Genomic DNA, 72,089 nt, shown 5'->3' on the forward strand with positions numbered 1-72,089 from the left:
GAAAATGGAACCAGCAGGAGCAGGCGCGTCTCCTCTCCCATCGATGGAGGAAAGGGTCCTCCATCACACCAGTGTTCTCCACAGAATTGGGTCGGCTATGGACCAAATGATGGAGAGGATGGATCGATGGGAGAGGAGTGGCCTTCCCACCTCATCTCCAGCACCCCCTCCTCCAACACCTCCTGTTCCTGTTTCAGCATCCGGCTCCGGGGCTCTTCGGCTGGCGCTCCCACGGGAGTATGATGGAACGGCGGCCGGGTGTCAGGGGTTTCTTCTCCAGCTGGAGCTTTACCTGGCGACCGTTCGTCCTACTCCCTCCGGAGAGGAGAGCGTGAGCGCCCTCGTCTCCTGTTTGACTGGACGAGCTCTTGAATGGGCCAACGCAGTGTGGAATGGCCCAGACTCGGCGAGGGATCATTACCCTGAGTTCACCCGCCGATTCCGAGCTGTGTTTGACCACCCACCAGAGGGTCGTGCGGCGGGTGAACGGCTGTTCCACCTGCGTCAGGAGACGAGGAGCGTACAGGACTTTGCCCTGGAGTTCAGGACCTTGGCTGCAGGAGCAGGGTGGAACGACAGGGCCTTAATAGACCATTTCCGATGTAGCCTTAGGGAGGACGTCCGCAGGGAGCTAGCGTGTCGGGACACCACACTCACGCTGGACGAACTTATTGACATGGCCATCCGTCTCGACAACCTGCTGGCTGCCCGCGGACGTTCGGAACAGGTCCTGTCGTTTCCACCTCCCAGCCCTCCTGCTCCTATCCCTATGGAGTTAGGGGGGGCAGCGTCAAGGGGGACCGGAGGAGGAGTGTCCTCCTGCACCAGTTGTGGTCGGCGAGGGCACACGGCCGACCGGTGCTGGAGGAACTCTTCTGGGAGTCGGGAGGGCAGGCGGAACACTACTCGATCACCCCAGGTGAGTCAGCACCAGACTTACCCAGAGCTTCCTGTTAGTCATATGTATGTGTTAACCTATTTCCCCGGGTTTTCTCCCTCTCTACAGCATAAGGCGCTAGTCGATTCAGGCGCAGCTGGGAATTTCATTGATCGGGGGCTCGCATTAAGGCTAGGGATTCCCCTTGTGTCGTTAGACCTACCTTTCCCCGTGCACTCCTTAGATAGCCGACCATTAGGGTCAGGAATGGTCAGGGAGGCCACGGTACCACTGGACATGGTAACGCAGGGTAGTCATAAGGAGCAGATTAGTCTGTTCCTTATCGACTCACCTGCGTTTCCAGTGGTATTGGGAATTCCCTGGCTAGCTCAGCACAACCCGGTGATTTCCTGGAAACAGGGGGCTCTTAAGGGGTGGTCAGAGGAGTGTTCAGGCAGGTGTCTAGGAGTTGCCGTTGGTGCGACTACGGTGGAGAGTCCAGACCAGGTTTCCACCGTGCGCATTCCCTCTGAATATGCCGATTTGGCTATCGCCTTCAGTAAAAAGAAGGCGACCCAATTACCACCCCATCGACGAGGGGACTGCGCGATAAACCTCCTGGAGAACGCTGCACTTCCTAGGAGTCACGTGTATCCTTTGTCCCAGGAGGAGACAGCGGCTATGGAGACATATGTTACTGAATCACTGGGACAGGGATACATTCGGCCCTCCGCATCACCTGTCTCCTCGAGCTTCTTTTTTGTGAAGAAGAAGGATGGCGGTTTACGCCCGTGCATTGATTATCGAGGTCTAAATCCCATCACAGTGGGGTTTAGTTACCCACTACCTCTCATCGCTACGGCGGTGGAATCATTTCACGGGGCACGCTTCTTCACAAAATTGGACCTGAGGAGTGCGTATAATCTGGTGCGTATCCGGGGAGGAGATGAGTGGAAAACCGCATTTAGTACTACATCTGGCCATTATGAGTACCGCGTCATGCCATATGGGTTGAAAAATGCTCCAGCTGTCTTTCAATCCTTCGTAGATGAGATTCTCCGAGACCTGCTCGGGCAGGGAGTGGTAGTGTACATTGATGACATCTTGATCTACTCTGCCACCCGCGCGGCGCATGTGTCTCTGGTGCGTAAGGTACTTGGGCGACTGCTGGAGCATGACCTGTATTGCAAGGCGGAGAAATGTGAGTTCTTCAAACAGGCCGTTTCCTTCCTGGGTTATCGTATTTCCACCTACGGGGTGGTGATGGAGGATGACCGCGTTACAGCCGTGCGTAATTGGCCGACTCCGACCACGGTGAAAGAGGTGCAGCGGTTTTTAGGGTTTGCCAATTACTACCGGAGGTTTATCCGGGGTTTTGGTCAGGTGGCTGCTCCCATTACCTCACTGCTGAAGGGAGGACCGGTGCGCTTGCGTTGGTCAGCAGAGGCGGACAGAGCTTTCAGTCGTCTGAAGGAGCTGTTTACCAATGCGCCCGTGTTGGCGCATCCGGACCCCTCTTTAGCGTTCATAGTGGAGGTGGACGCGTCCGAGGCGGGGGTCGGGGCCGTGCTGTCCCAGCGCTCGGGCGAACCACCCAAGCTCCGCCCTTGTGCCTTCTTTTCGAGGAAGCTCGGTCCGGCGGAGCGAAACTATGATGTGGGGGACCGGGAGTTGTTAGCTGTAGTCAAGGCTCTGAAGGTGTGGAGACATTGGCTTGAGGGGGCGAAACACCCTTTTCTCATCTGGACTGACCATCGTAATCTCGAGTACATCCGGGAAGCGAGGAGACTAAATCCGCGTCAGGCTAGATGGGCCATGTTTTTCACCCGGTTTCAGTTCACCATCTCGTACCGACCAGGCTCCCAAAACACCAAGGCCGACGCGCTGTCCCGTCTCTATGATACCGAGGAGCGGTCCGTTGAGCCAACTCCCATCATTCCACCTTCATGTCTCGTGGCACCGGTGGTATGGGAGGTGGACGCGGAGATAGAGAGAGCCTCACGGTTAGAGCAGACCCCTCCTAACTGTCCGGCGGGGGTTCAGTACGTGCCGGGAGGGGTCCGGGATAAGCTAATCCGTTGGGCTCATACTCTCCCCTCCTCGGGTCATCCTGGCATCGAGAGGACAGTGCGGAGTCTTAGAGGGAGATACTGGTGGCCCACGTTGGCTAAGGACGTGAGATTTTATGTCTCCTCCTGCTCGGTGTGCGCTCAGAGCAAGGCTCCTCGGCACTTGCCTAGAGGGAAGTTACAGCCCCTCCCCGTTCCACAACGGCCGTGGACACACTTATCGGTGGACTTTCTTACCGATCTCCCCCCGTCCCAGGGAAGAACTACGATTTTGGTCGTTGTGGATCGGTTTTCCAAGTCCTGCCGTCTCATCCCGTTGCCCGGTCTCCCTACGGCCCTACAGACTGCGGAGGCCTTGTTTACCCATGTCTTCCGGCACTATGGGGTGCCTGAGGACATCGTTTCTGATCGGGGCCCCCAATTCACGTCCAGAGTTTGGAGGGCGTTTATGGAAAGACTGGGGGTCTCGGTCAGCTTGACCTCGGGTTTTCACCCCGAGAGTAATGGGCAGGTGGAGCGCGTAAACCAGGATGTGGGCAGGTTTCTGCGGTCATATTGCCGGGACCGGCCTGGTGAGTGGGCGAGGTATGTTCCTTGGGCTGAGCTCGCTCAGAACTCCCTCCGCCACTCCTCAACGAACATGTCCCCGTTTGAGTGTGTGTTAGGTTACCAGCCGGTCCTGGCCCCATGGCACCAGAGTCAGACCGAGGCTCCTGCGGTAGAGGAATGGGTACAGCGCTCCAAGGACACCTGGAAAGCCGTCCAGGAATCGCTAAAGTTAGCAGGACAACGGCAGAAGAGGAGCGCTGACCAGCACCGCAGTGAGGCCCCCGTGTTCACACCGGGGGACAGGGTCTGGCTCTCGACCCGAAACCTGCCTCTCCGCCTGCCCTGTCGGAAGCTGGGGCCGCAGTGTGTGGGGCCGTTTAAAGTCCTGAGGAGAATAAACGAGGTGTGTTATAGGTTACAACTCCCTAGGTATTACCGTATTAACCCCTCGTTTCATGTGTCTCTCCTCAGGCCGGTGGTGGCTGGTCCCCTGCAAGAAGGTGAGGTGCCTGAGGTCCCTCCACCCCCTCTGGAGATCGAGGGGTCCCCGGCGTACACAGTACGTGCCATTCTGGACTCGAGACGCCGGGTGAGGGGCCTACAGTACCTCGTGGACTGGGAGGGGTACGGTCCGGAGGAGAGATGCTGGGTTCCGGTGGGGGACATTTTAGATCCTACTCTACTGAGAGACTTCCACCGCCTCCACCCGGATCGCCCGGCACCTCGCCCTCTGGGTCGTCCTCGAGGCCGGTGGCGGCGCGCTGCGGGAGCCGCGCGTCAGGAGGGGGGTACTGTCATGACTTCCGCCGAAGTTGACTCCCCTGCCTGTTCGGGCGGTGCTCGGCGGTCGTCGTCACCGTCCTACTAGCCGCCACCGATCCATTTTTCGTTTGTCTGTTTGTTTTGTCTTATTAGTTGCACCTGTTTTTTGTTTCGTAATGAGCTTCCCTATAATTAGGAGGTTGACCCGCCCTTGTTTTGTGCGGGATTGTTTTTTGTTACGTGTGTGTATTTTGGGTGTTTGGCAAGTGTTCTCTCTGCGCCCTGGATGTTCGGGCTTATTCAGTTTTTGTTAAGAAAAAATATAAGGAATATTTTTCCCAAGCGGCTCTCTCTCTCTGCGTCTGGTTCTTTCGCCAACCTAGTCCCGCGTGACAGACACATAAAACAACACAGAGTTACACATGGAATAAACAAAACATACAGTCAATAATACAGAATAAAAATAAGTCTATATACAATGTGAGCAAATGAGGTGAGATAAGAGAGGTAAAGGCAAAAAAACTCCATGGTGGCGAAGTAAATACAATATAGCAAGTAAAACACTGGAATGGTAGATTTGCAGTGGAAGAATGTGCAAAGTAGAAATATAAATAATGGGGTGCAAAGGAGCAAAATAAATAAATAAATAAATACAGTAGGGGAAGAGGTAGTTGTTTGGGCTAAATTATAGATAGGCTATGTACAGGTACAGTAATCTGTGAGCTTCTCTGACAGCTGGTGCTTAAAGCTAGTGAGGGAGATAAGTGTTTCCAGCTTCAGAGATTTTTGCAGTTCATTCCAGTCATTGGCAGCAGAGAACTGGAAGGAAAGACGACCAAAGGAGGAATTGGCTTTGGGGGTGACCAGTGAGATATACCTGCTGGAGCGCGTGCTACGAGTGGGTGCTGCTATGGTGACCAGTGAGCTGAGATAAGGCGGGGCTTTACCTAGCAGAGACTTGTAGATAACCTGTAGCCAGTGGGTTTGGCGACGAGTATGAAGCGAGGGCCAACCAACGCGAGCGTACAGGTCGCAATGGTGGGTAGTATATGGGGCTTTGGTGACAAAACGGATGGCACTGTGATAGACTGCATCCAGTTTGTTGAGTAGAGTGTTGGAGGCTATTTTATAGATGACATCACCGAAGTCGAGGATAGGTAGGATGGTCAGTTTTACGAGGGTATGTTTGGCAGCATGAGTGAAGGATGCTTTGTTGCGATATAGGAAGCCATATAGGAATCCAATTTAATTTTGGATTGGAGATGCTTAATGTGAGATGGGAGAGTTTGGTAGAGTTTACAGTCTAACCAGACGCCAATTTATAGTTGTCCACGTATTCTAAGTCAAAGCCGTCCAGAGTAGTGATGCTGGACAGGCGAGCAGGTGCGGGCAGTGATCGAATGAATAGCATGCATTTAGTTTTACTTGCGTTTAAGAGCAGTTGGAGGCCACTAGGTAGATAGGTGGATATAGGTGGATATAGAGAAGTCATATCTATTTTAAAGGCAATGTTGCAAGAACATTTGCCAATATAAACAGAATATTAAAAAAAGTGTTTATTTTTCCCCCAGGGCTGCTAAAGAAAAAAATGGAGTCTAGAAATCCAGGGCTTAAAAACAAAGGAGTCATTGTACGCTGATGGTTCATATTTACTTTAAAATCCACAATTTGGATCCCTCGACAGCCTCATAAATGATCTAGATAATTTTCCTAACCTCTCTGGATTACAACCAAATTGTGATAAATGTAATATATTACGTATTAGATCACAAAAAAATACAACTTTCATATTACCTGGTAGTTTACACATAAAATGGTCTGACGGTGAAATGGACATACTCGGTATTTATATCCCGAAAGAAAGAAATACAATACATTTTAATAGAAAGTTAACAAAAACCTGGAATCCAGCCTCACCAACGTGTCAGAGGAAACACTGTACAACTGGCGACCAAAGTCAGCGTGCATATTTCTATCAGTTCTGTTGGGTTTCTTCTAGTTACCACAGCCACAAAGTCAATTGTCCAAATCGTAAATATTAATGAAAACAAACTTGCTTTTTGGTCTTAATTTAAGGTTAGGTATAAAGTCAGTGTAGTTAGGTTAGGCTTAGGTTGAAAATCAGATTTTAAGAAGAGAAATTGTGAAAATAGGCAGGATGTATGACTGTCAGCACAAACATTTATTTTATTTTACCTTTATTTAACTAGGCAAGTCAGTTAAGAACAAATTCTTATTTACAATGACTGTTTATTGATGTACTGTTTACTGAAAAGGTTGGCAAGAAAAATGCCCCTCTTGATTTCACTGCAAATAGGCTGTTGTTTTGGTACAATTGGGCTGAATAGGCTTGTGCACATTTACGTTAGTGTTTCATTAGTTAACTAAGAAACTGACTGACTAGGCTAATTCTTATTCATGTTTTTGGTGTTGTTGCATTTCAGATGAAGAGGGAGTTAGATCACTAGAAAGCAGCATGCCTGTTTATATCACAATGATTGATTACATTGACAAAAGGGAGCTGGTCATAGATCACTAGTCCTACTCTGAAGAAGCTTTGTGAATACGGGCCCGGGAAGAAAACTGTTGCCCAATACCTTGCACAGCAGTCTTCACCACAGGAACCATGAGGTATTACAGTCAATGCTTATGAACTGAATATTGTATGTGAATTTCCATGAACAAAAGTGTTGAATAGTTCAGCAACATGTGCAGTGAACATGGCCCAGGCCACTGCCTGCTGTGACATGGGCTTGGATGGTGACACACATCTTCTTCAATCTTACCTGACTAAATACTGGGGTCTTCAGTGGTTCCGGAAGCACTGTAGTTCTGTCCTTGAGCTGTTCTTGTCTTTTAATGTTCTGTATTATGTCATGTTTCATGTGTTCCCCAGGAAGAGTAGCTGCTGCTTTTGCAACAGCTAATGGGGATCCTAATAAAATACGAAGGGCCTTACCTGAGAGTACAGCAACAGTCTCTCTGTCGCAGCCATTCTGTCAACATGTATTGTATGTAACCACTCAAATTCATATAAAGCTGCTACGGACGCAAGTACCAACTTATATTCACTTTGTGCCATTCTTTAGTCATGTGGGATATATATTTTAGTTGAGACACCTGTATGATATACCTTAATAAAAAATAATTCACTCTGAACATGAGACTTGCATTTTCTTTAGACCTTTTGAATCATACGCTCTAAGTGTATTTGTCTTGATGTTTAAGTTATCTCGGAAGTTAGTAAAAAATGTAACACCAACATCACAAATGCTATGAAAAAGCTATTGTTTAGTAATCTTACAATAAAAAATGGAGTTGTTAATATCAAACTTTACTGCATTTGGTCATCCCCAAAATGTGTTCATTGAAAGTCTGCGGACAGCTGACAACAGGATGGCAGGTGTTTTGATGTGCTGCTCTAGAGTTCCATAGCCCAACAGACTCACCTAGAGGTGAGTTTGCATCACAGTGCTTGAGGCATCACTACAGACCTGGGTTCGATCCCAGGCTGTGTTGCAGCCAGCCGTGACAAGGAGACAAATGAGGCGGTGCACAATTGGTCCAGCGTCATCCGGGATAGGGGAGGGTTTGGTCAGCCAGGATGTCCTTGTCCCATCGTGCTCTAGCGACTCCTTGTGGGGGGCAGGGTGCATGCACGCTGACTCTGGTCGCCAGTGTTTCCTTCGACACGTTGGTGAGGCTGGCTTCCGGGTAAGCAATCAGTGTGTCAAGAAGCAATGCAGCATGGCAGGATCGTGTTTCAGAGGACGCATGGCTCTTGACCTTTGCCTCTCCTGAGTCCGTACGGGAGTTGCAGCGATGGGACAAGACTGTAACTACCGATTGGATGTCACAAAAAAAATGGTTATGATATACAGTATAGTATGTATAAGCTGGAAGTAGAAGCCTAAGAGTTGTTGTCCATTAGTTTACTCCAATGGAGGGATGGTAGGGTTAGGGGAAAATAATAAAGGAAAATCCATGTGAATGTATAGCTAAGCTATTATTTATATTATGGCACTATGTATCATTTCACTAACAATTTCTACTGTGACTTATTCTATCAATGACAAGATGTTCCTTATTTGACTGTAGTTAGCTGCAGATGCAGCCTGTGATTGAGGCTGCGTCAGGCTAAGCCAAACTGCGTCCAATAGGGTGATTAGGCTAGCTAGCTAAATGATAACACTATTAATTCTAGAAGTATTGACTCTATTGCTTAAATCAGAAAGTAGGCTTCGCCTCTGAGTTACATCTGCAAGCATTAACTCGCTAGCTACTGTCGTGGAAATATTATAGTCAATAATATTTCACAAATACCGGAGCCTGTGAGTTTAAAAATATAGTTTTACTACGACATAATAAAAGCTGAGCTGGTTCATGAAAACAACTAACTTTCCAGTCTTGGCAAACACTTCTTATACATTTTCCTCCTTATGTCACACAGTAACTCCTCTTAATGACTCTACCCCTCTGCCAATTAGCCACCGTTATCTTTTTGCCTTACACTAATTTTAGTTTGGTTTCATATTAGGGCATGGAAACTTTAGAGCCACACCAATAGTTAAAAAATACAGACTTATTCTCGCCTAAGACAGGTGCACTCGTCTTGCGGACTATCTTGAAATGTATAATGGCCACACATGTTCTGGAAAAATCCCAATACTACGTGAGCTAACTAGCCAACATACATTGTTTTTGACATGCCACGACCCTGCTTACTTGACAGACATTCGACAGATATTTAGCTACTGTAGCTAGTTACATAATAATGGTTTATGATAATTGCAATTAGTTCATTATCTAGCTAGCTTACTAAACTCAGCAAAAAATAAACGTCCTCTCACCGTGAACTGCGTTTATTTTCAGCAAAATTAACATGTGTAAATATTTGTATGAACATAACAAGAATCAACAACTGAGACATAAACTGAACAAGTTCCACAGACATGTGACTAACATAAATGGAATAATGTGTCCCCGAACAAAGGGGGGTTCAAAATCAAAGTAACAGTCAGTATCTGGTGTGGCCACCAGCTGCATTAAGTACTGCAGTGCATCTCCTCCTCATTGACTGCACCAGATTTGCCAGTTCTTGCTATGAGATGTTACCCCACTCTTCCACCATTTCTGGGGGGAATGGCCCTAGCCCTCACCCTCCAATCCAACAGGTCCCAGACGTGCTCAATGGGATTTAGATCCGGGCTCTTCGCTGGCCATGGCAGAACACTGACATTCCTGTCCTGCAGGAAATCATGCACAGAACGAGCAGTATGGCTGGTGGCATTGTCATGCTGGAGGGTCATGTCAGGATGAGCCTGCAGGAAGGGTACCACATGAGGGAGGAGGATGTCTTCCCTGTAACACACAGCGTTGAGATTGCTTGCAATGACAACAAGCTCAGTCCGATGATGCTGTGACACACCGCCCCAGACCATGACGGACCCTCCACCTCCAAATCGATCCCGCTCCAGAGTACAAGCCTCGGTGTAACGCTCATTTCGTAGACGATAAACACGAATCCAACCATCACCCTTGGTGAGACAAAACTGCGACTCGTCAGTGAAGAGCACTTTTTTCCGGTCCTGTCTGGTCCAGCGACGGTGGGTTTGTGCCCATAGGCGACGTTGTTGCCGGTGATGTCTGGTGAGGACCTGCCTTACAACAGGCCTACAAGCCCTCAGTCCAGCCTCTCTCAGCCAACTGCGGACAGTCTGAGCACTGATGGAGGGATTGTACGTTCCTGGTGTAACTCGGGCAGCTGTTGTTGCCATCCTGTACCTGTCCCGCAGGTGTGATGTTCAGATGTACCGATCCTGTGCAGGTGTTGTTACACGTGGTCTGCCACTGCGAGGACGATCAGCTGTCCGTCCTGTCTGCCTGTAGCGCTGTCTTAGGCATCTCACAGTACGGACATTGTAATTTATTTCCCTGGCCACATCTGCAGTCCTCATGCCTCCTTGCAGCATGACTAAGGCACGTTCACGCAGATGAGCAGGGACCCTGGTCATCTTTCTTTTGGTGTTTTTCAGAGTCAGTAGAAAGGCCTCTTTAGTGTCCTAAGTTTTCATAACTGTAACCTTAATTGCCTACCGTCTGTAAGCTGAAAAGGGGGCGTTTCTTTTTTTGCTGAGTTTAGCAAACAAAGTGTAAAACACAGCTAGCTAGCTAGCTAACCTACTAGACTATTAACAAAGACATAGTTTTCTGACCAACTAGACAATCTGACTCATTTTTGCCTACTCCCTTCTATTGTTCTTCTTCTAGGTTCAAACTGATATGACTGTCGTACAATTGAGAAATAGGGGTAGGGTTGTAGTGAATTGAAGGCCGATGAATTTAATAAGAAATCTTAGCCAAATACATTTAAACTCAGTTTTTCAACTGTAAAAAAAATCCCTGTCTTAGGTCAGTTAGGATTACCACTTTATTTTAAGAATGTGAAATGTCAGAATAATAGTAGAGAGAATGATTTATTTCAGCTTTTATTTCTTTCATCTGATTCAAAGTGGGCCAGAAGTTTACATACACTCAATTAGTATTTGGCAGCATTGCCTTTAAATTGTTGAACTTGGGTCAAATGCTTCGGTAGCCTTCCACAAGCTTCCCACAATAAGTTGGGTGAATTTTGGTCCATTCCTCAAGATAGAGCTGGTGTAACTGAGTCAGGTTTGTAGGCCTCCTTGCTTTCAGTTCTGCCCACAAATATTCTATAGGACTGAGGTCAGGGCTTTGTGATGGCAAATCCAATACCTTGACTTTGTTGTCCTTAAGCCATTTTGCCACAACTTTGGAAGTATGCTTGGGGTCATTGTCCATTTGGAAGACCCATTTGCGACCAAGCTTTAACTTCCTGACTGATGTCTTGAGATGTTGCTTCAATATATCCACATAATTTCTCTTCCTCATGATGCCATCTATTTTGTGAAGTGCACCAGTCCCTCCTGCAGCAAAGCACCCCCACAACATGATGCTGCCACCCCCATTCTTCACGGTTGGGATGGTGTTCTGCGGCTTGCAAGCGTCCCCCTTTCTCCTCCAAACATAATGATGGTCATTATTGCCAAACAGTTCTATTTTTGTTTCATCAGAACAGAGGACATTTCTCCAAAAAGTACAATCTTTGTCCCCATGTGCAGTTGCAAACCGTAGTCTGGCTTTTTTGTGTCGGTTTTGAAGCAGTGGCTTCTTCCTTGCTGAGGGGCCTTTCAGGTGATGTTGATATTGGACTCGTTTTACTGTGGATATAGAAACTTTTGTACCTGTTTCCTCCAGCATCTTCACGAGGTCATTTGCTGTTGTTCTGGGATTGATTTGCACTTTTCGCACCAAAGTACGTTAATCTCTTGGAGACAGAAAGCGTCTCCTTCCTGAGCGGTTTGACGGCTGCGTGGTCCCATGGTGTTTATACTTGCGTACTATTGTTTGTACAGATGAACGTGGTACCTTCAGGCATTTGGAAATTGCTCCCAAGGATGAACCAGACTTGTGGAGGTCTACAATTTTTTTTCTGAGATCTTGACTGATTTCTTTTGATATTCCCATGATGTCAATTAAAGAAGCACTGAGTTTGAAGGTTTGCTTTGAAATACATCCACAGGTACACCTCCAATTGACTCAAATGATGTCAATTAGCCTATCAGAAGCTTCTAAAGCCATGACATCATTTTCTGGAATTTTCCAAGCTGTTTAAAGGCACATTTAACTTAGTGTATGTAAACTTCTGACCCACTGGAATTGTGATACAGTGAATTATAAGTGAAATAATCTGTCTGTAAACAATTGTTGGGAAAATCCTTGTGTCATGCACAAAGTAGATGTCCTAACCGACTTGCCAAAACTATAGTTTGTTAACAAGAAATTTGTGGAGTGGTTGAAAACCGAGTTTTAATGACTCCAACCTAAGTGTATGTAAACTTCAGACTTCAACTGTATATATATATATATATAGCCTAGAAAAATAGCATAGCACCATAAATGAACCATGCTAATAAATGGCTAATCGCTAACAGTCATGCTAAAATGCTCATGCATTCCAATGCAAAATGCTAACACTAACGGGAGCGCAAGCTAGCTATCAAGCTCAACACACGGTAATTGTACACAATAAACCACCAAACTTAGCTCCACATTATATGACACAGATCTCAAGGCACTTACGTTGAGATGCACGAACAATTGAACATCAGACATACAGGGATTCAGTCCAGAGGAGGGAAAGATCGGCAGGAGGGAAAACTGTGGAAGTGCTCATCATGATGGGGAAAGCAGGTTTCTGACCACACAGCGTGCTGGGGTCATAAACTAACTGAAACTGAAGTCCCGGGAATCAAGGCCACTGACAGGCTGAAGGAGATGTGGTGATAAGTATTTGGCGTGACCTTGACCAAAATATACACTAACAAAAGTGTGGGTCCTCTGAATGTGGGGGTCCTGCCCGACTAGAACTAACTAGAAGGGATGGCTAGAATCGTCTGACTGAAGCTGTCTGTTTTAACACTGGTGCTTCATTGTCAAAAGAAACCCACTTGCACACTTCCATCTGGTGCAGCCAGGCAGTCCAAAAGTTTTCGCCTGAATCTACGTCAAGCCTGGATAACATTCTATTTCATATTTTTATGGTGCGCGTGGAGCCCAGAAGTATATAATTGATTACATCTCCAATTTACAATGTCGGATTGAAAAAATAAGTGACATATCAGATTCTTAAATATATGCACTATTCATTATTGTTTGGGTGGTTTTAAAGTGAAACATGGGCTTTAAACCAAAGCCAAGCGTTGAGATTCTTTAATCTGCAGGAAGAGAACATCCGATTCTACTTGACCCAGGAGACTCCACAGATGGTACTGAGAAAACATGAACACAGCCAATCCCCATCAGTCTCTCTGAAAGTTTGATCACATAGAAAGAATCACTATAATTTATTGATGCAACAATAATAATAATAATTTGAAAGGGAAATGGCTTTTGAAGTTTTCTGGAATGGTTGGGAACCCACTGTGAGATAAAAACAATACAAATAAATGATGTCTATTTTTAATGGGTTACATTGTGCTTTGTGATGTTTGATGTTTGATGTTAGACCTTTATTATAACACAATTATGACACATACCGGTAATGATGTGCGGGAGATTAGTATTATAAAAGACTTGTGTTTTCCTACTGTGTATTTAATGTGACAGACAGGCAAGCAGCTAGTGCATATGAAGAGTAATAATCCTCTATTCTGCATCACTTATCCACATACAGGGAGCTATCAACAGGAGGTAATGTATACCCAGGGAGTAATCTCTCTCTCTGTTTGATATGAAGCAGAATGAACTCATGAAAAGACATGACCTCTCAGTATTGTTCTTAGTAAGACCCATGATGTGGTCTTATGGTCAGTCAAGCACACACACAAACAAAGACACACACAACAACCTGATCCTGACAGACACATGCGCTGTTACCATAACCAGGGGTCTGCAACCTGTGGTTCTACTGTAGAACCCCGTGGGGCTCTTTAACTGCCCCTTTGTGGCTCCATGACGATCAATAATTCAAGCTGCGCGAGGAATGAGCTTAGAACAAAGATTCTCTGTTTATTGACACAAATCATTAACTATCTCATCTCAGGTACAACACACGTCCAGCAAAAGCACAAAAAGAGTGAAAAGCCATTGTCCTCTGCAAGGGTTTTTTACATTTAAACAGCATTATCCTTTGCTAGGTGAGTGGGAGGGGGAGATACATTTAACAGCATTACCCTCGACTAAAGGGATACTTTAGTTAACAGAAGAGGGCGATTCAGTTGAAGAGAGAAGAGCCGTAGGACTGAACCCAGGTCTCCAGGATACATTACTTGATATATTCTATTGTTTTGTATTCTTCTGAAAGAAATGAGCTGTATATGAGATAGGTTCCTCCCACACGGTCCAACTAAACATAGACAGAGAAGCAAAGCCGGTGCCAACAGCAAGGGGGTGATACAAGAACATTAAAAAAAAGTGAAAAAGCAAACATTTTTGCAACCAACATCCCTCTCTTTTATAGGTACAGCATCATATAGCAAAAAGACATTCAGAAGGTAGCAGACCAGAATGGTAAAAAACACTCATGCAAATCAAGGCTGTTTTACACAGTCACAAACAGGAAAGTCTTTGGCCGGGATTCAATCCAAGAGGCACGCTGTGGCGCAGTTGACAACGCGGCTTTTAAAGCCAATGTTCCCGCGTTTGCAGAAATTGCATTCACTGAAAACGCTGCAGATATTGACTCAATTGGAAATTCCCTTTAAATGTCAAGCGCGCTACTACACAGCTTTGATTGAATACCGACCTACTTCTCGTACAGTACAACAGTGTGCCCCAACAGTCAGTGCCTTCAGGGAGCGTATTCAAAAATCGCCTCAGGGTAGGAGTGCTGATCTCGGATCCGATTTGCCCTTTAAATCATAATGAATAAGAGGGGGGACCTGATCCTAAATCAGTATTCCTACTCTGAGACACTTTGTGAACACAGGCCCAGGTCTTCTCATGGATGTTGATGATGTTGTTGTTTACTTGTTTACAGACTTCTTTATTTGCTACTGAAGGGATAGAATGTGTGTGTGTGTGTGTGTGACAGACGGTGGTTGTAGGCTCTGTGGTCTTCTGCACACCATATGCTGGTTCACCCCACCATTCTCCAAATAATGTCCCAGTTCTCCCTGTTTTACGAGGTTCTCCCAATTTTTCCCCTTATCTGTCCGAAGGGCGAGGTTCTCCCTCTCTCTGTCCGGGGGCCAATGGGGGGTCCTGGTTGGCAAACAGTTTATAACCAATCCCATAGTCCTTTGTTAGAACGCCACTGATCCCCATAGAGTAAAGTCCAGGAGAGAGAAGGGAGAAGGGAGGAGGGAGTGACAGTACTTCCAGAGACAGACACAGAGCCGCAGAGACAATCTTCCATGATGGTTACTATCCATTATTTAAAAAAGAAAGGCGTGATATTTTTTTGGCATCTGTTATTTTCAGTCCAATATATAGTTTTGAACTCTAGATGTATCATGTTCCCTTCCTTTTTAGTAAACAGTTCTCTTTTTAATTTCAATCGATGTGCACATTAATTCACGTTGTAGTTCCAGTCATGGTTGATGTAATCTCTCTAAAGACAGTCTTATGATATTACATACTGCATATGCTGCTCTTTCCATAAAGTCTTTCTCTTATAGATATACAGTATATTCAAATATAGGATGATCTCTCTCTCTATTCTCTATATAGTATATTGTAAATAGTCCTGTCTCCATGGTTACAATTCCTGTGAGCTGATGACATGGAATAGTGTGACATTGTATAGAACCTGGTGTCCGTTGTTCCATGCGTAGAGCGCACGGTCCCGAGGGTTGTAGTCAAGCATGGAGATATGGGAGTACTTGTTTTGGAAGGCGATGTCTATGTACTCGTACGTGGAGGAGTTAGTGCTGTAGGCGTAGTACACCTTGGTCCCGCCAGAGTAACCGTTGGTAACATAGAGAGTACCACAGATCATGAAGGCTTCGCCGGCGCTCCTCTTGGGGTGGTTGGTAGTCCAGCTCTTGATGATCTGAAGCGTGCTGGGGTTGAGCTTGCTGATGACGATGTTTCCAGCGTTCTGATTGGTGGCATAGACAGCCCAGAGCCCACCCTCATCCACCATGAGGTCGATGTCGGAGTGGCCGCCCCAGGCATAGTGATACATGTTGTTGTAGCCGGCGTTGTCCAGCTGGCGTGACTTGCTAATGGCGGAGGTCTTGAAGTCGAACTTGATGATGATGTGGCTCTGGAATTTGTTGAAGTAAATGGAGCCGTTGTAGACCACCTGACCTGTCCCGGACCACGGATGGGGGAGGCGGTGAGACGTGAAGTTGTCCGTCGTCATGAAGTCCGCCATGGACTTGTACTCCCGCACGAAGCGGTTGTTGTGGTAACCGTCCATGTACCACACCTAACAGATGGAGATACAGACGAGTAGAGAGGAGAGAGTAAATATTAACTCAGAGTCAGTAGCAACTTTATAATACAAACAAGATAAAACACACCCTGCAGTCCTGTTAAAACCCTCCTATCAAACTCCTCAATGCACCATTATGTAGATGGGCGCTATATACATGTGGATCACGCATAATTTCCCACTGTAAATCATATCACGCTGTCAACAGAAAGCCTAATTAAATGGGATGCTTGACTCGGAGCAGAGCTCCTGCCTTCTACTTCAGAATACAAACAGTCAGGAATGACAGGCAGCTGCAGGTGGAGGCAGGCCGGGGTTGGGGATGAGCCCAGCCCCACAGGGATAATGCGGATCATTCCGGATAAAAGGCTAATCTTTTTTCACCTGTGGCTTGGCATTAAGGAAGCTTCCGGGGTACCTGCCTAGACCATTTCCTCATTGTTTTTTTTTGGTTCTGTTTTTTAACTAGGCAAGTCAGTTAAGAACAAATTCTTATTTTCAATGTTGGCCTAGGAACAGTGGGTTATCTGCCTTGTTCTGGGGAAGAACGACAGATGTTTTACAGAGAGTACACAGTGGCAGAATAACTGACCACCGTGACTGACCCCAAGTTAAGAAAATCCTTGACTATGTACAGACTCAGTGAGCATAGCCTTCCTATTGAGAGAGGCCGCCATAGGCTCTCGCCATGTGCACACTGCCCACAAAATGAGCTACACTTCCTAACCTTCTGACAAATATATGACCACATTAGAGATACATATTTCCCACAGATCACACAGACCCACAAAGAATTGAAAAAAAAATAAACATTGATAAACTCCCATATCTGTAACCTCTAAACCCCAGATCTGCATACAGATCCATGTGTACGTTTTAAAGCCATATAAACATTTTGGCTGACAAATAAACATCTTGGCTGACACCCTCCCTTCATTAACGACCTTGCTGTCGGGGCTCGGGTGTAAACCATGCATTTATTCTCTGCATTTGCATTTTAATGTGTTTTAGTAATGAAAGCTTCGTCTGTCTATTCCTCCAACAGATGCCCAGCCCAGGAGAGCTAACTCAGACATGGCCGTTTAGTAGAAGGACAGGACGGACGGACGGACGGACGGACGGACGGACGGACGGACGGACGGACGGACGGACGGACGGACGGACGGACGGACGGACGGACGGACGGACAGACAGACAGACAGACAGACAGACAGACAGACAGACAGACAGACAGACAGACAGACAGACAGCAGAGTAAACACATTAACATTAATCAAAGCTTCTATTAAGGTCAGATTCTGAAGAGGCAACTATTATGGGTGTGTCAGGACTCTTAACAGCCTGGCCTCTTCAACTGAGTACCATTGGTCATGTCATCTGAGTAATATAGGGTGCATCCCAAAGGGCATTTTGATCTGAGCCCTATGGGCCATGGTCAAAAGTAATGCTCTATATATGAATAGGGTGCCATTTGGGATACAGACAATGAGTATAATGTAAAGCACTTAGTGTGATCTTCCAGTAGCTACCGCCGTAAAACACAGTGCCATGGTCAGGAAATCATTACCTTAATGTAACTGGGTTTAGACGCTACTGAGCTCAGGAAATCATTACCTTAATGTAGCTGGGCTATAGATGCTACCGAGGTCAGGAAATCATTACCTTAACGTAGCTGGGCTTTAGACGCTACTGAGCTCAGGAAATCATTACCTTAACGTAGCTGGGCTTTAGATGCTACTGAGCTCAGGAAATCATTACCTTAACGTAGCTGGGCTTTAGACGCTACTGAGCTCAGGAAATCATTACCTTAACGTAGCTGGGCTTTAGACGCTACTGAGCTCAGGAAATCATTACCTTAATGTAGCTGGGCTTTAGATGCTACCGAGGTCAGGAATTCATTACCTTAAAGTAGCTGGGCTTTAGACGCTACCGAGGTCAGGAAATCATTACCTTAACGTAGCTGGGCTTTAGACGCTACCAAGGTCAGGAAATCATTACCTTAACGTAGCTGGGCTTTAGACGCTACCAAGGTCAGGAAATCATTACCTTAACGTAGCTGGGCTTTAGACGCTACCGAGGTCAGGAATTTTACCATAACGTAGCTGGGCTTTAGACGCTACCAAGGTCAGGAAATCATTACCTTAACGTAGCTGGGCTTTAGACGCTACCGAGGCCAGGAAATCATTACCTTAACGTAGCTGGGCTTTAGACGCTACTGAGCTCAGGAAATCATTACCTTAACGTAGCTGGGCTTTAGACGCTACTGAGCTCAGGAAATCATTACCTTAACGTAGCTGGGCTTTAGACGCTACCGAGGTCAGGAAATCATTACCTTAAAGTAGCTGGGCTTTAGACGCTACTGAGCTCAGGAAATCATTACCTTAATGTAGCTGGGCTTTAGACGCAACTGAGCTCAGGAAATCATTACCTTAACGTAGCTGGGCTTTAGACGCTACCGAGGTCAGGAAATCATTACCTTAAAGTAGCTGGGCTTTAGACGCTACTGAGCTCAGGAAATCATTACCTTAACGTAGCTGGGCTTTAGACGCTACCGAGGTCAGGAAATCATTACCTTAAAGTAGCTGGGCTTTAGACGCTACTGAGCTCAGGAAATCATTACCTTAATGTAGCTGGGCTTTAGACGCTACTGAGCTCAGGAAATCATTACCTTAATGTAGCTGGGCTTTAGAAGCTACCGAGGTCAGGAAATCATTACCTTAATGTAGCTGGGCTTTAGATGCTACCGAGGTCAGGAATTCATTACCTTAAAGTAGCTGGGCTTTAGACGCTACCGAGGTCAGGAAATCATTACCTTAACGTAGCTGGGCTTTAGACGCTACCAAGGTCAGGAAATCATTACCTTAACGTAGCTGGGCTTTAGACGCTACCAAGGTCAGGAAATCATTACCTTAACGTAGCTGGGCTTTAGACGCTACCGAGGTCAGGAATTTTACCATAACGTAGCTGGGCTTTAGACGCTACCAAGGTCAGGAAATCATTACCTTAACGTAGCTGGGCTTTAGACGCTACCGAGGCCAGGAAATCATTACCTTAATGTAGCTGGGCTTTAGACGCTACCGAGGTCAGGAAATCATTATCATAACGTAGCTGGGCTTTAGACGCTACTGAGTTCAGGAAATCATTACCATAACGTAGCTGGGCTTTAGACGCTACTGATGTCAGGAAATCATTACCATAACGTAGCTGGGCTTTAGACGCTACCGAGGTCAGGAAATCATTACCATAACGTAGCTGGGCTTTAGACGCTACCGAGGTAAGGAAATCATTACCATAACGTAGCTGGGCTTTAGACGCTACCGAGGTAAGGAAATCATTACCATAACGTAGCTGGGCTTTAGATGCTTCCGAGGTCAGGTGATCATTACCATAACGTAGCTGGGCGTTAGACGCTACCAAGGTCAGGAAATCATTACCATAACGTAGCTGGGCTTTAGATGTTACCGAGGTCAGGAAATCATTACCTTAAAGTAGCTGGGCTTTAGACGCTACAGAGGTCAGGAAATCATTACCTTAACGTAGCTGGGCTTTAGACGCTACCAAGGTCAGGAAATCATTACCTTAACGTAGCTGGGCTTTAGACGCTACCAAGGTCAGGAAATCATTACCTTAACGTAGCTGGGCTTTAGACGCTACCGAGGTCAGGAATTTTACCATAACGTAGCTGGGCTTTAGACGCTACCAAGGTCAGGAAATCATTACCTTAACGTAGCTGGGCTTTAGACGCTACCGAGGCCAGGAAATCATTACCTTAACGTAGCTGGGCTTTAGACGCTACTGAGCTCAGGAAATCATTACCTTAACGTAGCTGGGCTTTAGACGCTACTGAGCTCAGGAAATCATTACCTTAACGTAGCTGGGCTTTAGACGCTACCGAGGTCAGGAAATCATTACCTTAAAGTAGCTGGGCTTTAGACGCTACTGAGCTCAGGAAATCATTACCTTAATGTAGCTGGGCTTTAGACGCAACTGAGCTCAGGAAATCATTACCTTAACGTAGCTGGGCTTTAGACGCTACCGAGGTCAGGAAATCATTACCTTAAAGTAGCTGGGCTTTAGACGCTACTGAGCTCAGGAAATCATTACCTTAACGTAGCTGGGCTTTAGACGCTACCGAGGTCAGGAAATCATTACCTTAAAGTAGCTGGGCTTTAGACGCTACTGAGCTCAGGAAATCATTACCTTAATGTAGCTGGGCTTTAGACGCTACTGAGCTCAGGAAATCATTACCTTAATGTAGCTGGGCTTTAGACGCTACCGAGGTCAGGAAATCATTGCCTTAACGAAGCTGGGCTTTAGACGCTACTGAGCTCAGGAAATCATTACCTTAATGTAGCTGGGCTTTAGACGCTACCGAGGTCAGGAAATCATTACCATAACGTAGCTGGGCTTTAGACGCTACTGAGGTCAGGAAATCATTACCATAACGTAGCTGGGCTTTAGACGCTACTGAGGTCAGGAAATCATTACCATAACGAAGCTGGGCTTTAGACGCTACTGATGTCAGGAAATCATTACCATAACGTAGCTGGGCTTTAGACGCTACCGAGGTAAGGAAATCATTACCATAACGTAGCTGGGCTTTAGACGCTACCGAGGTAAGGAACTCATTACCATAACGTAGCTGGGCTTTAGATGCTACCAAGGTCAGGAAATCATTACCATAACGTAGCTGGGCTTTAGACGCTACCGAGGTAAGGAAATCATTACCATAACGTAGCTGGGCTTTAGACGCTACCAAGGTAAGGAAATCATTACCATAACGTGGCTGGGCTTTAGATGCTTCCGAGGTCAGGAAATCATTACCATAACGTAGCTGGGCGTTAGACGCTACCAAGGTCAGGAAATCATTACCATAACCTAGCTGGGCTTTAGACGCTACCAAGGTCAGGAAATCATTACCATAACGTAGCTGGGCGTTAGACGCTACCAAGGTCAGGAAATCATCACCATAACGTAGCTGGGCGTTAGACGCTACCATGGTCAGGAAATCATTACCATAACGTAGCTGGGCTTTAGACGCTACCGAGGTCAGGAAATCATTACCATAACGTAGCTGGGCGTTAGCCGCTACCAAGGTCAGGAAATCATTACCATAACGTAGCTGGGCTTTAGACACTACTGAGGTAAGGAAATCATTACCATAACGTAGCTGGGCTTTAGACGCTACTGAGGTCAGGAAATCATTCCCATAACGTAGCTGGGCTTTAGACGCTACTGAGGTCAGGAAATCATTACCATAACGAAGCTGGGCTTTAGACGCTACTGATGTCAGGAAATCATTACCATAACGTAGCTGGGCTTTAGACGCTACCGAGGTAAGGAAATCATTACCATAACGTAGCTGGGCTTTAGACGCTACCGAGGTAAGGAAATCATTACCATAACGTAGCTGGGCTTTAGACGCTACCGAGGTAAGGAAATCATTACCATAACGTAGCTGGGCTTTAGATGCTTCCGAGGTCAGGTGATCATTACCATAACGTAGCTGGGCGTTAGACGCTACCAAGGTCAGGAAATCATTACCATAACGTAGCTGGGCTTTAGACGCTACCAAGGTCAGGAAATCATTACCATAACGTAGCTGGGCGTTAGACACTACCGAGGTCAGGAAATCATTACCATAACGTAGCTGGGCGTTAGACGCTACCATGGTCAGGAAATCATTACCATAACGTAGCTGGGCTTTAGACGCTACCGAGGTCAGGAAATCATTACCATAACGTAGCTGGGCGTTAGCCGCTACCAAGGTCAGGAAATCATTACCATAACGTAGCTGGGCTTTAGACACTACTGAGGTAAGGAAATCATTACCTTAACGAAGCTGGGCTTTAGACGCTACCGAGGTCAGGAATTCATTACCTTAAAGTAGCTGGGCTTTAGACGCTACCGAGGTCAGGAAATCATTACCTTAACGTAGCTGGGCTTTAGACGCTACCAAGGTCAGGAAATCATTACCTTAACGTAGCTGGGCTTTAGACGCTACCAAGGTCAGGAAATCATTAGCTTAACGTAGCTGGGCTTTAGACGCTACCGAGGTCAGGAAATTTTACCATAAAGTAGCTGGGCTTTAGACGCTACCAAGGTCAGGAAATCATTACCTTAACGTAGCTGGGCTTTAGACGCTACCGAGGCCAGGAAATCATTACCTTAACGTAGCTGGGCTTTAGACGCTACTGAGCTCAGGAAATCATTACCTTAACGTAGCTGGGCTTTAGACGCTACTGAGCTCAGGAAATCATTACCTTAACGTAGCTGGGCTTTAGACGCTACCGAGGTCAGGAAATCATTACCTTAAAGTAGCTGGGCTTTAGACGCTATTGAGCTCAGGAAATCATTACCTTAATGTAGCTGGGCTTTAGACGCTACTGAGCTCAGGAAATCATTACCTTAACGTAGCTGGGCTTTAGACGCTACCGAGGTCAGGAAATCATTACCTTAAAGTAGCTGGGCTTTAGACGCTACTGAGCTCAGGAAATCATTACCTTAACGTAGCTGGGCTTTAGACGCTACCAAGGTCAGGAAATCATTAGCTTAACGTAGCTGGGCTTTAGACGCTACCGAGGTCAGGAAATTTTACCATAAAGTAGCTGGGCTTTAGACGCTACCAAGGTCAGGAAATCATTACCTTAACGTAGCTGGGCTTTAGACGCTACCGAGGCCAGGAAATCATTACCTTAACGTAGCTGGGCTTTAGACGCTACTGAGCTCAGGAAATCATTACCTTAACGTAGCTGGGCTTTAGACGCTACTGAGCTCAGGAAATCATTACCTTAACGTAGCTGGGCTTTAGACGCTACCGAGGTCAGGAAATCATTACCTTAAAGTAGCTGGGCTTTAGACGCTATTGAGCTCAGGAAATCATTACCTTAATGTAGCTGGGCTTTAGACGCTACTGAGCTCAGGAAATCATTACCTTAACGTAGCTGGGCTTTAGACGCTACCGAGGTCAGGAAATCATTACCTTAAAGTAGCTGGGCTTTAGACGCTACTGAGCTCAGGAAATCATTACCTTAATGTAGCTGGGCTTTAGACGCTACTGAGCTCAGGAAATCATTACCTTAATGTAGCTGGGCTTTAGACGCTACCGAGGTCAGGAAATCATTACCTTAACGAAGCTGGGCTTTAGACGCTACTGAGCTCAGGAAATCATTACCTTAATGTAGCTGGGCTTTAGACGCTACCGAGGTCAGGAAATCATTACCATAACGTAGCTGGGCTTTAGACGCTACCGAGGTAAGGAAATCATTACCATAACGTAGCTGGGCTTTAGACGCTACCGAGGTCAGGAAATCATTACCTTAACGTAGCTGGGCTTTAGATGCTACCGAGGTCAGGAAATCATTACCTTAACGTAGCTGGGCTTTAGATGCTACCGAGGTCAGGAAATCATTACCTTAAAGTAGCTGGGCTTTAGACGCTACCGAGGTCAGGAAATCATTACCTTAACGTAGCTTGGCTTTAGATGCTACCGAGGTCAGGAAATCATTACCTTAACGTAGCTGGGCTTTAGATGCTACCGAGGTCAGGAAATCATTACCTTAAAGTAGCTGGGCTTTAGACGCTACCGAGGTCAGGAAATCATTACCTTAACGTAGCTGGGCTTTAGACGCTACCGAGGTCAGGAAATCATTACCTTAACGTAGCTGGGCTTTAGACGCTACCGAGGTCAGGAAATCATTACCTTAAAGTAGCTGGGCTTTAGACGCTACCGAGGTCAGGAAATCATTACCTTAACGTAGCTGGACTTTAGACGCTACCGAGGTCAGGAAATCATTACCTTAAAGTAGCTGGGCTTTAGATGCTACCGAGGTCAGGAAATCATTACCTTAACGTAGCTGGGCTTTAGACGCTACCAAGGTCAGGAAATCATTACCTTAAAGTAGCTGGGCTTTAGATGCTACCGAGGTCAGGAAATCATTACCTTAACGTAGGTGGGCTTTAGATGCTACCGAGGTCAGGAATTCATTACCTTAAAGTAGCTGGGCTTTAGACACTACCGAGGTAAGTTGATCATTACCTTAACGTAGCTGGGCTTTAGACGCTACCGAGGTCAGGAAATCATTACCTTAACGTAGCTTTAGACACTACCGAGGTCAGGAATTCATTACCTTAAAGTAGCTGGGCTTTAGACGCTACCGAGGTAAGGTGATCATTACCTTAACGTAGCTTTAGACACTACCGGAGCATTAAAGAAGGGTAATTGTATTTCTCCATGTTCATGGACGGCTGAAATGTGTGTGTGTGTGTGTGTGTATACCCTGGTATCTCCTTCCGGTGCCGCAGGGTCAGTCATCCAGGATCCGAACCGGGATCCAGACGTCTTGATGGTGACAGGATCACTGATGCCCGTCAACTTCCCACATGCTGTGAAGGAATAACCAACATAGAAATACCTCTCATAGATACTGCATATCATTCTCATAGATTAAACACTGCATCTGTATGATTTCATATTGGCTAAGATGCTCTAATAAAGAAATCATATTGTACTTACACATAATAACATAATTTACAAAACATTCACTCAGCCTTCATTCACAAAAGAACAATAGCATGTGTGTATTGTTGTTTGTGTCTATGTCTAGACCTCCATCTGTCTGTCATCCTCAGAGAATAAAGGTAATGGTCTCGGGTATTCTGTGCATTATGTTTGTCTGAGCGATGGAGAGAGAGAAAGAGAGAGAGAGAGAGATGGGGAGAAATGGGGAGAGAGAGGATGAGAGAGAAACAGAGCAAGAGAGAGAGATAGGGAGAAATGGGGAGAGAGAGGGAGGGAGGGAGGGAGGGAGATTTGATTGTTGTTCCAGGTTATGTAGGATCCACTGAGCTCATGCTGCTGCTGCTACTTGTTCTAGGCTGTTTGAGCTGAGCGTATCGTTAATTAGGCTTGATTGAGGTGTTGATATGAAGTTGACATATCTAGCGCTGAACGCTTAGCTGCGCCTTGTTCCCTGATGACAGCCAGGTAGTTTGATTAATGGTTTTATCATTATGAACAGATGGTTAACAACCTCGTTCTTGTTGTTAGATCTTAATGTTAACTAAGGAACAAACAGCTTCGGTCCCGTCCCCCAGTATACTCTCTCTTCCTTTCTATGCTTCTCTCTCTCTTCATGCAATTCTCCCTCTGTCTCTCATTATCTCTCTGGCACTAATGTGGTTGTGAAACGCAATTATTCATGCCTATCTATCTTCACCCCTCACTCTTTCTCTCATCTATCTTCACCCCTCACTCTTTTTCTCATGTTCATCTATCTTCACCCCTCACTCTTTTTCTCATGTTCATCTATCTTCACCCCTCACTCTTTCTTTCATGTCTATCTTCACCCCTCACTCTTTCTTTCATGTCTATCTATCTTCACCCCTCACTCTTTCTCTCATGTCTATCTTCACCCTCACTCTTTCTCTCATGTCTATCTTCACCCCTCACTCTTTCTTTCATGTCTATCTTCAACCCTCACTCTTTCTCTCATGTCTATCTTCACCCCTCATTCTTTCTCTCATGTCTATATTCACCCCTCACTCTTTCTCTCATGTCTATCTATCTTCACTCTTTCTACCAAAACTGTATTATTCTCTCACATTTTGACAGTTTTGAAAGTTAAAACTACATAATTTGTTCTTTTAGCACAATTTGATTCTGGTTTAAATTAAATTAAATATATCAAGCTGTGACTATGAGACCTCAGCAGGTTACCAGCAGCAAGACAAACACAACATCACATGAGCAAACAAACACCACTACTATCAGCACCTTACATAATACCTCCGTGGGATTACAGACTATAGTAATAATCTGTGTTTATTTATTTATTTCCTCTAATCACCATGTTCCTATCTTTGGATTATGGTCAGTCTGGACCTCGGGGAGAGAGAGAGAGACACACATGAGGTCTAATCTAATCTCCTATTGGCCTGAATATGGCTCCAGCCAACCAGAGCTAGACTACAGGGAAATCTAACCACAAAACCATCAGTCAGTCATTCTGGAATGGAATGATGATTTGAGGATTATGGAATCAGTGAATAAATGTAGACACATTAGAGAGGGAGCAGCCTGATCCTAGTGTGAATGTAGACACATTAGAGAGGGATCAGCCTGATCCTAGTGTGAATGTTGACACATTAGAGAGGGATCAGCCTGATCCTAGTGTGAATGTTGACACATTAGAGAGGGATCAGCCTGATCCTAGTGTGAATGTTGACACATTAGAGAGGGATCAGTCTGATCCTAGTGTGAATGTAGACACATTAGAGAGGGATCACCCTGAACCTAGTGTGAATGTTGACACATTAGAGAGGGATCAGCCTGATCCGAGTGTGAATGTTGACACATTAGAGAGGGATCAGCCTGATCCTAGTGTGAATGTTGACACATTAGAGAGGGATCAGCCTGATCCTAGTGTGAATGTAGACACATTAGAGAGGGATCAGCCTGATCCTAGTGTGAATGTTGACACATTAGAGAGGGAAGGGGACAGATACATATTTCAGGCGTTACATAGAGAGCTGGGCTCAGAGAGAAGAACTATAGGATAGAGAAGGAGGAATGTCTACTGAGATATAAATAAGAGAAGGAGGGAAAGGGAGATGACAGCAGTGATGAAGTAGAACATAGCAATGATGTGACCATCCTCTCCTTTATCTCATCTGATCTCTAAACTCTGTGAACTGTCTCCAGCTGAGTGACCTCTGACCTCTCCTTTATCTCATCTGATCTCTAAACTCTGTGAACTGTTTCCTGCTGAGTGACCTCTGACCTCTCCTTTATCTCATCTGATCTCTAAACTCTGTGAACTGTTTCCTGCTGAGTGACCTCTGACGTCTCCTTTATCTCATCTGATCTCTAAACTCTGTGAACTGTTTCCTGCTGTGTATGAATGAGTGAGGGGGGGACTACTTACCACACTCTCCAGCTGTGTTTGACTGATGGCAGAATTGTGTATCTGTGTGTGTGTATGTGTGTGTGTTGTCTGTGTGTTTGTGCATTTCTGTGTGTGTGTGTGTGTGTGTGTGTGTGTGTGTGTGTGTGTGTGTGTGTGTGTGTGTGTGTGTGTGTGTGTGTGTGTGTGTGTGTGTGTGTGTGTGTGTGTGTGTGTGTGTGTGTGTGTGTTTGTAGGTCAGACAGTGTGCATGTCACTGTATTCATAGCAGTGTAATTCAGCAGGCTATTGAAATGCAAACTCTACTACTGCTCTGAGGAGTGTTTTCCACCAGCAGCCACTAGACAACCTTGTGAGACTACATCGTAGGTGTGCAGTGCATTTATTAGCACTGTAATAAATCACTAGGATGTTATAGACTGAGATGAGATTGTATAGAGGTTGTATAGAGTTGAGAGGGTGACGAAGAATTATATCTCAAATTGGTTAGGTTGAACATACAACTCACCTACGTATCTGTCACAGGCGGCAGGTGGCACCTTAATTGGGGAGAATGGGCTTGTGGTAATGGCTGGAGCGGAATAGGTGGAATGGTATCACATATATCAAACACATGGTTTCCATATGTTTAATACCATTCCATTTACTCCGTTCCAGCCATTATTATAAGCCGTCCTCCCCTCAGCAGCCTCCACTGGTATGTGTTAAATTATCAAATTCACCTTTGACACATTGGCTATACAGAGACAGGCAAAAATATGGGATCATATTTTTTTCTCGGTGTAAATTGGGATTAAACAAAGATCGGACTGTATAATATTGAGAAACAGGTGTTTTGAAACAATTGTGAGACATACATGTAATACATATTTAACTGATAGGCTGTGTGGTATTCTGTCTGTGTAGTATTCTGTCTGTGTAGTATTCTGTCTATGTAGTATTCTGTCTATGTAGTATTCTGTCTGTGTAGTATTCTGTCTATGTAGTATTATGTCTGTGTAGTATTTTGTCTGTGTAGTATTTTGTCTGTGTAGTATTATGTCTGTGTAGTATTATGTCTGTGTAGTATTATGTCTGTGTAGTATTTTGTATGTGTAGTATTATGTCTGTGTAGTATTCTGTCTGTGTAGTATTATGGCTGTGTAGTATTCTGTCTGTGTAGTATTCTGTCTGTGTAGTATTATGTCTGTGTAGTATTCTGTCTGTGTAGTATTCTGTCTGTGTAGTATTATGTCTGTGTAGTATTCTGTCTGTGTAGCATTCTGTCCGTGTAGTATTATGTCCGTGTAGTATTATGTCTGTGTAGTATTCTGTCTGTGTAGTATTATGTCTGTGTAGTATTCTGTCTGTGTAGTATTATGTCTGTGTAGTATTCTGTCTGTGTAGTATTATGTCTGTGTAGTATTCTATCTGTGTAGTATTATGTCTGTGTAGTATTATGTCTGTGTAGTATTATGTCTGTGTAGTATTCTGTCTGTGTAGTATTATGTCTGTGTAGTATTATGTCTGTGTAGTATTATGTCTGTGTAGTATTCTGTCTGTGTAGTATTATGTCTGTGTAGTATTATGTCCTTGTAGTATTTTGTCTGTGTAGTATTTTGTCTGTGTAGTATTTTGTCTGTGTAGTATTCTGTCTGTGTAGTATTATGTCTGTGTAGTATTATGTCTGTGTAGTATTTTGTCTGTGTAGTATTTTGTCTGTGTAGTATTTTGTCTGTGTAGTATTCTGTCTGTGTAGTATTCTGTCTGTGTAGTATTATGTCTGTGTAGTATTCTGTCTGTGTAGTATTATGTCTGTGTAGTATTCTGTCTGTGTAGTATTTTGTCTGTGTAGTATTTTGTCTGTGTAGTATTTTGTCTGTGTAGTATTCTGTCTGTGTAGTATTATGTCTGTGTAGTATTCTGCCTGTGTAGTATTCTGTCTGTGTAGTATTCTGTCTGTGTAGTATTTTGTCTGTGTATTATTCTGTCTGTGTAGTATTCTGTCTGCTCATGACATCTGGAAAGAAGCTAAGGTGTGTTCCAGTGTGTTGAGAAAGGATTGTGTTTTTCTTTTCAGGTGTTTCATGTGTGTTTGTAGTGTACCTTGATGTAGAATGTTTCTGAGGTGTGTACTACATGAAGCTTTCACTCTGGTCTAACCCCATACAGAAGTTATCCATGAACAATATGTGTGTGTGTGTGTGTGTGTGTGTGATAGCCCTGTGTGTGTGTGTGCCCTGTGTGTGTGTGTGTGTGTGTGTGTGTGTGTGTGTGTGTGTGTGTGTGTGTGTGTGTGTGTGTGTGTGTGTGTGTGTGTGTGTGTGTGAGGTGTGTGTGTGTGTGTTAGAGTGTGTTAGAGTGTGTGTGTTAGAGTGTGTGTCAGAAACTTTCTCAGCCTACCTAATTTTTGCATGCATGCTCGGAGTCTCTCCTCAAGACCTGACACTCGGTTGTGGAGTTCCTCGTAGTCATAGGCTCCCATCTCCTCCTGGAGCTCGCTTAGAACTGACGTCAGATTCTGGACCTCCTCCTTAAACTGCAATACCAATTTGGCATCGGCTTTGTACTCCTCCAACACTGGTATCAACGGCCTAATCTCCTCCATTTTCGATTTTATGGCCTGAAAGGATTAAAATAAGCTGGGTTCAGTGTCATGCCTGGAGACAAAAAAGAAAAGACTCCAAAAAAGTTTTTTTTAAAGGAGAAAACACCTATCTGGCCCTGACTACTCTAGCCTGGCCTACACTGACATTCTCTCACAGTAACACAATAGCCCTGTGTGTGTGTGTGTGTGTGTGTGTGTGTGTGTGTGTGTGTGTGTGTGTGTGTGTGTGTGTGTGTGTGTGTGTGTGTGTGTGTGTGTGTGTGTGTGTGTGTGTGTGTGTGTGTGTGTGTGTGTGTGTGTGTGTGTACAGTGTGTTTGTGTGTGTCTGAGCAAACAAATCCTGATGTGTGTTCCACCGTATTGGCGAGCAAGCAGAGGCTCCGCCCTGATGCAGATGAGCCGGTACGTTAAACACAAGCCCTCAGTACACCAGGAAACAATTGGGAAAGCTCTTTATTGGTCATCATCGTTTAAAATGCAACAGAGTTACATGCTTTTACATGTCACACACAACAAAGGGTTTAAGATTTTATTATCACTAATGTTTATAGGTACGTAGTAGTCTTTAGTAACCAAGTATGCATAGACAAAAACCAAAAGTAAAAATAATAATAATAACTGTAAACAACTAATTGTTTTCTTTTGAAAAAGCCTTTTGATGGAAATGTTCTACCAGTAACATGCAGAAATAGATCTGTGGTAGGTAGGTAGGTAGGTAGGTAGGTAGGTAGGTAGGTAGGTAGGTAGGTAGGTAGGTAGGTAGGTAGGTAGGTAGGTACACTCTTAGAAAAAAAGGTGCTATCTAGAACCTTAAATGGAACTTTGGGTGTCCCCATAGGAGAACCCTTTGAAGAACTATTTTTGGTTGCAGGTAGAACCCTTTTGGTTCCAGATAAAATGCTTTGGGGTTCAATGTAGAACCATTTCTACATTTCTACTTTTTTCTAAAGATGTAGGTAGGTAGGTAGGTAGGTAGGTAGGTAGGTAGGTAGGTAGGTAGGTAGGTAGGTAGGTAGGTAGGTAGGTAGGTAGGTAGGTAGGTAAGGTAGGTAAGGTAGGTAAGGTAGGTAGGTAGGTAAGTAGGTAGGTAGGTAGGTAAGGTAGGTAGGTAGGTAGGTAGGTAGGTAGGTAGGTAGGTAGGTAGGTAGGTAGGTAGGTAGGTAGGTAGGTAGGTAGGTAGGTAGGTAGGTAGGTAGGGAAGGTAGGGAAGGTAGGTAGGGTTGGCTGGTTGGTTGGTTATTTGGGAAATGGGTAGGTGGGGTTTCAGGTAGGTAGAGTTGGCTGGTTGGTTATTTTGGAAAGGGGTAGGTGGGGTTTCAGGTAGGTAGAGCTGGCTGGTTGGTTATTTTGGAAAGGGGTAGGTGGGGTTTCAGGTAGGTAGAGCTGGCTGGTTGGTTATTTTGGAAAGGGGTAGGTGGGGTTTCAGGTAGGTAGAGCTGGCTGGTTGGTTATTTTGGAAAGGGGTAGGTGGGGTTTCAGGTAGGTAGAGCTGGCTGGTTGGTTATTTGGGAAAGAGGTAGGTGGGGTTTCTTAGTAGTAGTACTAATGGTGCGAAAGGTAAATCATGAACGCTCGTAAATCTCGCAGTACTGTGGTAGCCCAGTTCAGGTGGAACATGGGATTGACCTGCCTCTTCTTCTCTCTTTACATGTCCTAAAGTTAGCCCTGCAAGCAAGAACATAACATACTGTTGACATCTAGCTCACTAATCTATCTAACAGACACAGAACACACACTGGATTAGAGAGTATGTTAAGCATGCTTTGATTTTGCACTCATGATATGAACGTGGGAGGCATGCATTGGAAATGTAGACACTCAGTCAGGGATGCAGGGGGTGGAAATAGTTGTTTTGTCATTGATACTGCTGTTAATGTTGAGACTACAATACATTCTGTAGTTCAGTCTATCATCATTAGACAGGTAACTGGAGAGGAGTGGGAAAATGGATCTACAGTATTTGTCTGAGTGCCAGGAAACTTACATCAATGTGCATGTAGCTTCTGACTATGGGTGTGTTCGTAAATGTAATCTGGAGTGCCAGAGAGCGCTCAGAGTGCGCTCTGGGCGTTCGTAAATTCAGAGCGTTGTCAGATTGTACATTAGTAAATTCAGAGCGTTTCGCTCTCGGAGCGTTCAGAGCGCACACTGGACGCTCTGGTCGAGGAGTAGGGTTGATCCGAGCGTTCTGACCACACAACGGCAGTCAAGCACCCAAGCTAACTGGCTAACGTTGGCTAGCTTGATTGCTACTTCCAGACACGAACGAGTCAACACCTCACTCTGACCATTTTACTCGTCCTAGCAGACCTGGTTAAGCTGTTTACATGTTATATAGAGTGTTGGAGACTGTAACTGTGCTGCTGGCATCAATTTAATTACGCTTTTTTGCCGACGTTTACTGACACCGCCATATTCAACGGGTGTTGAGCGTTCGTAAATGCATCAGTTTTTCTGCGCACGGGCGAGGTGCTCTAAATCGGAGTAGATAGCCAGAGTGAATTTACGCACCCTATGTGGTTTTAAAAGTTAGCTGTGACATACTGGTGAATCTACTACCCTCTCTCATTGATTAATTCAATCAACCAATCAACCGATCAACCAATCAATCAAAAAATGTGTGGTGCTAAATTGGCATTGGTGATAATCATTTTAAAGGGAGGAGAGGGAGGAGGAGTAGGAGGAAAGGAGGAAGGGAGGAAGGAAGGTGAGCCAAGCAATGAATGAATATCTGGTTGATGATAGTTTTTGTATGTGCCCACTGAATTGTCCAATATCCCTCCAGCTCATACACCAGAATGAAGTTAATTCTGATACAGTCCTGATACATTAAAACTCAGAGCTGTTCCTAGAGACTATAGAAAACACTCTAGGTGAGGTTGGTGATGCTGAACCATAGAAAAGGAAACATGCAGCACTCCAATGGTTCAATCTCAACATTCATTCATTAACCAGTGATTAAATATAGATAATAGATAAGTATTGAAATTGCATTTTTTGAGTGCTCTCTGTTGATAATCCGCGAGGATCCAGCACCTAAGTATCTTTTCGAATAACTTTAGAATAAGAATGTTGTTGTTTATCATCTGATGCTGGACCATATCCTGAGTGGGCCGTGGGCACACACATAAACCCATCCATGGAGGGTGGAGGTGGTTGTGTCAGATGAGTGGCAGTGGTCATGGTGATAGCCCCATAGCCCCAGCAGGGTGGGTTTAGGTGTGCTGGGCTGCTGCTGTACCTTGTATTGCTTGGCGATGTTCTGCTTGTGGTTCTCCTCCACCTGTCTGAACTTGGTCTCCAGACCTCTCAGCTGCACCTCCATCTTCTCCACGTACTGCAGGTCTCTCTGGGTCCGCTGGTCCAGCACCTGGATGGACTGGGTCATGTTCTGGACCTATCAAAGGGGAGATCAGGGAGACATGGAAATGGGCATGAGTACACTCAATATGGCCACCGATTCATCTATCACAGAACATTGGCTTGAATGGGGATGCCCATTCTAGAAATTATATTTCTATAGCATGGGCTCAGAGTCTGTGGTGTTGAACAGGTTGAGGCAGGGTGCTGCTCCCGTAGCTTGTCTGGGGATGCTGTCCATGTGTTTGTGTGCGTGCATGCTTGGGCTGCTGTCCAGGATGGGGGTGGGGGTGGGGGGAGGTGGGGGGGTGATCTGTGGTCTGTGAGGTAAGACGTGACAGGTCATTAGTGTTGCTGTGGACATTATGTCACCATAGTTACCTTCTCCAGTAGCTGCCTCAGCTGTTTGGTGCGGGCGTCTCGTGAACACATGGACTGCTGCGGTGCCACCACTGTGCACACACACCTCCCCTCACTGTCCTGGGCAGAACTGTACACTTGCCATGACTCCTCTGGGTTTGCTGGCAACACCTGGAAGAGAGAGATGGAGGGAAGGATGAACAGAGAAAGGGAGAAAGAGAGAGAGAGAGAGAGTCAGAAGCAAGAAAGAAAGTGATGTTACATAAAGTGGGAAAGAAGAGGACGAAAGAGAGAGAAAACAGGAGAGTGTTTGAGAGAGGAGAGAGAGGTGAGGAAGGGATAAAAAGAGATGAGGGGATGAAAGAAAGAAAAAAAGAGAAAACAGATGAGACAAGAGAATAACAAAAGCATTCATCCTATAATCCAATTGTCAGGGATTTGTTGAATAAAGTATTGTACCCCATCCCTCCTCGCCTGCTCTCTGACTGAATAGGCTTATCTTAGCAGTACGTTTCAATCACACGGTGTAGGCTTGTGGTGACGTGTCGCACCCGTTGGAGTGGAGTCGTGCGTTAAACCCTCACTACTACATAGATACAGCCAGAGCTTACATAATGTCAGTCTGTCTGTGGGATGCACACGCACGCAGGATTGCGCACGGCGCCATCTGGCCATGATGAGAACCGTTAAACTCCTCCCGCCCAGCTCCAGCAAATTATAACATGCCATCAGAGGGGAAAGGCAGCCTATCGAACTGGTCGAGACTTGTCCAAATACTCATCTATGTACATTATCAAAGTTATTGGTGTCCAATTATAAAACAACACAAATAGAAGGTGTGAGATTGTCAAGACTAAACAATCAACACAGTCCAATCAGTCCACATTGAGACTGGGCTAACACTGGCAATAGTGGCACTTCCCTCCTATTCAGTCTCTTAAGACATAGAATATCTGCCTGATTCATCTGAAATATTAGCACTTCCATTACCACTGTACATAAAAGCCAACAGCATCCTGATCCTGAATCGACTCATCCACAATCTATCGTTTCACTGTAGCCTACATCATGATGTGCATTATGATGTGTCTGGCGCACTACTGAGAGTCAATGGATATAGTGCTTGGATAGTGTTTTAGTCATCACTGTACATACTATCCTATAAATTCACTAAAAATGTCAACAATAATGTACTTAAAATGTGGTAAATGAATTGAAAATAAAACTATGTGAATGTTTAAAACCAACTGGCAACCTTTCCATATTCACTTCACAGGGGCATTGACTGAGTACAGTGGCAAGGTGGATGCTGGATTACTAGGTACAGTATGTACTGTAGTACTCTACTACACTAGCTTATCCAGTCATTAGGTCTATATCATCATGAAAGGCAAGTTCGTTTGGAGGAATCTTTTATCAATAATCCCGCGGGAGTACAGATTAGAGAAAGCAAAGCACTCCACCCGACTGATCTTTATTACTATGTAATAACGCAAAATTTTGTCCATCTGATCATCACATAATAAACTAAAATGACTATGTAGGCACAGGGATCGCCTTTACATTTAAGTAGATAGTAGTGTTTTTTTTTAATGACTCTATTGAAATTGTATATGTCGTAATCCAATAGTTTTTTGCCAAAAATGTAACCCATGAAGACGTGGGTTTTATGAATGGTTTCATAGTCAACCTTAATACGTAAAATATCTCACAAAGTATGAGACGATTTATATTTCATAATAATCATAACAATTTACTTTGATTAACCAAAAAGTCAGATTGCGCTTGACAAAGAGACAAGAAGACAAGAAGCAATATGCCCCGCGTAATGAAATGACCTTTTTTTTCTCCGAGACCCCGCTGAACTGAGGGTGCCTGGCTGCCGGGGACAAAGAGGAACCCAGCTGACTTCACTGGAAAGGTCTGGATGCGAAATTTCATTTTCACAAAATGTTTACCTTGCAGCGTTTTATCAATGGCAGCATCCAAACAAACTCATTGTCGCTCTCAGTCTCCACCGCGCGCCCTTGTTCTCCTCCACCTCTCACAATGCAGCGCGCTCCCACGCCCCTCCTCGAAAATACAGTAAGATACAACAAGACTATCTCGCTCTCAGTCTCTATATCTATCCCGCGAGTGATCAACCTGAGAGAGGCGATATTAATCATGCCTATGAAATTCGATTTTCTCTAAGATCTGACAAGGAACCAGGCGCTGAAAACATAGGCAGCACAACATAAATACTAGTGACCCTGTCAAGCAACAAATATGAGATTTTGGAGGAGGCCATAGCCTAATAGGCCTAAATAAACTTTTAATAATTCATTAACCAACCATGCGAGCGAATAAAATAAAATCCTCCAGCCAGGTAAATAATGGTAGCAAAACCCGTAATTTTTTATGCAGACAAAATGAACCCACGGGAAGAGTAAAGTAGCGGTGCCACTTACTCCGGTGCTCCTGTCCGGGTAGCCTGCCCTCTCCGCGGTGAGCTTGGTGGTGTTGAGCCCCACTAGAGAGGGCAGAGTCTGCGACATCCAGTTCGTGATCATCGCCATGGTGCTCAGCACAACGCCGATCTTCAGCAAAGGCACCGACATCTCTGCACTCTGCGTTTAACCCAAACCAGCTTCATTCTATTTCAGCACAATCCGGCGAGAAACGAGCAAGGCAATCCATGTTGCCTAGTGAAGCCATAGCCTTCTGGTGTAACACCCGTAGCCCCGGTTTGGTCGGTTGTTCCTTGGACATCACTGGTGAAAGGCTAAAGGGTTCGGAGTTTGGAAAAAGCCCGCAGGAGCAGGTTTGCAGGTTTGGATCAGATTAATGATAATAAACCCTCGATGCCGAATCTGACAGTCCCGAAAGCCGGGAGAAAGTGTGATTGAGGAGCGGTTTAGAGAGAAAATAAGATGTATCTGGATGGGTATCTCTTTCTCTCTCTGTGCTGTCCCGCGCTCTGGTGGCTTTCCCGTTCTCCGTTCCTCTTTAGTTCACGCCCTCCGTCCGCCTCCTGCCTCGCGCGCTCCCTGATTAAGTGCAGTGAATACACACAGGCTGTTCCAAAAGGCTGAGGGAGGGAGGAGATGCCTACGGATCTATAGCAGCACGAGCAACGCGCAACGGTGATGTCAGCCAGGTTCGTCTTGCCTGCTGCTCGAGACGCCCTTCGCCGTGTCACCGGGGGTCCGTGGCTGCCTGGTTGGTATTATCTCGGATTGCGAGTTATTATCCCCGGGGGGATTGGGCAAAGAGCATTTTCGGGTAAGGTCGCGCCACTCGTCCGGTCGCAAGAAGCTGAGTGCTTAATTGTCCAGGCCGGGGCAGGTGATATTTTTCTCACCCACCCCCGTGGAGCGCGAGCTGTTGGGGTACCGAGAATAATTCAATTTGACGTTAATTTAATGAACAACCCCATGTATTAAAGTCCGTTATTATTTTATTTAATGAAGGTGAGCTAGGCAATAAGGATCATATATACATATATATGGGGCGGAAGGTAGCCTGGTGGTTAGAGCGTTGGGCCAGTAACCGAAAGGTTGGTGCATCGAATCCCCGAACTGACAAGGTAAACATTGTCGTTCTGCCCCTGAACAAGGACGTTAACCTACTGTTCCTACTGTAGGCCGTCATTGTAAATAAGAATTTGTTCTTAACTGGCTTGCCTAGTTAAATAAAAAATATATACGCATAATAGGGCATGCAATATGGATAACAGCAATGTATCATCCCAAATGCATTAATACACGTCAACAATTTTATGTCTATATTTTTTTTAAACCGACAGCGCGCACCTATCATCAGCACTGCATTCGAGTATAAAATAAAATTGAAGAGATGTAGGGCCTATGTGAAAGACTCTGGCGCCATCGTGTAGCTGCTTTCGGTATTGCTGGTAAATCAAAGGGACAATAGTCATAATATTGTTCGTTAAATAGCCGCGCGACATCACATGAATGTCACAACCCAATTTAAGTGTGTTGTTTGAATAAATGCGTCACCAAAGGCTTTCTGACGGTGTTACACGCAAACATAACAACATTCATGTTCAGGTGGATTATGGATCTCTCTCTCTCTCTCAACCCACCCATGAGTTTCTGTATTATACTCGGTTAGGAGGATATCTACTGGATGAACACCAGAGAGTGAGAGAGAGACCATGAGAGACTGGAAGAAAGAAGATCAAGGAGAAAAATCACAAGTGAACTCATACCCCTTTAAGAAATCTACCACACCAGAATTGCCACAACACCAATATGACACACCAGAGCCCGTATTCACAAAACCCTCAGAGTATGAGTGCTGATCCAATATTACATGGACAGGGATACCTGACCCTAGGTCAGATTACATGGACAGGGATACCTGGCCCTAGGTCAGATTACATGGACAGGGATACCTGGCCCTAGGTCAGATTACATGGACAGGGATACTTGGCCCTAGGTCAGATTACATGGACAGGGATACCTGGCCCTAGGTCAGATTACATGGACAGGGATACCTGGCCCTAGGTCAGATTACATGGACAGGGATACCTGGCCCTAGGTCAGATTACATGGACAGGGATACCTGACCCTAGGCCAGATTACATGGACAGGGATACCTGGCCCTAGGTCAGATTACATGGACAGGGATACCTGGCCCTAGGTCAGATTACATGGACAGGGATACTTGGCCCTAGGTCAGATTACATGGACAGGGATACCTGGCCCTAGGTCAGATTACATGGACAGGGATACCTGGCCCTAGGTCAGATTACATGGACAGGGATACCTGGCCCTTGGTCAGATTACATGGACAGGGATACCTGGCCCTAGGTCAGATTACATGGACAGGGATACCTGGCCCTAGGTCAGCACTCATACTCCGAGACGCTTTATGAATACGGGCCCATATTGTAGGCACAATACCTGTCCACTTCTTTTCTCCCATCACCTTGTGAATATTTTGAATCCTCCCTTTAATAATTAGAATAATTTTAATCAATACATTTTTGAATTACAAAGCAAAGCAAATCTGTCTCGTGTAAACATTGTGAAGAATCAGAGCCCCGAGCAGTGCACTGAGCAGAGTGCCAAGCAGAGCACCGAACAGAGCATTACTTGTTTAGTTCTCCACCTATAGGCTTAGCTGTAATCCTGCAAGTTAATACATCAAGACCCCAAATATCCACAGTGCTATATGGGGTACTTCTGTCCTCGCAGTAATGCAATATGCTGATATAAATAAAAGAGGTCAGCTCCCATTCTCACTCACCTTATATTTCCCCTTCTCTTTCCCGCTCTCCCCCTCTGTATCTGTCTCTTTCTCTCTCTTACTCTCGCTCTCTCTGAGTTTCTCTGTCTCTCTCTCTGTCCCCCTTCTCTCTCGACCTTTCTCAGTGTACAGAACACAGCAGTTGTGACTCTGCGGGACAATTTGAGGTATCAGAGGGGGTCAGTTCACCACTGTGCCTGCCCTGTCCATCCCATCCCAGCACAATCCAACCCATCCCTTTCCTGCCCTGACCTCTCCTCCCCTGCCCGGCTCTGCTCACCCCAGCCCAGGGCCATCTCAACTCTGCCAGTCAGCATATCAGTACTAAGCACTAATACTCTACACTAACACTCTCTGGGACAATTTCCCCAACAGAAATTAAGCCTAGACCGTGAGCATGGTTTTTAGTCCATAACTAAGCTTAATCTGTGTCCGGGAAACCATCCCCCTGACCCTCCCCATGGACAGATCAGCTAATAGGGGATAAACCAGTGGACTAGATCGGTCAGTGGAGGACTGCTCAGTCTTGTCACGCTTGGCTGACTATTTCACAGTGAGAGACATGTTTACAGGATTAATGTAAAAGGACAATATGGCCATTTCAGATCGTCTACTTGTACAACTGAGAAAGTACAGTTTAACATATGTACACTAGTATAACTCTGTGATGGTAACTAACTTTCAGAGTTTCATTTACATTGATTTATGAATAAATCAAATCCAAGTTGTCAATCACAGCATAATGCAATGCAGCTGCAGACACTCCATCTTTCTCTCCATCTTTCTCCCTTTCACAAGAACTGAATTGATTATAGTGTAAACGTTTCATTATAAACACCTCTCTCTCTCTCTTCTAGCGGGTGTAGCGTGCTTGAAGCCTTCAGGGAGCTGCCACGGGAACAGCTGGCCCTTCTCTGCATAACTGACAACATAAACCAACAACAACAACAACAAACACTCACTATAGTATTTGTGCTTCAAAAACATGTTCATTAACAAACACAACAAATACTTCCCACACTAGCTATGCTTCAAACATTGAGGAATTCTGGAATAAATACTGCCCAGATCCTCAATAAGGTCTGACTGCGGCCCAAGACCAGGATAACTCCAGGGATGAACCGCCCAGGGAAACCAATCCCCCCTTGTCGCCGTCAGACCCTTCTCCACATACTAGCTATGCTCTGAATACATGTTCATTAAAATACTCTGGCATACATACTGCTCTAAGGGTCTGACGTTTATGCTAATATAATGACGTGTATGCTAATATAATGGCGTAAAGGATGAGGTGGATCATCTGATGTGTTATGGTAGAACATCTGTCAAGATGTGAGGACGGATGTTGGTTATATTGCCTGAAGAATTGACAGCCAGTGTGTGTGTGTGTGTGTGTGTGTATGTGTGTGTGTGTGTGTGTGTGTGTATGTGTGTGTGTGTATGTGTGTGTGTCTGTGTCTGTGTGTCTGTGTGCCTGTCTGTGTCTTTGTGTGTGTGTCTTTGTGTGGCTGAGAGAAAGTGCGTGTGTACATGAGTGTGTGATAGAAAGAAACAGAGAGAGAGATAAAACGACAGAGACAGAAAGATGATGTCCATCATTGTGACTTGTTGTTGTTGTGCTCCAGACCACAGCACCTGACACAAATCATCCTCCACGGTTTACAGTAGAAATAATACATTTCATTTCAGTGCATACTGCAGACCATGTCTCTCCAACCGGTTCCTGCAGAGCTACAGTCCTGTTGGTTTTCACTTCAACCCTAATCTAGTGCATCTGATTCTAATAATTAGCTGGTTGATAAGCTGAATCAGGATACAACTGGGGTTGGAGGGAAAATCTACAGGAGGGTAGCTCTCCAGGAAGAGGGTTAGAGAGTCCTGCTGTAGACTAAGGACAGTGAAATAACACAGATTGATATGTACACTGGCTACCTCAGTGACATCTCCTAAATACTTTAACGTTCCTCTCTAAAATAAAACAATAGCCTGCAGTGACAATATTTTCAGAAAGACATCTGTATCTTGTATCTGTCCAGGCTGTAGGGGTAAAAGTGAAGTGGGGTGACATAAATCATCATCTGTAGAGCAAGTTATGTTGAAACAGAATCTGTTCAATAAATGTGAGTCTGGCTTTGATCACAAAGAAATGTGCTGCTCTTTCTATCTCTCTCTCTTTCTCTCTCTCTGTCTCTCTCTCTTTCTCTGTCTCTCTTTCTCTCTCTCTTTCTCTTTTGCTCTCTTTCTTTCTTTCTCTCTCTCTCACACACTCTCTCTGTCTATCTCCAACCCATATTTCTCTGTCTTTCTCCCCAATCTCTCTCACTCCAACTCTTTCCAAAACACCCAATTTCCCTCTACCTCGGCATCCTTGAGTGTGATGTGTGTGGTGTTTGATGTTGTACGGTCTCTGTTGTCGGTTAAGCTATAAATAGTGCTCCACGGTGATTATTATAGTGGTTCTGATAATGCTGGAGGCCGGTGGGGGTTGAGGCTGTAGCCACGGTGAGTATTATAGTGGTTCTGATCATGCTGGAGGCCGGTGGGTGTTGAGGCTGTAGCCACGGTGAGTATTATAGTGGTTCTGATAATGCTGGAGGCCGGTGGGGGTTGAGGCTGTAGCCACGGTGAGTATTATAGTGGTTCTGATAATGCTGGAGGCCGGTGGGGGTTGAGGCTGTAGCCACGGTGAGTATTATAGTGGTTCTGATAATGCTGGAGGCCGGTGGGGGTTGAGGCTGTAGCCATGGTGAGTATTATAGTGGTTCTGATAATGCTGGAGGCCGGTGGGGGTTGAGGCTGTAGCCATGGTGAGTATTATAGTGATTCTGATCATGCTGGAGGCCGGTGGGTGTTGAGGCTGTAGCCAAGGTGAGTATTATAGTGGTTCTGATAATGCTGGAGGCTGGTGGGGGTTGAGGCTGTAGCCATGGTGAGTATTATAGTGGTTCTGATAATGCTGGAGGCCGGTGGGGGTTGAGGCTGTAGTCACGGTGAGTATTATAGTGATTCTGATAATGCTGGAGGCCGGTGTGGGTTGAGGCTGTGGCCAGATATTGACTGACCTTGTTACAAATGACATCCATCCAAAATGCTCACGCACAGTCACACACTCAAACACACGCATGCAATCATATAAACACACACACGCACACACATGCATGTACACACACACCAAGGCCATCCAGGGCCACAAACTACAGTGTCAACACAGCCCCTTAGACACCACAACATGCAGCACCCAAACTGTATAATGCAGGATGAAGTCCAACCTCGTATGCCTTTTCCTCTTCAATCAAGGAGATCAGAAGGCCAACATGTACAACAGAGTCAGCATTACTGAGAGCTCAGCGCAGTGTTTGTGTCACAGTGTTATAGGGAGACTACAGTGATGTGTTGGTTATGGTGAAAGATGCATGGGAGAGATGAGGATAGCAGAGTGTCTATGTGTTTTGTGGGGTCAGCTATTTCTCTCTGAGGCTGTGTGATGTAGAAAACACACACACACCTCACTTGGCACCGACGTCAGTCCAACAACGTCCTCTGAGTGATATTTGACAGAGCTGTCCGTTAACATTAATCCAATCTGAAATGAAGTAAATGTTGAGGCCTGGGGTTGAATTTGTATTAAAAGGGTTTAAAAGAAATAGATAGAATATTGTGTGGTTGATGATTGTACATTGAGAAATAGATTTCCGCATAATGGACATGTTGACCGAATGATTATGTTGAACTAATGCCAATTTGGTTTGGTAGCCTGATGTTAGCTTGTTTATGCACAGGGGGACGGAACAGTGTACGTCTGTGGGAATGAACAGATACACATGTGTTTTGGTGAGACAGAAAATAATTTAAAAAATATGTGAGCAACCCTTTACGTAAACACTTGTGCTATACTTTTGTGAATTAACTTTGAACTGTAGGGTTAACTGTGCACACCATCGTCTCACAGATTGACAAATGCTGTGCTGGTGATTAAGACATTTGACAATAGAAACACACTTGACTATATTCTTCAATTACATGATCAACCATTACGGCCTTGGATACTTCTTAGGTGATTGGATTGATATGTCGGGGTGGGTATTCCTTTATGACAGACCAATAACATTTTATTTTGTTGGTTAGAACAAAGACCTCCTTTCTCATCTCCATAGTCAAGTTCTCAAGCTCCACAGTCACTTCTCCTTTGGTCTTATTCAAAGGACCATGCATGCTGTGTGCTGTGCTACTTGAAATGCAATAATATTTGACTGCTTGTTATTCGAAACAAACGACACATGCAGAATACCGATACATATATCAGACACATCACAATGATTCGATTTAGAATGAAAAACAATAACCATTCTGACATAATCCTAACCCTCACACAGATGATTTGGTTGGATGGGTTGATTTGTCATTCATTCATTACATTTGCTTATAATTTATACGTGTGTAATATATTTTGTATATTTACACATTTGTGTGCATGTAGGATTTTGTACATCTCTATCCCTGCGCATTACACAGAGCCCCGTTAGAGTTAGGCTATGTGACATTCATTGGGCGCTGCTGGCGCTATCTGCGCCCGTGTAGCACAATGTATCCACATCATCGCCATGTAATCCCACCCGTTAATCTCTTTAAGCGCTGAAACTGGCTAATTCACTTTAGCTCTGTCTAGGCTACCGAGAAGGCACCGGGTACTAATATTTTATCTCGAGCCAAGTAACTGCTCACCACAGCTCTAATACAGCGGGGAAAATGGCGTGTGTTTAAACCTACTTGAGTGAGTTCTGTGCCCATCAACACGAGGACGATAAGACTCAGGATCTTGCTCGAGGGCTGCATCTCTTTCCTCCGGGTGTGTGGAACCAACGCTCTCACATGCAGATCAGTCCCTTTGCGTCCCCCGCACGGAAGTCCTCTCCTCTCCGCTCCCTCGTAGCGCTGCGGTCGCTCGCTCGCTCTTATCCCTCAGCAACCAAATAGTAGAAAACGAGAAATCGTTATTACGGAATCAGAGTCTCTTAGCATATTTATTTAATCTCGGCTCCTCCGTCTTGGTGTTTCTGTTCTTTCTTCTTTTCTTTCTTCCTCTCTAATCGCCACAACGCGTTCTGATAAACATTTGCGAAGGGAAACGTTGGTTTAAAATACGGGAAGCAGCACTGGTTACTCAGATATTGCCAAAACTTTGCCTTCCTGCCTGGAGTCGCCAAATAAGCGATGGGTGTAAAATGAGAGAGCGCGGAGCTGTCCACCGTGCTGAAACAGGAAGTGACGTGCCAGAGCGTGGGAAATTCAAGCAGGACAACATGGAGATAGGAATAATATTTTATGATTTTTATGATTGAAAAAACATGACCCTTTTTCAATTCTAGTATTTATACTGAACCAAAATATAAACGCAACATGTCAAAGTGTTGGTCCCATGTTTCATGAACTGAAAGGAAAGATCAAAGAAATGTTCCATGTCAATGTTGTGAACATGGTGTCGGTGGGGTTATGGTATGGGCAGGCATAAGCTACAGACAACAAACACAATTGCATTTTATCTATGGCAATTTAAATGCACAGAGATACCGTGACGAGATCCTGATGCCCATTGTTTTGCCAGTCATCCGCTGCCATCATTTTCATGTTTCAGCATGAAAATGCACAATTGTCTAAAAGAATGTTGCAAGGATCTGTCATGCTTCCTGGGAGATAAACATGTCCCAGTTCTTCCATGGCCTGCATACTCACCAGTCATGTCACCTATTGAGCATGTTTGGGATGCTCTCGATCAATGTGTACGACAGCATGTTCCAGTTCCCGTCAATTTCCAACAACATCGCACAGCCACGTAGAAAAAGGAGGAAGAGAAGCGCTACTAAGGTACACAATAGTAGAGTTTGGTAGACAGAAGGTGCTCTTTGGTAAAATGGGTACATTGGCCATCAAAAAGAAAGAAGGACCAAGACACTCTTCATATAATTAATGACTTCTTGCGACTACAGGGGGTGCTGTTCCGAATTAGCATTTTGTCGTCTCCAAATTAAACTGCCTAGTACTCAATTCTTGCTCGTACAATATGCATATTATTAATTATATTGGATAGAAAACACCTTCTAGTTTCATACAACGTTGAAATGATGTCTGTGGGTGACCCAGAACTCTTTCTACAGCGAAATCCATGACAGACAGTGAAAGGTCTGAGAGCGAAGCTCTGGTTTCAGATCAGTTTTTAAGGTCTCTGTCTATCCTATGGAACGACACGAACTGCACCCGCCTTCCCCTGGATGTCAGTAACCAATGAGAAGTGGAATGGGCCTTCTCCGTAGCTCTCAGAGGTTATAAAAGACCAAGGAGTGAGAGTAGCCCCCCTTTCGACGCTCGCCCTTACGCAGGAAGGGACCTCCGGACGCCATTTTCACAGGCTCGGTTATCAACTTGAAATGTATCCGTCTGTAATTTAATTCGATATAGGACTTAGAAACATCATAAGGTAGTTAATTTAAACCGTTTTATAGCAATTTATATCCGTTTAGTGCGATTTTGAGGAATTTCTTTGTTGTGCACTCTGAAACTTTGGACACGTTTTGGGGTCCCGTTCGATCGTTAGTGGATATTTCGAAGGACAGAGGACATCTATCGACCAAAAGACGTTTATAACATAGAAAGGATACATTGCCCAAGAATATGATGGAAGAACAGCTCAAAGTAAGCAATATTTAATATGATAAATTGTTGTTCTGTCGAAATATTTTAAACGCATATTTCGCCATTTTGTTTGGTATAGCTTCACTTGGCGAACCCTGTATTGAAAAGTAAGGATAATTTTACAAATGTAAATCAGCGGTTGCATTAAGAACTAATTTGTCTTTCGATTCCTGTCAACCCTGTATTTTTTAGTCAAGTATATGATTAGCTTTCAATTAAACTAGATCACTCTGATAGATGACGTCAGACATATTGAGGCTTGATTTCCTAGTATTTTTATTGTGTAACCACGGTTTTGTATGGCTAAATATGCACCTTTTCGAACAAACTGTATATGTATGTTGTAAAATGATGTTACAGGAGTGTCATCGGAAGAATTCTGAGAAGGTTAGTGAAAAAATTAATATCTTTTGGCGGTGATTACGTTATAGCGCTCTTTGGCTGGAATCGATGCTCTGGTAACGTTTGCACATGTAGTATGCTAACTTATCGATTTATTGTGTTTTCGCTGAAAAACGCTTAGAAAATCTGAAATATGGTCTGAAATCACAAGAACTGGGTCTTTCCATTGCTATGCTTTGTCTATTTTTATGAAATGTTTTATGATGAGTAAATTGGTCATACACGTTGCTCTATCTAGTAATTCTAGTCGATTTGTGATGGTCGGTGCAATTGTAAACTGTGATTTCTACCTGAAATATGCACTTTTTTCTAACAAAAACTATCCTATACCATGAATATGTTATCAGACTGTCATCTGATGGTTTTTTTTATAGGTTATTGGCTATCAATATCTTAGTTGAGCCGAATTGGTGATAGCACCTGAAGGAGTAAGAAACTGATGGAGTTAGAATAGTGGTGTATTTTGCTAACGTGTTTAGCTAATAGATTTACATATTTTGTCTTCCCTGTAAAACATTTTAAAAATCTGAAATGGTGGCTTTATTCACAAGATCTGTATCTTTCATCTGGTGTCTTGGACTTGTGATTTAATGATATTTAGATGCTACTATCTACTTGTGAAGCTATGCTAGCTATGCTAATCAGTGTGTGGGGGGTGGGGGGTGATCCCGGATACGGGGTTGAGGTTCGGTAAAGGTTAATGAACATGCCTTTATTTGTATGGCATGTTCACTGGAAACAAAGTTTAAAAACTGATACGTTTTGGCTGCATGGCCTTCGTCAGGGAGTAACATCGCACAGCCATTGAAGGAGTGGTACAACATTCCACAGGCTACAATCAACAGCCTGGTCAACTCTATGCAAAGGAGATGTGTCACGCTGCATGAGGTCACACCAGATGGTGGTCACACCAGATACTGACTGGTATGCTGATCCACGCCCCTACCTTTTTTTAAAGGTATCTGTCACCAAAAGATGCATATCTGCATTCCCAGTCATGTGAAATCCATATTAGAGCCTAATTTATTTATTTCAATTGCCTGATTTCCTTATATGAACTGTAACTCAGTAAAATCTTTGAAATTGGGTCATGTTGGGTTAAAAAAAATGTTTAGTGTAATTTATTTGTTGGTCACAGCCCTTTTAAAATACATCTGGCCTGTTTGTGTTCTAGACTAGAGAGCCTATTTAGTCCATTGGGAGTATGTTCTTTGATTTGACTCAAATTCCACAATTATTGTATTTATTTGACATTTACATACACCTCTGTTCATTGACGATAAAATAATACATGATATATGATGATAGTCAATAAGGCTGGAATGATGTAATGGTTTCCAAATGGAGAAATTGATCAGCCACTAATGGCAGTAACAGTGGCTTCATCCTGTGTAGTATATACTTAAGCAATAAGGCCTGAGGAGGTGTGGTATATGGCCTGGACACAGCCGTGGTATATTGGCCATATATCGCAAACCCCCAAGGTGCCTTATTGCTATTATAAACTGGTTACCAACATAATTAGAGCAGAAAAGTAAATGTTTTGTCATACCCATAGTATATGGTCTGATATACCACGTCTGTCAGCTAATCAGCATTCAGGGCTCAAACTACCCAGTTTATAATTAGCTACAACTACAGCCTGTTCTTGATATGCTTTACCCCACTGCACAATCCAGGGATATCTACGTTTATGAAGTTGACAGCAACCTTAGTTGGGTTTGAAAGTGCACATTTTTTATTTGAGTGTCCTCCTCTCCCTGCCCACATGTGCTATACAGTGCTATACAGTGATATACACTGCTATACAGTGATATACAGTAATACACAGTGCTACACAGTGCTTTACAGTGCTATACAGTGCTATACAGTGATATACACTGCTATACACTGCTATACAGTGCTATACAGTGATATACAGGGTTATACAGTGATACACAGTGCTATACAGTGATATCATGTACAGTGATATACAGTTCTATACAGTGCTTTACAGTGCTATACAGTGCTTTACAGTGATATACAGTGCTATACAGTGATATACAGTGATATGCAGTGCTATACAATGCTATACAGTGATATCATGTACAGTGATATACAGTGCTATACAGTGCTTTACAGTGATATACAGTTATATACAGTGCTTTACAGTGATATGCAGTGCTATACAGTGATATACAGTGTGTTATAGTGCTGTATAAACATATGTGGCAGCTTGGAAAGGGTTTTACAGAACCTGTCACTGGAACCTGGTTTACGTCCTCCCCCAAACTTAGTTGAAAATATGTTGTTGGTGGTGGTGGTGTGTGTGTGTGTGTGTGTGTGTGTGTGTGTGTGTGTGTGTGTGTGTGTGTGTGTGTGTGTGACCCCTTAAAAATGTCACTTGTTTCAAATAATTTGGAAATTATTCAGACCCCTTCACTTTTTCCACATTTTTTCTTACGTTATAGCCTTATTCTAAAATGGATTAAATAAATGTTTTTCCTCATCAATCTACACACAATACCGAATAATGACAAAGTGAAAAAAGGTTTTTAGGAATGTTTGTACATTTATTAAAAATAAAAACAAAATACCTTATTTACATAAGTATTCAGACACTTTGCTATGAGTCTCGAATTTGAGCTCAGGTGCATCCTGTTGTATTGAATACGACGGGAGACAGAGAACTGGTTTCAAGCGCAGGGCGCAGCAGGTGTTTATTGTAAAGGACCACAGGAGGAGGCAGGTAGCTGGGTCCAGGGGCAGGCAGAAGGTCATACAAAGGGGGTCTAAAAGGGCTAAAGTACAGGCAGGGAATAGGAAAAGGTGTCGTTAGTGAGGCAGGCAAAAACTATCATACACGGGAGGAGTAAATCACTGGAAAAACAGCGCTCTGAAAGACGTGTGTCACAAAACAAACAATACCTCACAGTGATGGGGTGCAAAGAACTGAACTAAATAGTGTGTGATAATGACATACAGGTGTGTGAACAGGTGATTAGAATTCAGGTGATTGGGATCTGGAGAGTGAGCTGCGTTCAGGGGATCTAGGTGTTTGAGAGTGTGAGCTGGAAAGTGGGCTGGAAAGTGAGCTGCGTTCAGGGGATCTAAGTGTTTGAGGGTGTGAGTTGGAAGCAGACGTTAAACCTGTTTCTATTGATCATCCTTGAGATGTTTCTACAACTTGATTGGAGTCCACCTGTGGTAAATTCAATTAATTGGACATGATTTGGAAAGGCACACACCTGTCTACATAACGTCCCTGTCACGCCCTGACCTTAGAGAGCCTTTTTATGTCTCTATTTGGTTTGGTCAGGGAATTGATTTGGGGTGGGCATTCTATGTTTTGTTTTTCTATCACCTAATAAAGGAATATGTACGCTCACCACGCTGCTCTTTGGTCTACTTCTTACGACGGCCGTGACAGTCCCACAGTTGACAGTGCATGTTAGAGCAAAAACCAAGCCACGAGGTCAAAGGAATTGTCCGTAGAACCCCGAGATATGATTGTGTCGAGGCACAGATCTGGGGAAGGGTACCAAGAAATGTCTGCAGCATTGAAGGTCCCCAAGAACACAGTGAACTACATCATTCTTAAATAGAAGAAGTTTGGAACCACCAAGACTCTTCCTAGAGCTGGGCAACTGGCCAAACTGAGCAATCTGGGGAGAAGGGCCTTGGTCAGGGAATTGACCAAGAACCTGATGGTCACTCAGACAGAGCTCCAGAGTTCCTCTGTGGAGATGGGAGAACCTTCCAGATGGACAACCATATATGCAGCACTCCACCAATCAGGCCTTTATGGTAGAGTGGCAAGACGGAAGCCACTCTTCAGTAAAAGGCAAATGACAGCCCCTTTGGAGTTTGCTAAAAGGCACCTAAAGGACTTTCAGACCATGAGAAACAAGGTTCTCTGGTCTGATGAAACCAAGATTGAACTCTTTGGCCTGAATTCCAAGCGTCACGTCTGGAGGAAACCTGGCACCATCTCTATGGTGAAGCATGGTGGTGGCAGCATCATGCTGTGGGGATTTTTTCAGCAGTAGGGACTGGGAGACCAGTCAGGGCCAGGGGAAAGATGAATGGAGCAAAGTACAGAGAGATGCTTGATGAAAAACTGCTCCAGAGCGCTCAGGACCTCAGACTGGGGGTGAAGGTTCACCTTCCAACAGGACAACGACGCTAACCACACAGCCAAAACAACACAGGAGTGGCTTTGGGACAAGTCTCTGACTCTCCTTGAGTGGCCCAGCCAGAGCCTGGTCTTGAACCCGATCAAACATCTCTGGAAAGACCTAAACATAGCTGTGCAGCAACGCTCCCCATCCAACGTGATAGAGCTTGAGAGGATCTGCAGAGAAGAATGGGACAATCTCCCCAAATACAGGTGTGCCAAGCTTATGGCGTCATACCCAAGAAGACTCGTGGCTGTAATCACTGCCATAGGTCCTTCAACAAAGTACTGAGTAAAGGGTCTGAATACGTATAGTACCAGTCAAACGTTTGGACAAACCTTCTCATTTAAGGGCTTTTCTTTGTACTATTTTCTACATTGTACAACTATGAAATAACACATATGGAATCATGTAGTAACCAAAACAGTGTTAAACAAATCAAAATATATTTTATATTTCAGATTCTTCAAAGTAGCCACCCTTTGCCTTGATGACATATTTGCACACTCTTGGCATTCTCTCAACCAGTTTCCCCTGGAATGCTTTTCCAAACAACTTGAAGGAGTTTCCACATAGGTTGAGTACTTGTTGGCTGCTTTTCCTTCACTTTGCGGTCCAACTCATCCCAAATTGGGTTGAAGTAAGGTGATTGTGGAGGACAGGTCATCTGATGCAGCACTCCATCACTCTCCTTCTTGGTCAAATAGCCCTTACACAGCCTGGGGGTGGTTTGGGTCATTGTCCTGTTGAAAAACAAATGATAGTCCCACTAAGCGTAAACCAGATGGGATGGCGTATCGCTGCAGAATGCTGTGGTAGCCATGCTGGTTAAGTGTGCCTTGAATTCTAATAAATCACAGACAATGTCACCAGCAAAGCACCCCCACACCATAACACCTCCTCCTCCATGCTTTACGGTGGGAAATACACATGCGGCGATCATCCATTCACCTACTCTGCGTCTCACAAAGAAATTAAAATAAAATTTGGACTTATCAGACCAAAGTACAGATTTGCAACAGTCTAATGTCCCTTGCTCTTGTTTCTTGGCCCAAGCAAGTCTCTTATTATTATTGGTGTCCTATAATAGTGTTTCTTTGCAGCAATTCGTCCATGAAGGCCTGATTCACGCAGTCTCCTCAGAACAGTTGATGTTGAGATGTGTATGTGTCATGCCCTGACTTTAGTTATATTTGTTTTCTTTATTTTTTGGTTAGGTCAGGGTGTGACAAGGGTGGTTTGTTTAGTTTTTGTCTTGTCTATGGGTTTTTGTCTTGTCTAGGGTTTTTGTTTATCTATGAGGATTTTGTATGGTCTAGGGGTTTGTAGATTTATGGTGGCCTGAATTGGTTCCCAATCAGAGACAGCTGTTTCTCGTTGTCTCTGATTGGGGAGCCTATTTAGGTTGCCATTTTCCATGTTGGTTTTGTGGGTAGTTGTTTTCTGTTTTGTGTGAGTACCTGACAAAACTGTTGCGTTTTGTTCCACTTTTGTTTCAGTGTTCAGGTTATAATAAACATCATGAACACGTACCACGCTGCGCTTTGGTCTAATCCTTCTTCCTCAGACGAACAGCGTCACCGTATGTTACTTGAACTCTGTGAAGCATTTATTTGGGCTGCAATTTCTGAGGCTGGTAACTCTCATGATCTTATCGTCTGCAGCAGAGGTAACTTTGGGTCTTCCTTTCCTGTGGCGGTCCTCATGAGAGACAGTTTCATTATAGAGCTTGATGTTTTTTGCGACTGCACACACATTTTCCGTATTGACTGACCTTCATGTCAAAAAGTAATGATGGACTGTCATTTCTCTTTGCTTATTTCAGCTGTTCTTGCCATCATATGGACTTGGTCTTTCACCAAGTAGGGCTATCTTCTGTATACAAACCCTACTTTGTCACAACAGAACCAATTGGCTGAAATGCATTAAGAAGGATTAAGAATGCATTAAATACATTAAAAAGGATTGAAATGCATTAAGAAGAATAAGTTCCACAAATGAACTTTTAACAAGGCACACCTGTTAATTGAAATGCATTCCAGCTGACTACCTCATGAAGCTGGTTGAGAGAATGCCAGAGCGTGTTCAAAGCTGTAATCAAGGCCTACTTTAAAGAATCTCAAATCTGAAATATATATTTTTTAACACTTTTGTTTAACACTTTTTTGGTTACTACGTGTTCATATGTGTTGTTTCATAGTTTTGATGTCTTGGGGGCCTGTGTGTGGGGGCCTGTGCTTGGGGGCCTGTGTGGGGGCCTGTGTGTGGGGGCCTGTGCTTGGGGGCCTGTGTGTCTAACTCTATGTACTTTTTCACTTTACTGGAACATTGAGCATTCTCTCTCTGGGCCGTGCCCATTTAATTGTGTGCCTCTGTAATGGCCTCTTTTCTCTTTTCCAAAAGTAATGCGTCTGTCAATTGGGTGCCCGAGAAGTCTTTGATGCGATTCCATGGCCGCCAGGCTGCCTGTCTCGACTGAATTGTATTATACACTAATAGCTTAAAGGCATGAAGCCTCAGACACACGCTCCTTAAACAGGAAAACAGCTCACAGAGGGACCCAGCTAGCTGTAGCTGGCTAAACATATACACTCAAATCCACTCTGGTTACTAAGCACTGAGCCAAAGAAATACATAGTCTCCGTCCAAATGGCACCCTATTCAGTTTATACTCTACTTTTGATCAGGTTCTGGCACTAAATAGGGAATAGGGTGCCATCTGAGATGCACGCAGAGAGATATTGTAATGTAATGTGAAAGAACAGACTGCATAGACTGATGATTGTTGTCAATTTTACTACCTAGTAAGGTGGTGAAGTCAGGTTAAGATCCTATTATACTTTAACCCTCTATTGACTTGTGGACAAAATGTTTATTTTTACTGGTGTGCTTTTGAATGGAAACGCTAGCTACAGAAGGTGCCCTCAAATTAGCTAAGAGGTTAATGGGAAAACCCTTGAATAAACTGCAGCCTAAAATATATTATTGTTCACAACCAGCAGAACATTTCTGCCGGCATACCAAATGGCACCCTATTCCCTGTAGTGCACTACATTTGACCCGGGCCCATATGGCTGTTGTCAAAAGTTGTGCTCTATATAGGGAATAGGGTGCCATTTGTGATGCCCCCACTGTCTGTTCAAAGTGGTTGAGCTGCTCCACTATCATTCTCTTAAAAACAGCAATACAATACAGTCAGTCAATCCCTACAGTCTAGATATACTGAACACATTAAATGAACCTCTCACTGTCATGGGACTTGAATAACAGAAAATAGATGTTACCAATTTTGCTTCCATTATGTTGTATGAGTGGTGTGTGTGTGGAGGTGCGTGACTGTGTGTGTGTGTGTGTGTGGGGGGGGGGGGGTGTGACTGTGTGTGTGTGACTGTGTGGGTGTGCATGTGTGTGTGTGTATGTGTGTGCGTGCGTGCGTGCATGCATATGTGTGTGTGTGGCCTACAGTATACAGTACTGGATCAGAATGTGATTATGAAGTGTTGAAATGATGATTCTGTAAGTGATGGTAGATCAATGTGCACTAAGAGGATGTCCCACTTGCTTTACAGAGTTCATTAATGCTCTCCAGTCCACTTGCTTTAGTCTAGCAACCAGTCCAAGACTAATCCCACTGTTACAGGATGCCTAGACATGATGCATTATTAAAAAACACAGTCATAGCTAGCCACAACGTCCCCTAGTCGTTTATGACTGTGTGACGAAGATCCAGCCTGGTTAATATGATCCATTATTGAGCAGTTACGCCACAGTCTATTGACGTGAAAAGCGTTTAAGTCTGTGTGTGTGTAGATATGATCCATTATTAACAGCAGAGATCTCATTGTGGCACCACAGAGATTCATTAGGACAGATTATTTTTATCCCAGAGTTAAAACACCTATACTTACGTTGACAGTTGTGATTAGCGTGAGCTAGTGACCCAGATAGAGTTAGCGACCTGTCTCTTCACAGTCGGTGTCACGGGCAAGAATACACAGCAGGGTAAGAGGAGGAGGAGAAAGACTATGAAAGTGAAGAAGAGGAAGATGAAGAGGAAGATAAAATAAGAGGAGGAGGAAGAGGAAGGGGAGGAGGAAAAGGAGGAAGATGAGGAGGAGGAAGAAAGGAGAAACTGAAAATGGGACCACTTCCATGGGAAACTAATAATAGAACCTACAGGCTTTGACGGAGTTAGGGAAGAGTTGGAGTGAGTTAAGTGGTGGGTTCGATGTCTCTTGAGACAGACCATATACGTAGGCTCTCTCTCTCTCTCTCTCTCTCTCTCTCTCTCTCTCTCTCTCTCTCTCTCTCTCTCTCTCTCTCTCTCTCTCTCTCTCTCTCTTTCTCTCTCTCTCTCTTGAATTGTACTGAATAACAAAAAGAAAGTACCAAATAATGCATGCAAAAAAAGTAACCACTTAAAATTAAGCTCCAAAACATCCAAATCAAAGCACTGGAAACCCATGAGCTGAAGCCTGAAAAGAGTCCCTAGGATAGGGGGCAGCATTTTCACGTTTGGATGAAAAGCATACCCAGATTCAACTGCCAGCTACTCATCCCCAGAGGATAAGATATGCATATTGTTAGAAGATTTGGATAGAAAACACTCTGAAGTTTCTAAAACTGTTTGAATCATGTCTGTGAGTATAACAAAACTTATTTAGCAGGCGAAACCCTCTTTTCAAGGAGGTTTCATTGGGAAACCAGATTTCTAATCGACCTGCTTGCAGTTCCTACCGCTTCCACTGGATGTCAACAGTCTTGAGAAATTGGTTGAGGTTGTTCCTTTGTGTAATGAAGAAGTACGGCCATCTTGAATGAGAGTCACATTAAGTGTCCTGTTAGATAGAAGCACGTGAGCAGAACGCTGGCTATAGTTGGTTTTAATCCTGTATTGAACACAGATAATCCCGTCTTCAATTTGATCGATTATTAACGTTAAAAAATACCTAAAGTTGTATGACAAAAGTAGTTTGACATTTTTTGGTAAAGTTTACAGGTAACCTTTGAGATATTTTGTAGTCACGTTTGAGCAATTTGGAAGCAGTGTTTTTCTGGATCAAACGCGCCAAATAAATGGACATTTTGGATATATATCGACAGAATTAATCGAACAAAAGGACCATTTGCGATGTTTATGGGACATATTAGAGTGCCAACAACAGAAGCTCGTCAAAGGTAAGGCATGAATTATATTTTTATTTCTGCGTTTTGTGTCGCACCTGCAGGGTTGAAATATGCTTCTCTCTCTTTGTTTACAATGGTGCTATCCTCAGATAATAGCATTGTTTGCTTTCGCCGAAAAGCCTATTTGAATTCACAACCAGTGTAGCTTTAATTTGGTATCTTTCATGTGTGATTTAATGAAAGTTAGATTTTTATAGTAATTTTCATAGTAATTAATTTGAATTTGGCGCACTGCATTTTCTCAGGTTTTTGCCAAGTGAGACAGTAGCATCCCGCCTAAACTCAGATTTTTGGATATAAATATGAACTTTACCGAACAAAACATACATGTATTGTGTAACATGAAGTCCTATGAGTGTCATCTGATGAAGATCATCAAAGGTTAGTGATTAATTTTATCTCTATTTCTGCTTTTTGTTACTCCTCTCTTTGGCTGGAAAAATGGCTGTGTTTTCTGTGGCTATCTACTGACCTAACATAATCGTTTGGTGTGCTTTCGCCGTAAATCCTTTTTGAAATCAAACATGTTGGCTGGATTCACAACAAGTGTAGCTTTAATTTGGTGTCTTTCATGTGTGATTTCATGAAAGTTTGATTTTTATAGTAATATATTTGAATTTGGCGCTCTGCATTTTTACTGGCTTTTGGCCAAGTGGGACGTTAGCGTCCCACATATCCTAGAGAAGTTAAAAACACTAAACAACCATATTATCCAAACACAGGGAAATCAATAAAATTGTTACAGCAATGAAAACCTATTTGACAAATTGGGAAAAATAAACAAAAACACAGAATAAACAAAATTGCTATTTGGCCCTCAAAAGGGAATACAAATTGGCAGAATATCTCTATTCTGTCTGAGATACAAAACAGAGACAGATCCTGACCAAATACAGGCTCAGCGATCACCAATGGGCTATAGAAAAAGGGAGACACAAAAAGACATGGCTACCCAAAGAGGAGCGTCTATGTGGTCACTGCACCACAGGGGAGGCAGAGACAGAGATGCACTTTTTCCTCTACTGTGAGAAATACTCCCAAATATGATCAGATTTTCGCAAGGAAATTGTCACGTATACTCCCTCTCTGGCCTCTAGGTCACCAGACTGCTGATTATTACACACAGCTGTCACCATCGTCACGCGCACCAGCGCTTATTGACACTCACCTGGACTCCATCACCTCCTTGATTACCTGCCGTATTTATGTCACTCCCTTTGGTTCCTTCCCCAGGTGTTATTGTTTCTGTTTCAGTTTCATGTCTGTGCGTTGTTTGTGTTTCTTGTTTTGTATTATGTTTTGTTCATTTATTAGGTTATTCACACCCTGAATAATTGCTTCCCGACTCCCAGCAGAAATATCTCAATCAACTCCCAACTTCTGTTCATTTACTAATAACATAAGCTGGAAATTATTCTGGGTGAGGGAGAAACCGCAAATATTACTGCCAGACATGACCATTAATTTCTTAAAGTATTTACATTGTATATAACTGACAGTAATACATAGTGGAACCATCATCATGTACATGTTGCTGTTTACTTATTAGCCCTTCTTTCTTTTTCATAATCATATTTTTATTTAATTAAATGTATCGACTGAATATTACACAATACAACAGCAGTAGTGTTGTACCTATATACATGATTATATGCACTTTTATTGCTACTACTGAAATTAACTGTATTTCATTATCCTCATTGCATTTTACTGTATTTACTGAAATGCTGTACCATTACACTGCTTTGGCAATATCTATACATTTTATTTCATGCCAATAAAGCAATCTGAATTTGAATTAGAGAACCTTTGTAATTCACGTCCCTCCCTCCCGGGCCGTCGGCCATTACTTTCCCCATCCATCACCAACACCTCTCGGAGCTTGGCAGCCCTCTCCACGGAGATACAGCGACAGATATTAAAAATATGATTCTCAGCTCTTTTATGTCTCTGAGATGTCCCATTCATGTGCTTCTGGTTTTGAGGCCGCCCGTCACTTAGGCTCATGATTAATCCTGGGCTGGCAAAGTACGAGAGAGAGAGGAGAGAGGGAGAAAGAGAGAGGGAGGGAGGGAGAGAGAAAAGATGGAGAGAAAGTGTGTGTGTGACAAACAGACAGACAGAGACAAAGGGAGAGGGAGAGAAATGGAGAGAGAGAGAAAGAGGGAGAGAGAGAGAGAAAGATGGAGAGAGAAAAAGAGAGTGAAAGGGAGGGAGGGTGAAAGAGATATTAATAATAGAGGGAGAGAGATATATTAATAATAGAGGGAGAGAGAGATATTAATAATAGAGGGAGAGAGAGATATTAATAATAGAGGGAGAGAGAGATATTAATAATAGAGGGAGAGAGAGATATTAATAATAGAGGGAGAGAGAGAGATATTAATAATAGAGGAAGATAGAGATATGAATAATAGAGGGAGAGAGAGAGATATATTAATAATAGAGGGAGAGAGAGATATTAATAATAGAGGGAGAGAGAGAGAGAGATATTAATAATAGAAGAAGATAGAGATATTAATAATAGAGGGAGAGAGAGAGATATTAATAATAGAAGAAGATAGAGATATTAATAATAGAGGGAGAGAGAGAGATATTAATAATAGAGGGAGAGAGAGATATTAATAATAGAGGGAGAGAGAGAGATATTAATAATAGTGGGAGAGAGAGAGAGATATTAATTATAGAGGGAGAGAGATATTAATAATAGAGGGAGAGAGAGAGATATTAATAATAGTGGGAGAGAGAGAGAGATATTAATTATAGAGGGAGAGAGAGAGAGATATATTAATAATAGAGGGAGAGAGATATTAATAATAGAGGGAGAGAGAGAGATATTAATAATATAGGGAGAGAGAGAGAGATATTAATAATAGAGGGAGAGAGATATTAATAATAGAGAGAGAGAGATATATTAATAATAGAGGGAGAGAGAGAGATATATTCATAATAGAGGGAGAGAGAGATATTAATAATAGAGGGAGAGAGAGATATTAATAATAGAGGGAGAGGGAGAGATATTATTAAATTGAAGGAGATTGAGAGATATTAATTAAATAGAGGGACAGAGAGAGATATTAATAACATAGAGGGAGAGGGAGAGATATTAATAAAATAGAGGGAGAGAGAGAGATATTAATAAAATAGAGGGAGAGGGAGAGATATTATTAAATTGAAGGAGATTGAGAGATATTAATTAAATAGAGGGACAGAGAGAGATATTAATAACATAGAGGGAGAGATATTAATAAAATAGAGGGAGAGAGAGAGATATTAATAAAATAGAAGGAGATTGAGAGATATTAATAAAATAGAGGGAGAGAGAGATATTAATAAAATAGAGGGAGAGAGAGAGATATTAATAAAATAGAGGGAGAGGGAGAGATATTAATAAAATAGAGGGAGAGGGAGAGATATTAATAAAATAGAGGGAGAGGGAGAGATATTAATAAAATAGAGGGAGAGAGAGAGATATTAATAAAATAGAGGGAGAGAGAGAGATATTAATAATAGAGGGAGAGAGATATTAATAAAATAGAGGGAGAGAGAGAGATATTAATAAAATAGAGGGAGAGAGAGAGATATTAATAAAATAGAGGGAGAGAGAGAGGGAGAGATATTAATAAAATAGAGGGAGAGAGAGAGATATTAATAAAATAGAAGGAGATTGAGAGATATTAATAAAATAGAGGGAGAGAGAGAGATATTAATAAAATAGAGGGAGAGGGAGAGATATTAATAAAATAGAGGGAGAGATATGAATAAAATAGAGGGAGAGAGAGAGATGTGAATAAAATAGAGGGAGAGAGAGAGATATTCATAAAATAGAGGGAGAGAGAGAGATATTAATAAAATAGAGGGAGAGAGAGAGATATTAATAATAGAGAGAGAGAAATATTAATAAAATAGAAGGAGAGTGAGAGGGAGAGATATTAATAAAATAGAGGGAGAGGGAGAGATATGAATAAAATAGAGGGAGAGAGATATTAATAAAATAGAGAGAGAGAGAGATATCTTAATAAAATAGAGGGAGAGAGAGAGATATTAATACTAGAGGGAGAGAGAGATATTAATAATAGAGGGAGAGAGAGATATTAATAATAGAGGGAGAAACATATATTAATAATAGAGGGAGAGAGATATGAATAATAGAGGGAGAGAGAGATATATTAATAATAGAGGGAGAGAGATATTAATAGAGGGAGAGAGATATTAATAAAATAGAGGGAGAGGGAGAGATATTAATAAAATAGAGGGAGAGTGAGAGATATTAATAAAATAGAGGGAGAGAGAGAGATATTAATAAAATCGAGGGAGAGAGAGAGATATTAATAGAATAGAAGGAGAGGGAGAGGGAGAGATATTAATAAAATAGAGGGAGAGATATTAATAAAATAGAGGGAGAGAGAGAGATATTAATAAAATAGAGGGAGAGAGAGAGATATTAATGAAATAGAGGGAGATAGAGAGAGATTTTAATAAAATAGAGGGAGAGAGAGGGAGAGATATTAATAAAATAGAGGGAGAGAGAGAAATATTAATAAAATAGAGGGAGAGAGCGAGGGAGAGATATTAATAAAATAGAGGGAGAGGGAGAGATATTAATAAAATAGAGGGAGAGATATTAATAAAATAGAGGGAGAGAGAGAGATATTAATAAAATAGAAGTTGATTGAGAGATATTAATAAAATAGAGGGAGAGAGAGAGATATTAATAAAATAGAGGGAGAGGGAGAGATATTAATAAAATAGAGGGAGAGGGAGAGATATTAATAAAATAGAGGGAGAGAGAGAGATATTAATAAAATAGAGGGAGAGAGAGAGATATTAATGAAATAGAGGGAGATAGAGAGAGATTTTAATAAAATAGAGGGAGAGAGAGAGGGAGAGATATTAATAAAATAGAGGGAGAGAGAGAAATATTAATAAAATAGAGGGAGAGAGCGAGGGAGAGATATTAATAAAATAGAGGGAGAGGGAGAGATATTAATAAAATAGAGGGAGAGAGAGAGATATTAATAAAATAGAAGGAGATTGAGAGATATTAATAAAATAGAGGGAGAGAGAGAGATATTAATAAAATAGAGGGAGAGGGAGAGATATTAATAAAATAGAGGGAGAGATATGAATAAAATAGAGGGAGAGAGAGAGATGTGAATAAAATAGAGGGAGAGAGAGAGATATTCATAAAATAGAGGGAGAGAGAGAGATATTAATAAAATAGAGGGAGAGAGAGAGATATTAATAATAGAGAGAGAGAGAAATATTAATAAAATAGAAGGAGAGTGAGAGGGAGAGATATTAATAAAATAGAGGGAGAGGGAGAGATATGAATAAAATAGAGGGAGAGAGAGATTTTAATAAAATAGAGGGAGAGAGAGAGATTTTAATAATAGAGGGAGAGAGATATTAATAAAATAGAGAGAGAGAGAGATATCTTAATAAAATAGAGGGAGAGAGAGAGATATTAATACTAGAGGGAGAGAGAGATATTAATAATAGAGGGAGAGAGAGATATTAATAATAGAGGGAGAAACATATATTAATAATAGAGGGAGAGAGATATGAATAATAGAGGGAGAGAGAGATATTAATAATAGAGGGAGAGAGATATTAATAATAGAGGGAGAGAGATATTAATAAAATAGAGGGAGAGGGAGAGATATTAATAAAATAGAGGGAGAGTGAGAGATATTAATAAAATAGAGGGAGAGAGAGAGATATTAATAAAATAGAGGGAGAGAGAGAGATATTAATAGAATAGAAGGAGAGGGAGAGGGAGAGATATTAATAAAATCGAGGGAGAGGGAGAGATATTAATAAAATAGAGGGAGAGAGAGAGATATTAATAAAATAGAGGGAGAGAGAGAGATATTAATGAAATAGAGGGAGATAGAGAGAGATTTTAATAAAATAGAGGGAGAGAGAGAGGGAGAGATATTAATAAAATAGAGGGAGAGAGAGAAATATTAATAAAATAGAGGGAGAGAGCGAGGGAGAGATATTAATAAAATAGAGGGAGAGATATTAATAAAATAGAGGGAGAGAGAGAGATATTAATAAAATAGAAGGAGATTGAGAGATATTAATAAAATAGAGGGAGAGAGAGAGATATTAATAAAATCGAGGGAGAGGGAGAGATATTAATAAAATAGAGGGAGAGGGAGAGATATTAATAAAATAGAGGGAGAGATATGAATAAAATAGAGGGAGAGAGAGAGATGTGAATAAAATAGAGGGAGAGAGAGAGATATTCATAAAATAGAGGGAGAGAGAGAGATATTAATAAAATAGAGGGAGAGAGAGATATTAATAATAGAGAGAGAGAGATTTTAATAAAATAGAGGGAGAGAGAGAGATATTAATACTAGAGGGAGAGAGAGATATTAATAATAGAGGGAGAGAGGGATATTAATAATAGAGGGAGAAATATATATTAATAATAGAGGGAGAGAGATATTAATAATAGAGGGAGAGAGAGAGATATTAATAATAGAGGGAGAGAGAGAGATATTAATAAAATAGAGGGAGAGAGAGAGATATTAATAATAGAGGGAGAGAGATATTCATAAAATAGAGGGAGATGGAGAGATTTTCATAAAATAGAGGGAGAGAGAGAGATATTAATAAAATAGAGGGAGAGGGAGAGATATTAATAAAATAGAGGGAGAGAGAGAGAGATATTAATAAAATAGAGGGAGAGAGAGAAATATTAATAAAATAGAGGGAGAGAGCGAGGGAGAGATATTAATAAAATAGAGGGAGAGGCAGAGATATTAATAAAATAGAGGGAGAGAGAGAGATATTAATAAAATAGAAGGAGATTGAGAGATATTAATAAAATAGAGGGAGAGAGAGAGATATTAATGAAATAGAGGGAGATAGAGAGAGATATTAATAAAATAGAGGGAGAGAGAGAAATATTAATAAAATAGAGGGAGAGAGCGAGGGAGAGATATTAATAAAATAGAGGGAGAGGGAGAGATATTAATAAAATAGAGGGAGAGAGAGAGATATTAATAAAATAGAAGGAGATTGAGAGATATTAATAAAATAGAGGGAGAGAGAGAGATATTAATAAAATCGAGGGAGAGGGAGAGATATTAATAAAATAGAGGGAGAGGGAGAGATATTAATAAAATAGAGGGAGAGATATGAATAAAATAGAGGGAGAGAGAGAGATGTGAATAAAATAGAGGGAGAGAGAGAGATATTCATAAAATAGAGGGAGAGAGAGAGATATTAATAAAATAGAGGGAGAGAGAGATATTAATAATAGAGAGAGAGATTTTAATAAAATAGAGGGAGAGAGAGAGATATTAATACTAGAGGGAGAGAGAGAGGGATATTAATAATAGAGGGAGAAATATATATTAATAATAGAGGGAGAGAGATATTAATAATAGAGGGAGAGAGAGAGATATTAATAATAGAGGGAGAGAGAGAGATATTAATAAAATAGAGGGAGAGAGAGAGAGATATTAATAATAGAGGGAGAGAGATATTCATAAAATAGAGGGAGATGGAGAGATTTTCATAAAATAGAGGGAGAGAGAGAGATATTAATAAAATAGAGGGAGAGAGAGAAATATTAATAAAATAGAGGGAGAGAGCGAGGGAGAGATATTAATAAAATAGAGGGAGAGGCAGAGATATTAATAAAATAGAGGGAGAGAGAGAGATATTAATAAAATAGAAGGAGATTGAGAGATATTAATAAAATAGAGGGAGAGGGAGAGATATTAATAAAATAGAGGGAGAGATATGAATAAAATAGAGGGAGAGAGAGAGATGTGAATAAAATAGAGTGAGAAGAGAATTAGCGGAGAGAGAGATATTAATAAATAGAGGTTTTAATCATTAATACCACATGGTTGGTAGTCATTACCATCAGTTGTTTAATCATTAATACACACATGGTTGGTAGTCATTAATACACAGATGGTTTGTAATCATTAATACACACATGGTTGGTAGTCATTAACACACACATGGTTGGTAGTCATTAATACACAGATGGATTGTAATCATTAATACACACATGGTTGGTAGTCATTAATACACACATGGTTTTAATCATTAATACACACATGGTTGGTAGTCATTAATACACAGATGGTTTGTAATCATTAATACACACATGGTTGGTAGTCATTAACACACACATGGTTGGTAGTCATTAATACACAGATGGTTTGTAATCATTAATACACACATGGTTGGTAGTCATTAATACACAGATGTTTTTAGTCATTAATACACACATGGTTGAAGTTTTAATACACACATGGTTTGTAATCATTAACACACACATGGTTGGTAGCCATTAATAACACATGGTTTTAATCATTATACACACATGGTTGGTGTCTTAATACACACATGGTGGTAGTCATTATACACACATGGTTTGTAATCATTAATACACACATGTTGTAGTCATTAATACACATGGTTGTAATCATTATACACACAGGTTGGTTTGTAATCATAATCACACAGGTTGGTAGTCATATTACACAATGGTTTGTAATCATTAATACACACATGGTTGGTAGTCATTAACACACACATGGTTGGTAGTCATAATACACAGATGGTTGTAATCATTAATACACACATGGTTGGTAGTCATTAATACACAGATGTTTTAGTCATTAATACACACATGGTTGGTATTCATTAATACCACACGTGGTTTGTAATCATTAATACACACATGGTTGAAGTTATTAATACACACATGGTTTGTAATCATTAACACACACATGGTTGTTAGTCATTAATACACAGATGGTTTGTAATCATTAATACACACATGGTTGGTAGTCATTAATACACAGATGGTTTTAATCATTAATACACACATGGTTGGTAGTCATTAATACACAGATGGTTTGTAATCATTAATACACACATGGTTGGTAGTCATTAATACACACATGGTTTGTAATCATTAATACACACATGGTTGGTAGTCATTAATACACACATGGTTGGTAGTCATTAATACACACATGGTTTGTAATCATTAATACACACATGGTTGGTAGTCATTAATACACACACATGGTTGGTAGTCATTAATACACAGATGGTTTGTAATCATTAATACACACATGGTTGGTAGTCATTAATACACAGATGGTTTTAGTCATTAATACACACATGGTTGGTAGTCATTAATACACACTTGTTTGTAATCATTATACACACATGGTTGGTAGTCATTAATACACACATGGTTTGTAATCATTATACACACATGGTTGGTAGTCATTAATACACACATGGTTTTAATCATTAATCACACATGGTTGGTAGTCATAATACACACATGGTTTGTAATCATTAATACACACATGGTTGGTAGTCATTAATACACACATGGTTTGTAATCATTATACACACATGCTGGTATCATTATACACACATGGTTTGTAATCATAATACACACATGGTTGGTAGTCATTAATACACAGATGGTTTGTTATCATTAATACACACATGGTTGGTAGTCAATAATACACACATGGTTTGTAATCATTAATACACACATGTTTTGTAATCATAATTAACACACATTGTGGTAGTCATTAATACACACATGTTTTGAATCATTAATACACACATGGTTGGTAGTCATTAATACACATATGGTTTGTATCTTATACATGTTATCATTATACACAATGGTTGTAATCATTAATACACCATGGGGTATTCATTAATACACACATGGTTTGAATCATTAATACACACATGGTTGGTAGTCATTAATACACATATGGTTTGTAATCATTAATACACACATGGTTGGTAGTCATTAATACACAGATGGTTTGTAATCATTAACACACACAGGTTGTAGTCATTAATACACACATGGTTTGTAATCATTAATACACACATGGTTGGTAGTCATTAATACACAGATGGTTTGTAATCATTAATACACACATGGTTGGTAGTCATTAATACACCATGGTTTTAATCATTAATACACACATGGTTGGTAGTCATTAATACACAATGGTTTGTAACATTGATACACACATGGTTGGTAGTCATTAACACACACATGGTTGGTAGTCATTAAACACAGATGGTTGTAATCATTAATACACACATGTTGTAGTCATTAATACACACATGGATTTAATCATTAATACACACATGGTTGGTAGTCATTAATACACACAGAGTGGTTGTAATCATTAATACACACATGGTTGGTAGTCATTACACACACACATGGTTGGTAGTCATTAATACACAGATGGATTTGTAATCATTAATACACATATGGTTGGTAGTCATTAATACACAGATGTTTTTTAGTCATTAATACACACATGGTTTGGAATTATTAATACACACATGTTTTGTAATCATTAACACACACATGGTTGGTAGCATTAATACACATGGTTTTTAATCATTAATACACACATGTTGGTAGTCTTTAATACACACATGGCTGGTAGTCATTACACACATGGTTTGTAATCATTAATACACACATGGTTGGTAGTCATTAATACACATATGGTTTGTAATCATTAATACACACATGGTTTGTAATCATTAATACACACATGGTTGGTAGTCATTAATACACAGATGGTTTGTAATCATTATAAACACATGGTGGTACATTAAACACATGGTTGGTAGTCATTAATACACAGATGGTTGTAATCATTAATACACACATGGTTGGTAGTCATTAATACACAGATGTTTTAGTCATTAATACACACATGGTTGTTCATTAATACACACGTGTTTTGTAATCATTAATACACACATGGTTGGAATTATTAATACACACATGTTTTTAATCATTAACACACACATGGTTGGTAGTCATTAATAGACACATGGTTTGTAATCATTAATACACACATGGTTGGTAGTCATTAATACACACATGGTTTGTAATCATTAATACACACATGGTTGGTAGTCATTAATACACAGATGGTTTGTAATCATTAATACACACATGGTTGGTAGTCATTAATACACACATGGTTGTAACATTAATACCACATGGTTGTAGTCATTAATACACACATGTTGGTAGTCATTAATACACACATGGTTTGTAATCATTAATACACACATGGTTGGTAGTCATTAACACACACATGGTTGGTAGTCATTAATACACAGATGGTTTGTAATCATTAATACACACATGGTTGGTAGTCATTAATACACAGATGGTTTTAGTCATTAATACACACATGGTTGGTAGTCATTAATACACACATGGTTTGTAATCATTATACACACATGGTTGGTATCATTAATACCACATGGTTTGAATCATTAATACACACATGTTGGTAGTCATTAATACACAGATGGTTTGTAATCATTAATACACACATGGTTGGTAGTCATTAATACACACATGGTTTGTAATCATTAATACACACATGGTTGGTAGTCATTAATACACACATGGTTTGTAATCATTAATACACACATGGTTGGTAGTCATTAATACACACATGGTTTGTAATCATTAATACACACATGGTTGGTAGTCATTAATACACAGATGGTTTGTTATCATTAATACACACATGGTTGGTAGTCAATAATACACACATGGTTTGTAATCATTAATACACACATGGTTTGTAATCATTAATACACACATGGCTGGTAGTCATTAATACACACATGGTTTGTAATCATTAATACACACATGGTTGGTAGTCATTAATACACACATGTTTGTAATCATTAATACACACATGGTTGGTAATCATTAATACACACATGGTTGGTAGTCATTAATACACAGATGGTTTGTAATCATTAATACACACATGGTTGGTAGTCATTAACACACACATGGTTGGTAGTCATTAATACACAGATGGATTGTAATCATTAATACACACATGGTTGGTAGTCATTAATACACAGATGTTTTAGTCATTAATACACACATGGTTGGTAGTCATTAATACACACATGGTTTGTAATCATTAATACACACATGGTTGGAAGTTATTAATACACACATGGTTTGTAATCATTAACACACATGGTTGGTAGTCATTAATAGACACATGGTTTGTAATCATTAATACACACATGGTTGGTAGTCATTAATACACACATGGTTTGAAATCATTAATACACACATGGTTGGTAATCATTAATACACACATGGTTTGTAATCATTAACACACACATGGTTGGTAGTCATTAATAGACACATGGTTTGTAATCATAATACACACATGGTTGGTATCATTAATACACACATGGTTTGAAATCATTAACACACACATGGTTGTAATCATAATACACACATGGTTGGTAGTCATTAATACACACATGGTTTGAAATCATTAATACACACATTGTTGGTAATCATTAATACACACATGGTTGGTAGTCATTAATACACAGATGGTTTGTAATCATTAACACACACATGGTTGGTAGTCATTAACACACATATGGTTGGTAGTCAATAATACACACATGGTTTGTAATCATTAACACACACATGGTTTGTAATCATTAATACACACATGGTTTGTAATCATTAACACACACATGGTTGGTAATCATTAATACACACATGGTTTGTAATCATTAACACACACATGGTTGGTAATCATTAATACACACATGGATTTAATCATTAATACACACATGGTGGGTAGTCATTAATACACACATGGTTGGTAGTCATTAATACACACAGATGGTTTGTAATCATTAATACACACATGGTTGGTAGTCAATAATACACACATGGTTGGTAATCATTAATACACACATGAATTTAATCATTAATACACACATGGTTGGTGGTCAGTAATACACACATGGTTGGTAGTCATTAATACACACATGGTTGGTAGTCATTAATACACACATGGTTGGTAATCATTAATACACACATGGTTGGTAGTCATTAATACAATGTTTTAATCAATTAATACACACATGGTTGGTAGTCATTAATACACAGATGGTTTGTAATCATTAATACACACATGGTTGGTAGTCATTAACACACACATGGTTGGTAGTCATTAATACACAGATGGATTGTAATCATTAATACACACATGGTTGGTAGTCATTAATACACACATGGTTTTAATCATTAATACACACATGGTTGGTAGTCTTATACACAGATGGTTTGTAATCATTAATACACACATGGTTGTAGTCATTAACACACACATGGTTGGTAGTCATTAATACACAGATGGATTGTAATCATTAATACACATATGGTTGGTAGTCATTAATACACAGATGTTTTAGTCATTAATACACACATGGTTGGAAGTTATTAATACACACATGGTTTGTAATCATTAACACACACATGGTTGGTAGCCATTAATAGACACATGGTTTTTAATCATTAATACACACATGGTTGGTAGTCTTTAATACACACATGGCTGGTAGTCATTAATACACACATGGTTTGTAATCATTAATACACACATGGTTGGTAGTCATTAATACACATATGGTTTGTAATCATTAATACACACATGGTTTGTAATCATTAATACACACATGGTTGGTAGTCATTAATACACAGATGGTTGTAGTCATTAATACACACATGGTTGGTAGTCATTAACACACAATGTTTGGTAGTCATTAATACACAGATGGATTGTAATCATTATACACACATGGTTGGTAGTCATTAATCACAATGTTTTAGTCATTAATACACATGGTTGGTAGTCATTAATACACACGTGGTTTGTAATCATTAATACACACATGGTTGGAAGTTATTAATACACACATGGTTTGTAATCATTAACACACACATGGTTGGTAGTCATTAATAGACACATGGTTTGTAATCATTAATACACACATGGTTGGTAGTCATTAATACACACATGGTTTGTAATCATTAATACACACATGGTTGGTAGTCATTAATACACAGATGGTTTGTAATCATTAATACACACATGGTTGGTAGTCATTAATACACACATGGTTTGTAATCATTAATACACACATGGTTGGTAGTCATTAATACACACATGGTTGGTAGTCATTAATACACACATGGTTTGTAATCATTAATACACACATGGTGGTATCATTAACACACACATGGTTGGTAGTCATAATACCACAGATGGTTTGTAATCATTAATACCACATGGTTGGTATCATTAATACACAGATGGTTTAGTCATTAATACACACAGTGTGTTGGTAGTCATTAATACACACATGGTTTGTAATCATTAATACACACATGGTTGGTAGTCATTAATACACACATGGTTTGTAATCATTAATACACACATGGTTGGTAGTCATTTATACACAGATGGTTTGTAATCATTAATACACACATGGTTGGTAGTCATTAATACAACACTGGTTTGTAATCATTAATACACACATGGTTGGTAGTCATTAATACACACATGGTTTGTAATCATTAATACACACATGGCTGGTAGTCATTAATACACACATGGTTTGTAATCATTAATACACACATGGTTGGTAGTCATTAATACACAGATGGTTTGTTATCATTAATACACACATGGTTGGTAGTCAATAATACACACATGGTTTGTAATCATTAATACACACATGGTTTGTAATCATTAATACACACATTGCTGGTAGTCATTAATACACACATGGTTTGTAATCATTAATACACACATGGTTGGTAGTCATTAATACACATATGGTTTGTAATCATTAATACACACATGGTTGGTAATCATTAATACACACATGGTTGGTAGTCATTAATACACAGATGGTTTGTAATCATTAATACACACATGGTTGGTAGTCATTAACACACACATGGTTGGTAGTCATTAATACACAGATGGATTGTAATCATTAATACACACATGGTTGGTAGTCATTAATACACAGATGTTTTAGTCATTAATACACACATGGTTGGTAGTCATTAATACACACATGGTTTGTAATCATTAATACACACATGGTTGGAAGTTATTAATACACACATGGTTTGTAATCATTAACACACACATGGTTGGTAGTCATTAAAGACACATGGTTTTAATCATTAATACACACATGGTTGGTAGTCATTAATACACACATGGTTTGAAATCATTAATACACACATGGTTGGTAATCATTAATACACACATGGTTTGTAATCATTAACACACGCATGGTTGGTAGTCATTAATAGACACATGGTTTGTAATCATTAATACACACATGGTTGGTAGTCATTAATACACACATGGTTTGAAATCATTAACACACACATGGTTGGTAGTCATTAATAGACACATGGTTTGTAATCATTAATACACACATGTTGGTAGTCATTAATACACACATGGTTGTAATCATTAATACACCATGGTTGGTGTCATTATACACAGATGGTTTGTAATCATTAACACACACATGGTTGGAGTCATTAACACACATATGGTTGGTAGTCAATAATACACACATGGTTTGTAATCATTAACACACACATGGTTTGTAATCATTAAACACACAGGTTTGTAATCATTAACACACATGGTTGGTAATCATTAATACACACATGGTTTGTAATCATTAACACACACATGGTTGGTAATCATTAATACACACATGGATTTAATCATTAATACACACATGGTGGGTAGTCATTAATACACACATGGTTGGTAGTCATTAATACACACAGATGGTTTGTAATCATTATACACACATGGTTGGTAGTCAATAATACACACTGGTTTGTAATCATTAACACACACATGGTTGGTAATCATTAATACACACATGAATTTAATCATTAATACACACATGGTTGTAGTCAGTATACACACATGGTTGGTAGTCTTATACACAAATGGTTTGTAATAATTAATACACACAGGTTGGTAGCCATTAATACACACATGGTTGGTAGTCATTAAAACATAGATGATTTGTAATCATTAATACACCATGGTTGGTAGTCATTTACACACATGGTTGGTAGTCATTAAAACAACATGGTTTGTAATCATTAATACACACATGGTTTGTAATCATTAATACACACATGGTTGGTAGTCATTAATACACAGATGGTTTGTAATCATTAATACACACATGGTTGGTAGTCATTAATACACAGATGGTTTTAGTCATTAATACACACATGGTTGGTAGTCATTAATACACACATGGTTTGTAATCATTAATACACACATGGTTGGAAGTCATTAATACACACATGGTTTGTAATCATTAACACACACATGGTTGGTAGTCAGTAATACACACATGGTTTGTAATCATTAATACACACATGGTTGGTAGTCATTAATACACACATGGTTTGAAATCATTAATACACACATGGTTTGTAATCATTAATACACACATGGTTGGTAGTCATTAATACACACATGGTTTGTAATCATTAATACACACATGGTTGGTAGTCATTAATACACAGATGGTTTGTAATCATTAATACACACATGGCTGGTAGTCATTAATACACACATGGTTTGCAATCATTAATACACACTGGTTGGTAGTCATTAATACACATATGGTTTGTAATCATTAATACACACATGGTTGGTAGTCATTAATACACAGATGGTTTGTAATCATTAACACACATGGTTGGTAATCATTAATACACACATGGTTTGTAATCATAAATCACCACATGGTTGGTAGTCATTAATACACACATGGTTTGTAATCATTAATACACACATGGTTGGTAGTCATTAATACACACATGGTTTTAATCATTAATACACACATGGTTGGTAATCATTAATACACAGATGGTTTTAATCATTAATACACACATGGTAATTGTCATTAATACACAGATGGTTTGTAATCAGTAATACACAACTGGTTGGTAGTCATTAATACACACATGGTTTGTAATCATTAATACACACATGGTTGGTAGT

General features: G+C 41.7%; 1 protein-coding gene across 3 annotated transcripts; it reads right to left on the bottom strand.

Moving 5' to 3' along the window:
* Nucleotides 1-15,538: 15,538 nt before the first annotated feature.
* On the bottom strand, nucleotides 15,539-43,519 carry LOC120026393 (noelin-like). 3 transcript variants are annotated; one of them, XM_038971249.1, is made up of 6 exons: nucleotides 43,454-43,519; nucleotides 33,452-33,601; nucleotides 32,952-33,107; nucleotides 29,506-29,725; nucleotides 24,498-24,604; nucleotides 15,539-16,213 (listed from the first exon to the last, which is right to left on the bottom strand). In XM_038971249.1, the coding sequence occupies exons 1-6, from the start codon at nucleotides 43,517-43,519 to the stop codon at nucleotides 15,539-15,541; spliced, it is 1,374 nt and encodes a 457-aa protein (XP_038827177.1). The 3 variants fall into 3 exon arrangements, with proteins under 3 accessions (XP_038827177.1, XP_038827175.1, XP_038827176.1); XM_038971247.1 differs by lacking the exon at nucleotides 43,454-43,519 and adding an exon at nucleotides 35,881-36,030; XM_038971248.1 differs by lacking the exon at nucleotides 43,454-43,519 and adding an exon at nucleotides 35,877-36,030 and having other exon boundaries at nucleotides 33,452-33,591.
* Nucleotides 43,520-72,089: the final 28,570 nt, after the last annotated feature.

This window comes from Salvelinus namaycush, chromosome 31 (assembly GCF_016432855.1).
Source record: "Salvelinus namaycush isolate Seneca chromosome 31, SaNama_1.0, whole genome shotgun sequence".
In the NCBI taxonomy this organism is placed as follows: domain Eukaryota; kingdom Metazoa; phylum Chordata; class Actinopteri; order Salmoniformes; family Salmonidae; genus Salvelinus; species Salvelinus namaycush.

Bases quoted from the DNA above. Each gene is read 5' to 3' on its own strand.
- LOC120026393 (XM_038971247.1), bottom strand. From the start codon at position 36,030: ATGTCGGTGCCTTTGCTGAAGATCGGCGTTGTGCTGAGCACCATGGCG. The intron at 33,602-35,880 runs GTAAGTGGCACC...TCTCTCTTCCAG, and splicing joins ACCCGGACAGGAGCACCGGA to GTGTTGCCAGCAAACCCAGA. The intron at 24,605-29,505 runs GTAGGCTGAGAA...ATTCCTTCACAG, and splicing joins AGCATGCATGCAAAAATTAG to CATGTGGGAAGTTGACGGGC.